The sequence below is a fragment of the Argiope bruennichi genome, chromosome 7 (assembly GCF_947563725.1).
Source record: "Argiope bruennichi chromosome 7, qqArgBrue1.1, whole genome shotgun sequence".
In the NCBI taxonomy this organism is placed as follows: Eukaryota; Metazoa; Arthropoda; class Arachnida; order Araneae; family Araneidae; genus Argiope; species Argiope bruennichi.
This window is the reverse complement of record NC_079157.1, coordinates 29,459,889-29,531,977: the sequence shown is the minus strand read 5'-3', so window position 1 is coordinate 29,531,977 and position 72,089 is coordinate 29,459,889. Positions and strand designations below refer to the sequence as shown.

Below are 72,089 nucleotides of genomic sequence, written 5' to 3'. Positions count from 1 at the left end.
AATATCAAAAAATTAATAACTTTTTTGGTACAAAATCCTGGGAATAAAAACTGTATTATTGTAAAACTGTATTATTAAAAACTGTATTCCACTGTATTATTATGTAATAAAACATTTGAGCATTTGCTCTCTTTTGAATTGAGAATATGCATATTAGCTGTGCTTTGAATAGTTTTCTAATGAATTAAACTTTTACAAAAGGTCTATCTGAATTAAATTTTTGAAAAAAATGCATATTAACCTTAAATTAGTTAATTTACTTATGGAAATATTTAAACATTTTTTATATAATTATAGAGTATATACATAAACAATAGAAATAACAAACTGCTGCAAACTGATTTCGCAAGTGAGGAGTTCATTGAAGTTTCTTCTAAACAATGAATTTAACAAAAATTGTAGTATCCTGTATTTTTAATATAATAAAAGAGGAGGAAATGTAGTGTATAAAATCTTGCTTACAAGTATTATGACTTTCATATTAGTAAATAATTTTCATTTACACAAAATATTTCAATTTCCAAAGGTTATTTAAATTGTAATGAAAAGCAATGATATCTCTGGCAATCCCATATAATTGTTTGCATGAAGTTTATAGCATATATTACAAACTTCTCTTTAAGATTGTTATTAGACTTTCAGCATTTATTTTTAAACAAATAGGTTTTAAACTTCCACAATATATTATATTTTAAAAAAATACTAAGATTGTTTTTGGTGTCAATATTTAAATATGTATTAGCTGTCTACATATTCAGTAGTTTTTGAGATAATTTTTTTCCCTCAAAGCTGAATAAAAGTAAAAAATACTTATTCTGTGGTATGCTTTTATTTCTATCAAAAAGCAAATATGGAAAAATTTTCTTTTATTAACTATCAGAATATTAAATTTTTACATATATTTTGTTAAAAAAGATATAAATTTATAGTTATAAATGTCAGAATATATACATATAAGAAGAATATATACATTCAGAATATATGCTGCAAATCAGAAGATTCAAATTATAAACAAAAGTCAGTGAAAATTGTATATGAATATTGAAGACCAACAGCTATTTCACCAAAATAAATATTCATGCAATAAATTTGTATAGTATATAGTTATTGTGGAAGTGAAGAAGCTCATTTATACCTCATATCTAAAACTTTTTGTAAACAATGAATTTAACAACTCTTTAAATTTGAATGGGCTAATTGTTAGCTTGACAACATGTACTTGACATTACAAATCAGTATAAAAATAATGTAAATATTGATGAAAACCATACTTATTTTAGAATTGATATCCCTGAATGAAATAAATGATTAATTTGCACATCATAAGCATTCACTTTTGTTCAAATAAATTGAGTGGCAAAACATCTAGAATTAACAGTAAATTTTTTTAACACTTTCTGCTTGATGATTCAAATTTAATCAAAAAGCTACACAGTTTATCTTGATTAGCCTGTCAGAAACTAGTAATGATATTTTAATTCTTTCAAGTAAATGTGAAATTCCATTTGTTTCAACAACTTTTTGCCTTTTTCTTTTTTTTTATTCCCAGAATTTTGTACAAAAAAAGTTATTAATTTTTTGATATTTTAACATTTAGTTTCTACTCATACTTGAAGAATATCTGTCACTTTATTATATTAATTTCCAATGATGTTTTTAATTATTCATATCTTCATGACAATCATTACTTCCTGAAATCATAAACCTATGAGCACAACCATCTAACTAAATACTGTTAAGTCAGCATAATTTCCTTTGTTTAATTGTCAAATTTTTCAACTCAGGATCTTGTGTATTTAAACAAGGAATCTCTTTCTATATTTAAATTTGATGAAAGATGATCCAAATTGAAATGTTTCAAAAAAGTAAAAGAATTTTTCACAAAAATTTTTTTTTCTTGAAATCATCTTAAATGTTATTCTAATAGGTTACATTAAACTGTCAGTTAGGTTAATGAATTTTTAAAATAAAAACCTCTTTTTTAAAATTTTATATTTGCATCATAATTTGTAGAAATTTGAATTAACTCGGATAAGTTATTATCTACACTTGTTTTTAAAATTCCAAAATTTTCAAATCCCAATTAATCTATTTTCTTTGTTTTTCATACACTTCTCAGAATGTCTTAAAATATGCAAAATTAAAAAAGGACTTCTGTATACAAAAATCTATTTTATTCAAATTTGACTCGAAAAGTAACATATATGAATTACAAAAGAAAATTCTGACAGAGAAGTTACAGCTTCTACAAGCATTAAAACAAAGTTCCATTAAAGGTACTTTAAAATATAACATTCATGCTGATTATTAATTCAAAATTCTTCTACAAGAATTACAAGAAAGTGTCAATAGAGGTGCAACATTAATGCTGATTCTTAATACAAAATTCTTCTATATGTGTCTTTTTATTTCTCTAATACATATACATATTGTAATAAGATAATGAGCACATAAAACCACTAAAAAATAACTACACTGATATGAGCCATACATGCATGTCATTTTCTATAAATCATAAAAAGAACAACATCAAATTAAAAATAGATTTGATTTTCAAAGATGGGAATGAGGAATTATTAAGTCATTTCTATACAGATAAATTCAAAAAATAATCAGGTAGAGAATACATTAGAAATAATGTTAAAATTTGTTATGTAATGAGAAGAAAAACATAAATAAAAATTGGGAATCATTTTCAGCAGATAACAAAGGTCAAAATTTGATTTCTTTAAAAAATGTTAATTTTATACACATTGTTGAAGATTAAAGCTGAAGTAAACTGATATTGTAAAAGAGATTAGCTATATTGAGTGACTAAGCACATTATTATATCACACAATTTATAAGTAACAAAAGTAATTTCTTTAAATTTCTAATTATTAATCATAATAAAAACTGCAATAATTCTTTTTCTATAAAATAAATAATAACATAAAAAATCAATTTACTAAAAAAAAAAAAAAAAAAAAAACTTATATACCCATGTGAAAACAGTGTACAATCATGGAAATGAGTCATACAGGAAAGTTTCAAAAATACAAAAAGCAATCCTGTATAATCATCACCAGACAGATGAAAAAGATTTTTTTTGTTTGTTGCTTTTCTTTCTTTCTTTTCTTTTCTTTTTTTTTTTTTTTTTCAGGAGGAAAAGGCTGTTCCTTATTTCTTCCATATCTTTGCAAGTCTTTAATCTGAGAAATGTGAAATAAGAATTAATTATAATATTATAAATAACTAATGAAAAAAATTGCTAATTTAACAATAATACTTACATGACATACTTAAAAATTGATAGTATAAACACAAATATTATAATTTATTTGATATAAGTCAAAAATACCATTTTTTGTAACTAAATTTAGAATTCATTTATACAGTACTTTTTAAAACTTTTTTATATATATATATAAAAAAAAAGACATAAGATATTCTATTCTCAATCACTAGAAATGTGCATTCTAAAAAATTTGTAAGTGATTTCAGATAACTTTGGAAAATATTCTACAGAAAGAATATTTTTTTTCCTAATCTTAAAATATTATTTGTTCAACGAAAACATATTTATTATTTAGGTGGTTGTTTCTCAAAAACCCTTCTTGCTTTATTCATACAAAAAATCTGCCATAATTTTTGATATACAGTGGTATAATGGTAGGGGTGGAAGAATAAGATTTTTCAATATGGAATAAAGCATAATTAAAATTTTAAGTTTATATTGCAAATAATCTTTAATACTTGAATTCTTTATTATATTTTTACAGATTTACAAAATTGAAAAATAAAAGGAGCAAGGTTAAAATTGATTAACATGTACACTGTCTATGTAAAGAATGGGAAAATTTTCTTTTAGCATAACAAATGCAAAAACTGTTACAGATGAATTCTAGTTATAAAAGTAATATTAAAAGTTAATTAAAAATGATTTGAAAAAATATTACATACATAATCAATTTTTAATAACTTATATCGCCATAATAACATAATTAAAAAAACTATAAGACTACACAAATGATATGAATATGTATAGATATGAAATAACTTATTTTATTAGCAAGTCATTAGATTAACCAGATAGAAAATATGCAATAAAATGTTTTTAATGGAAGCATTTTAAGGAACAAAAAACTGTAAAACAGTGTTGACAAAAAACAGTATAATCGTACTAAACTTGATGAGTTTTCTAAAAGGTATTAATAAGTTTAGAAAATTCTTTTAATTATAATTCCTTTGCTGCAAAAATTTGAATGTTCACGGAATTATACAAATGACAGATGCTAATTTTAATTCCAGAAAATAATAATCAAAAATCAACTCGGATATAATAACAATAAAAAGGGATTCCCATATGAACGATGTAAAAGGTATAAATGTAAACATACCTCAAGTCGCTCAGATTCATTATTTGGTAGGTAAATGAATCTTGGCCTCATTTCAGCTATACATCTAGATACTTCATTTATAGCCCGGCAACATGATGACTGGCTAGTTTGATTGAAATCACCAATTATTTGTTGATGACTTCCTGAAGCAAAAAAACGTAAGGCAATACACAATTTCTCTTCAGTAGTTACAGCACTGTTTCGTAAGATATTGGTGCTTAATTTCTCCTTCTCAAAGATAAAATGCATTGGAAACAAAATCACATTCATCTAACAAATCCACATCAGAAACTCTGTCAGTGTAAATTATTCACCTCCAATCTCATATCAACTGCAATAATTCCAATGTATCTAAATCCTCCATGTTTGTTTGAAAACTAATGTAACACTTGTCCTTCTTGAGAACTGCGCATGCGGAAAACCGTTGATCAAATTTGATCATCGGAAGTCCGTGAATCAAAAAATGGGGCAAAACAGGGGGAAATCGTCAACCGATTTGGTGTGGTGAATACCGATTTGACTGCTGATCAGCGTTTAATCATCAGCTGATGTTTAACAACGGTTGGTGAATACGGCCGTGATATACTAATTAGGATTAGCTAGGAACCGAAAAAGTTTCTTTGTACTTGTAGTTTATATTATAAACTTTTATATTTAATTTTACTATTTGTTTTTCCTTCGATTAATTAGATCTTATTATTATCTATGATCTGAAAGATTTTAATTTTAATTTCCAGATTAGTGCTAACTTGGGAAATTGTTTGATTGTTTTTTACATTTAATTTGTATATTATTTCAGTTTTCTCATTATTCAGTGGTATATTGAACTTCATAGTTTTAAATTTATTTGTGGTATCTAATAAAAATCTTGGAACATTTTCCGTATATTGAGTCTTGTAATTTTTTTCTGTTTTGCTCTGTGCTTTTTTGGCAGTTTGTATAGAATTTAGTTACTATTTCTAGCTTTTGAAAGAATTCCATTTTATCTCACTGTTTTACAATGAGGGCTCTTTTTACTGGTGATTAAATGATCAAATACTTGCGTAAATATATATCTGTTGAATCACTTGACTTTCATTTGGACATTGTTTCCTATCCTGGTGCAATTATTGAAAGATTAGCTAGTAATATTTCTGTACACAAAAATTATGATTGGGTCTTAGTGCATGTTGGCACAAATAATGCATCTTTGGATACTATTGAAGTAATATTTAAAAAATATAGAGCTTTGGCCACTGAGGTAATACTTCATAACCCAGGTGCAAGAATAATTTTCTCGAGTATTGTTCCAAGAGATTTTTATTTAAATAGAAAGCAGTATAAGGAATCAGAGTATTATTTACAGACACTAAACTATAAACTAAGTTATTTTCAAGCGTTTCTCTTTTGCAGTTCTTACCAGCCAGCTTGGAAAAATTATCTTGCAAGAGATGGCTTGCATTTAAATAAATGGGGTAATAAGCTGCTTGCAGGTTGTTTTCTTGAATCCTTAACAGGATGCTTTTCAGCAGATATAGCATCTAAAAAGGTATGTATGAATACATTGTTTTTTTTTTTTTTTCACAATGAGTTTAAAAATTCATGCAAGCCTAAAGTCGATAATTTATAATTGGTTTTTGTTTCATTTTCACAGATTGTAAAGACTCGGTCTTCCAACTCTGGTTTTATCTATTGATGATTCATTGTTTCCTCTATTGTCATCTTTTCTCACAGCATTTGTTTTTTCTGCTTGGCCAAAGCAAGAGTCTGCCAGGCCAGTTTCTAGGCCCGTGCAACCTATTAGGCCAAAGCAAGAATCTGCCAGGCCAGTTTCTAGGCCCGTGCAACCTGCAAGGCCAAAGCTAGAGTCTGTCAAGCCAGTTTCTAAGCCCGTGCAACCTTCTCGGCCAAAGCAAGAGTCTGCCGAGCCAGTTTCTAGGCCCATGCAACCTGCTAGGCCAAAGCAAGAGTCTGCCAGTCCAGTTTCTAAGCCCGTGCAACCTTCTCGGCCAAAGCAAGAGTCTGCCAGGCCAGTTTCTGGGCCCGTGCAACCTTCTCGGCCAAAGCAAGAGTCTGCCAGGCCAGTTTCTAGGCCCGTGCAACCTTCTCGGCCAAAGCAAGAGTCTGCCAAGCCAGTTTCTAGGCCCGTGCAACCTTCTCGGCCAAATCAAGAGTCTGCCAGGCCAGTTTCTGGGCCCGTGCAACCTTCTCGGCCAAAGCAAGAGTCTGCCAGGCCAGTTTCTAGGCCCGTGCAATCTTCTCAGCCAAAGAAAGAGTCTGCCAAGCCAGTTTCTAGGCCCGTGCAACCTTCTCGGCCAAATCAAGAGTCTGCAGAGCCAGTTTCTAGGCCCGTGCAACTTGCTAGGCCAAAGAATGTGTCTACGAGGCTAATTTCTGCACCCATGCAACAGTCAGCTGCTCTGCTCACGAAAGATATTTCTTCTATGCCATCTTCTAAAGGTAATACTCAATTTGTACTTCCTGTGATCCCATGCATTCCATTCTATCAGTTCAGTGGAAATGTTTTTGGTAGTATTCTCACATCAAATAAATTTGCAGTTTTGGCAACTAATTGTAAAATAGTGCATGGTGGAGGCCCTCAAAATTGTTCCTACTCTAAAAACTGTGTTTATTGTGGGAAAACATATTTTACGCGGTCCTCGTTTTTAAATCACTTGAAGAAATTTAAAAGCCCGCAACCTGTTAAAGACTGTTATCCTAAACTATGTGAAAAATGTTTGAAGTCCTATTCCTCTAAATCTTCTTTTTCAAACCATTTAAATCAATGCAACAAATCAAAAACTCGTGTTTTCTTATCCCCATCTGGAAAAAATTATAGTAGGGTTTTGGAAACTGGTTTGGTTCTGATAGAATCGGTGGCAAAACCTGCAAAGGATCTACAAGCAAGTAGAGATATTAATTTAACATTTTCAGTTTCCGATATTTGTCAAAAATTTAAAAGTCCTTCCAAAGTTAAAAATACGTATCCTAGAATTTGTAAATTATGTTTAAAGTCTTATTCTTCTAAATCCTCTTTTAGCTATCATTTAAAGCGTTGTTGTAAATCTGAGGTTCAAACTGCATCATGTTTACCAGTTAAAAGAAACTGTATTGTATTGGATAACTCTCACAAGGAATCAATAATAAACCCCATTGCAGATGTAGGAATCAATCAAGATGCACATAGTTCTCAATTTATGAGTAATAATTATGAAAATACCTCCAAAAGTTTAAAATGTGATAGGTTTTACAGAAATAAGGCTTTTAAAAGTTATGAAGAAACTTGCAATTTTACCAAGAAAAATGAACTGTTTTTTGTGTACATTCTGATTGCAATCGAGTCTTTTCTAATCTATGGCATTTGAATAAACATCATAGTGCTGTGCATCAAATTCAGAATATCAAAACATTTTCTTTTGATTCTTTTAAGAATTTTAAGATTTGGTTAGAAGCTGAAAGTTCTTCTACTTATACTTTTTTCCGGAAATCAACAGGCAAAAAAGTTTTGGGTGATAAAACATTTCATTATTATGTTTGATTATTTTTTTTATCCTTCGTATCTGTCAAGGATTAAATCAAGAGTACAATGACATACTAGTCGTAAAAATAGAAAAGGAGTAATACCTTTCCATTTAAATTGTCCAGTTAGAATTTGTGTGTGTGAACATAAAAATTTAGTGACAGTAACATATTATCCAGTTCACAATCATCATATTGGGAATGAGAATACAAGATAACACCCACTTAAAGAAAGTACAAGTAATTTAATTAAATCTTATTTATTGCTATCATTTCCTGTTTCGAAAATAGTAAGCTTAATTCGTGGTGATGCAAGCTGTCGGGATAAAAAAAAAAATTCTACCCAACAAAAGAAGTTTTTATTTCTCGGAAGATTATACAATCTTATTCAAGGCACCTATGTAATACAATAAAGCCAATTAATGATGCTATGTCTGTTTTCTGTACTGTCGAGAAATTAAAAAATGAAAAATATAATCCCATTTTAATTTTCAAATTACAAAAGTCGGATACTATCTGTGGACCTTCTTATTTGGATAGTTTACCAAATCGTGAAAATTCTTTTGCATTAGGTTTTCAAACTGAAGCTCAAAAAGACATGCTTATGAAACACTCCCATAAAATCCTTTGCATTGATGCTACCCATGGCACAAACCATTATAATTTTTTTCTCCTTTCATTGCATGTGCAACATGAGTATGGTCAGGAATATCCCATTGCACATTTTGTTACAAATGATTTAGATTTTCGTGCATTGGTGGCTTTATTTTCCACTTTACATTGTCGAATTCCTAATATGAAAGTGAATACATTCATGACTGATGATGATAGTTTTACTTTTAATGCTTTTAATTCTATATTTGGTCTATTGTGTCAGTGGCATGTATACCGTGCTTAGAAAAGGCAGTTGATTGTTAAAGCCCATAATAAAATTCTTCGTATGAATTATTAAATATAATGAATGAAAAGATTCTAGAGGATTTTGAAAATAAAGTCTCAATTTTCATTAGTAAATATTTAAATGAATGCCAAAATTTTGTTGATTATTTTGTAAAAAATTATTCTGCTAGGAAAGCATTATGGGCTACCACACAGATAGTTTCCACATGGTTATACCAATAAAAATAATTATTATGAATCGTTTCATAATTAGTTAAAAACTGTATATTTTGAGCGTAAATTCAATAGGCGCATAGGTGAGCTAATTTCAACTCGTTTAAAGAGAGAAACAGATAGGTTTTTAAAGTATTCTAATGTCGTAAATAATGTTCCATTAAATTCAAATTTCAATAAAAATATTAAAGAAAAACATGAAATGAGAGCAAAAATTTCCATTAATGATATAGTTAAACATAATGATCAATAATTAGTAAATTCAGAGACAAAAAAAAAAGAAAAGAAAAGAAAGAGAATAATATACTCAGTAAAAAAATATATAGATAGGTAGATGTTTGTCTTTTATTAGATCATTGCTGTTTTAAATGTACTGATATTAACTGAGCAGTTCTATGTAGTCATTTGTATGTGTGTTCTTGTAAAGACAATAGTAACCTTTGCAAGCATATTCATAAAATACATTTATTGTATTCTGAAATAAAAACATACATAACAGATGATTTTTATGCTGTTGAAAATGAAAGAAATACACAATTTTGAAATTGAAACATTTGGAATTGAATTTGGAAATTGAAACATGTTTCGTCTAAATTTTTTAACACAAAAGAAACGGAATGCAAAAAACTATGCTCTGAGATTTTAGAATTAATTCTCTATTAATTTCTTCTATTAATTTAGAATTAATTAATAGAAGAAATTCTTCGTATTCAAGAAACTGTAATGTAGTAAATTGTTTAAATACTTTAGTATCTGGTATGCATGGAGTTGTCAGTCATAAAAATGATCCTGCTCCTGTCGTACCTCAGGTGTATGTTGCTCCCAATCAAAAAAATTCTCCCACAGATTAAATTTTTCAAAACTTCTCAAAGACATAACAGGAAACAATCATTTCATGAAAAAAGTGGGAAACGGCAAAGATTAAATGAAAAAAATATTGACGAACCTTACAGTATTATAGAGCATATTGCACTTTTACAATGTTATCCTGCATGAGAAATTTCTAAATGCTTTAGTCGTGATGAAAAAAGTAGTGATGATCCTGATGGTCATAAAAAGGTAATTACTCCTTTGAAAGCTTTTTCTGATAGAGAAAATTCTGTACGTACTAGCCTTAATATATACAATAAATTTAATAAGATGAATGCAGATAATCCTACTGCAACAATACATAACAGATGACATTGTAACAGATTATTAATAGTAACTATTAATAATATCAATCTTTCTTTTTATCTATTAAAATCATTAGATCCTTTTGTTACTCTGGAAGAAGAGAATTATCGAAAGTCTGTGTCACCAAATATTAAAAAGGGTTGACTTTATGATTCTGTTATTGATGCTTTTCTTTTCCTGTTAACTGAGAAATTCAGAAATTGTAAAGCAATAGAGTCCTTGCAATCAGTTTCATTTTTAATCAGAAGGATATTCTTATATTTTCTTGGATTCAAGAGTTGCCAAATCTAGATTTATTAATTATCCCTGTCAATTTAAATTGTCATTGGACTCTGATTATTGTTAGTATAAAACTTAAAACAATTGAATATTTTGATCCACTTGGTGGCAGATCAGATAATAATACTGCAATTTTGATTAGGAAGTGCTCTAGGATTTTAAATAAATTATTTCATTCAGAAAGCTACTGGCAGATAATTTTTCCACTTATAATAAAACAAACTGATGATTTTAATTGTTGAGCCTATATAAATTCTTATGCACATCAAAAACAGCATAAATTTTCTTTAACTCAGGACTTCAACATACTTTCATTTAGAGCCCTAATGTGTGAACAGATTATTAAAAACTTAAATTTTTAAGTCTTTTATTGTGAAAATTTTAATTTTGATATTAATTTAAAAATAATAAATTTGATTAATTATTAATCTTACTTAATGGAAATTATCCCTTATTCCTTCTAAATTTAAACACCATAAACAAGTAATTCCCCAATGGTTAATTTTAAGTGATTGCCTAAAGATTTTTAGCTTTCTCTTAAGCTTAACTTTTAGGAAGTTCTTTTATTATTAGTTTCACAGAAGATTTAATGCAAGTTGTGATTGCTAATCTCAGTGAGAATAGATAATTTTGGAAATGGAGTGCCTTGAAGGTGTCAAGAAAAGGTGAGTGACTAAAGTTAATCAAATATTCAAAATAGAAAGAAACAAGATCATGATGGAAATAATATACTAAAAACGACTTTTAATATAAATATATCATTGTGTTACTTTAAATTGTTCTTGTCTCATTTTAATCGGTTTATTAAATGTTGTTTGACCTTTAGTGAATGTAATTTGGATTAGTATATCAATAAAAACTCATTGTGACCAAATTAGTATGTTCCTTTATGAAAAAAAATTTAGCATCAGGATAAATCCATACCAGAAATCATGCAATCAAGAAATCAAGAAATGAAATTATGAAAAAAAATTTAGCATCAGGATAAATCCATACCAGAAATCATGCAATCAGGAATTCAAGAAATAAAGCAGTAAGAAATGAGACATTTTCCAGGCTGTAGCTGTGTTGTGTTGTGTATAAAAATGAAATTGGTTCATTTGGATAATATGAAAAGAATTGTATTTCATGTGCTTAATGTAAATTCTTATGAGAGGTTGGGGGGGGGCATAGAAATCTATATAAAAATTATTTAGATGCAGATGGTTGAAATATATATAGAAATTTATGTTACGTTATCTATTTATTGTCTGCATATTTCATCACTTTGTCATGCTTGTTAAAAAGCTGCAAGGGTATTGCTGAGCTTGATTTTTTTCTTTCAACTCTTATAAAGATGTGTAGAGTTTTCTCACACTTTGAAGTGAAACAAAAGCATAAGAATATGTTACATTATTACTTTCCACAAAATGCAGATTTTTAATGATTCTCTGTTATTTTATTTTTTCATTTATACTTATTACTTAAAGATTTCTCTTTACATAGTTAATAAATAGTTTAATATTGGGTTATCAATTCTTTTTATAAATGTCTCCCAGAAATAGTTTTCTTTTCTTAATTTTGCAAATGAAACAAAATTATAAGTGTTTGGAGTAGTATATAAAATCAGTAAACTTAATAAAATTCATCTATTTCTTTGGCACATTGGAGTACTGAGAGAATATCATCTACAGTACACTCCCGCTTATCCGCGGAATTGGGTGGGGCGGCCGCCGTGGATAACAAAAATCGCGGATAATCCGAAAAAACCTAAAAACTGGTATAGCAAAAGAGAAAACAGTCATTCCAACTTTGGAAAATCGTTTTATGTACAACAAAATGTAAAATAAACAGCAGGAAATGTTTAACTAACGCTTAATATTTTAGTATATCCCTCAAAACTAACCTAAAATGCTTTTTGTTAATGAAAACAGAAAAGTGCTTTGTACTTACGAGAGGCGTCAAGGATACACAGAAAAATTAATACATACATATGTACTGCTTTAATGCTGTAATGTATTATGTAATTAAAAAAGCATAACTGTAAAACTACACCTTTTTGAAGAAATCAGTCATTTGTGTTTGCTTCTTGCTTTGGAAGCATTTTCTCTTTGCTTGAAAGCAAAAAAAAAAAAAAAAAAACTTAGTGCGGCAAGCGCGGATAATTGGGAGTCTACTGTATTTATAACTTGAAAGAATAAAATAGAAGTATCAAAATGGAAACAAATTTTATATTTAATAAAATTATTCATGATTTTGAAGATTTCTATTTTTTTAAAAAATGAATTATACAGTGGAAGAGAACTATCTAGCAAGGTAAAAAAAAAAATATATATATATCCTGATTTTATGCTTTATATAACTTTACTATGCTGTACTACGCAGCACATTTTTGCAGTGTCTTGCTTGGAGTCTGTTGACTGAATATTTTTTGGAAAATGTGACTAGTTTATTGCCAATATCTAATATAAAAGGTCATATCTATGAAGTTAAGAATCAAATTTTTAAATAAACAGCATTATTTTACAGTATTTTTTTTTTCATAATGTAATGAAGATATTTGTTAAATACTGTAAAATTTTTAATTAGGAGTTAAGATATTTTATAAGCAAAATAAGTATGTGATAAATCCTAATTTTAAAATGTAGTAACAAGTGAATCACTAAAAAATCAGCTCATTCAGTGGTATTACTTTTTCTGCCAAATGCTGATATTGATTATTTATGCACATAGGGTGTGAGTAGGAAATCTCAATGGAAGAAAGAAAGGTAGAATCTGAACACTAGATTTTATTATTATACTTCCTGCTTTTAAACTTTCAACTAGAAAAAATAAGTTCTTGTCTTTTTTTTTTTTTTTTTTTTTCTTTTCCTAGGGAAGAGCTGATTTTTTTTTCCTGTGAAATTCAGAAAGAATGAGTACCATATTTATAGGAAAAAAAAATTAATTAAATTGTGTTAAAATTCTGAAAAAAAGGAAGTCTCTCATAATATATGAACACTATATTTGGACTAGTTTTTCCTTACCAAATTTAATTTGGAGGCTGTATTATTGCATGCAATTTTTTTTGGTGAATTAAACATATTGTATATGAAAAACTGTAAAATTAAGGCAATTTTCACTTTTTATGAAATGAGGTTTCATTATAGTATTTACAAGTTTTTTTAATTACATAATGAGTCTGAAGAATTAAGAATTATATGAATTTTTTATCCAAGAAATTTATATCCTTCTAATATTGAAGACAAACTATTTCTTTTTATCTAAATGATGAATGAAACAGCTTGTCACTGAAATAGTAAGCAATTTTCAAGAAGTCAATCATGTGGTTATTTCTTTTAATAATTTTTCACTTCTGATAATTTAGCGACTTATGTTCCCTGCATTGTTTTTATCGTGTAAAAGAAAATTCATTTTAATGAAAAGTATCTTCAACAGAGTATATGTTGATAGTCTGAATACAATTCTACAGTGCCTGAGTATGATCTTTTTATTAAATAGACAACTGCTTAGGTCCCTCTAGATATTTTTTGTGGTATTTCCAATAGTTTAATTTTGCACTGTTGCTTAGTGTACAAAGGCCGTCCAAACTTAATTATTATAATTAATGATATTAATTTTAGAATATTTTTCTAGCAGTTCGTTATTTATTTTTAGAGCATTGTTCTAGCGAAAGTTTTATATTTTGTTGTTCCATAAATTAAAAAAAAAAACCTGCTTTATAATTTAAAATAAATATATCAAATCTATAATTAAATATTATTTAGATTGTTTTTAAAAAGGTGCACTTTTAAAACTTATTTTGTGTCGAACTCTTTGAAAATTTAATTTGGCATTGCGATGTACTGAACTTTAGAAAGTGATCCGCAATAAAAATTTTTTGCTATTTCAGCTTCATGAAATTTTCTTCTTAAAACTATTTATATAGATATTGTTGAGGAGAGGAGAAACGATCCCTTGAGGGTTTAATTGGCATTCGAAGACTTCGTTTTAATCCGGTTCACTGTCTGACTTAAGATCTTCAACTTTTTGGAAATGTTCTTAATAAGAATTTTTATGCTGATGAATGGGTTTATTTTTCCATATCACTCCTTAAAAGACATTCATTCTAAATTTCAGTAAACGTAATTCTGTCTGAATACTAAAAACACAATTGAAAGCCCCAATGATAGAAAATCGTTTTCAACTAAATTTTTTAGAATTGCAAATAAGTCCTTTAATTCGACTTTAAAAATACATTGTGATCAGACACGTGTTGAAAGGAGAGGGGATTACTGCCCCTAGGTAAAACCGCATTTGCTCCACATTTTGGTACTTTTCATGATAATTCGACAGGAATATTTTATGTTTCATTCCTCTGATATGTTTGACTCTTGAGTATAAACCCAGTTACTGCAGATAAAAAATTATAAAGTATGTTTAAAAATATTTTTTAAATTTTATATAAATTACAGGTAAAAGCACGTACGGCAATAAAATAAATTCATTGAAAAACTCATTTTTGTATTTTTCTTAATCCTTTAAAAGGTCATTTTTTTCAGTCATGATTTGTTAAAATATTTTTAGGATTGAGTTTGGCTTAAGAAAAGTGATTCCTTTAGCTAATTACATTAATTTAACTTGGTTAATTGATAATTAAGTAACAAATCAAGACACACTATTTTATGTGAAATAAGGAACTGAAGCATCTAAGTTCCTGTCTTATAGAAACTATGTCAGAACTTAAGCAAACCTAAATAATCTCACACAAAAATTGAAATATTTGGGAGGAAATATATTTTCCATTTCTGTTGAAAGGGTTAATGAGCATCAGCAACTTAAGAAGTAACTACATTTGGGTTCATTAAATTTTTGTTACATGTTGCATCATTTTTATATTATAAATAATATAAAATAAATATATTATATATATTTATAATAATATTATATATATTTATAATATTATATAAATAAATAAAATAATATATTATAAATAATATTTATATTATATTAAAAAACAGTAAGTGAAGAAAAATTGCATGGATTAGAACCTAATAATTGATAGTAGGTCAGAATTAAAGTCTGTAGAAGCATATAGGCAGGCAATTCAAGTTTTGTTGTTTTTTTGAGAGGGGTGGTGGTCTGAAATGTTTTGAATACAAAATGAATTCTAAATTGTAGTATATGAATAATAGAATATCAATTAGTCATTAAAAAATCAGCAATTTTGCAATTTTATTGGCATAATTCCAATTATTTACTTACATTAAAGTATTTGTTTTTTGAATTTGCGATATCAGAAATATTTCATAAAATCAATTTACGATGAACCAGGATAATACAACATATTTATTTATTAATATTGTTTAAATTAAATATTTCCAGAAAATGAAATAACAAAGCATTTAATTTTTAAGTGAAAGAATTTCGGTATCACATTTGTTAGAAAGCTATTTTAATTTAAAAACAAATTTTAACAAAATAGTAAATTGTTAAAAGGAATGAAAACTAAATATTACTTTTTATTTGCTTCACTATATTATGTGAAGAGATGAAGTTGCAATGTAATGTAAACGTTTAGAAATTGAAGATTAATATAAAACCAAGACAAGGTTTATATAAAATTAGATATTTTAAGAACTGAAATTTTAAAACATTTATTTGACACGGAGATAATCATCAACAAATGTAGTTGTTGAATGATACTGACTTTATTTGTATTTAAAACAAATTATTAGGAACTAACTACTATTTATTATGCTTGCATGAAACTTCTATATAGCTTATTTTAAATATACAAATTTCTCAATCCTTTAAAAAAATGTAACATGTATGCATTTTAATATCATACGATGATCATTCTATTTTCTTTAACGAGTAAAATATTGTATTAAAATTCTAAGTGCATTATATGAGGTCTCATACATTTGTATAAGGCCTTCCATAAAAGGATTTTAAAATGTTCACCTTCACATGAAAAAAGGTATTCAAAAGATTGGCATATTTTACCTTCATGGAAAATTAAAGTTTTCGTATTGGATATATATATTATTGAAAGAACTAATTCAAACCCATTCAGAAAAAAAATATGCTGAAATTTTTTTTGAAGAAATATAACATGGCTATTTAAAATTACATTATATATATGTATTGCAAAATATTGAGTAAAATACAGAAAACATGTTATTAGAAATACGCCTTTTATTGAAATTTGCATATATTTTAAAATTGTTAATATGAAATAAAGTAAAATTAAAATATGAAATAAAGTAAAATTGGTATTGAAATATTTCAGTGTAAATTCAAATACAAACAATTCAAAAATTCACACATGTATGAGTTGCTTGATCTTGATAATTTATAACGAAAGAATTGCAAAAGACATTTGCTTGACTAATTCTGCTGAAATTGCTATATAATAGAAATCAATGTCCGAGTCTATGTAGCTGATTTTAAGAAGTACAAAAAAAAAAAAAAAAAAAAAAAAATCTTTTGATTTTTATATTTTTAAAATCCAAATTTTCCTTTTCACCTTGAATGCGTTCAATATATGAGTATTTTTTCCCTCCATATTCCATTTGAATGCAAATAAATAAATAAATAATTAAAAAAAAAAGGTAATGCTTATTACGACTTGTCATGTAGCAATTAGGTAAAATTAATATTTAATAAGAATGTCAACAATTAGTTGGACTTAAGGGAACTAAGTGTTATTGAAACAAGGGGGGGGGATAAAGAGATGAAAGTAAATTTGAGGAAATATGGTTATCTGCAGCAATAAAGTTCTGATAGTTAAATATGAAGAAGATGGTCATTGTTAAAAATGATGACTCAATACTTTTGAAAACATGATATTGATAGAAAGAATTCTTTGCATGTTCAGCAAAAAAAAAAAAAAAAAAAAAAAAAAAAAAGAATCACTAGAAAATAAAATCTTTGAAATAAATTTTTTTTTTAAAAATCATTTATCTAAATATATTACTTATTTGGTGATACATACAAATGTACTTTAAATCATAATCATCCCACATGTTACTGAAAATTTGCAAGTTAATGTAAATGGAATAACATTATGTACATGATAAAAAATAACTATATTTTTATCTTTACCATCCTACATATATCAACAATTGCTCAGAAATTCTTTCACACTTCTGTGTAAATTCAACCCATTATTTTAGACGAGAGAGAGCAGTAGTTTAAGGATTAATCAGATAGAATCTGACATACGTTTATTGTTTATCTCTGAAATGTAAACATGCACGATCAATCACGTTTGCACGTTAGCCAATCACATGTACGATTGCATTGCTCATATACATGGATATACGTAGCGGGGATTCTCTACTTGGTCTTGGAGAAGACGTGTGAGAAACGAGCTCCGTGTTTGACGGAGCAGGAGCTGCTTTCGCGGGATCCCGCAAGCCAAACTACAAGAAAACGAGAAGCTAAAGCATCCACTGGCCCTTCTCGGGGCCAGAGTGGAACGGGCTCATCCCCAGAAGAGGAAGATCCATGATGTAATAAAAGAAAATGATACTACCCAGCTGCCCCCGGTAGATGATATTCCAACACAACAAGAAAAGTAAGAACGACCCCCGAGGCCAGTTTCACAATCATCTATTCAAACGAGTTCATCTATTCCCATCAAATGGATATCATCCAAGCGATTACTACAAGAAATACCATGGGAAGCTGGACCCAGGCATTAAGATGTCATAAGGAGGAGACAGGGGAGCACCGGCAGATCCGAACGGAGATCGGCAAGGTGACCTCTGTATTATATTCAATCTTACTTAGATTAGTGATCCCCCTTTTTAAATTCCTTGCAAGTATAAATGAAGTAAACAAAATCTGTCAAAAATTTAAGAATAAAAAGGCTAATGCAACCTCTGAAAGTAACGAAAAAATCAAAGCTAAACAGACGCCTAAGCGTAAATTTAATTTCGAAAAAATTAATCAAACTGAAACTAATGTTAAGAAAGCAAATAAAAAGAGAACCGCGGACGAAGATTGGTTTATAGCTACAGCTGCCCATCTCGTCAGAAAAGTTAAAAATGTAACAATAAATGAGGAAGGAAAAAGTATTAAAATTCAAAATCAACCTGAAGGTATTGAAGAGGTTGCATTAGACAACGAGGTCGGTGCCGATCAGGCACCTGCACAACCAAAACGAAGGAGAATACTGCCCTTCTTCGTTACCCCTAGAACTGACTTTAAAGTCATGCTAAGCATTCTCAGATTAGAGGCCGCTTCTTTAAAATCCAGTATGAGCAGCAATTTCTTAAAATTAACTGTTGAAACTGAGGAGGAGCACCGAAGCCTTTCTTGTCCCCTTGAAGCTCAGGGTGCTGAGTTCAAAACCTTTATGCTTACAACTGACAGGCCCATAAAGGTAGCACTTCGAGGACTTTTCTCCTGCACTCTTATTGAGGAAATAAAAGAGGAATTGCAAAAGGAAGGCTTTACAGTTGTCAGTATTACTCAACTGTCAAAATTCCAAACGAAATCTCCAATGACGTTGTTTTATGCGCAAATCGCAAACGGCTCTCTGTCTGAAACGGTCTACACTCCGACTGAAATGTTCGGCACGAAAATTTCAGTAGAGCGATACAGAGGTAGGAAGGGGCCCTCACAATGTTGGCGGTGTCAGGGATTTTTTCACAATTTTCTGAAGCATGTAAGCTTCCTTCGCATGTAAGCGTCAAATGTTCAGGACCTCATAATGAATGCCCTTTAGCCTTTGAGGATAAATTAAAACGTGCAAATTGTGCAGGTGACCATGCCGTGAACTGGCGCTAGTGCCCACGTTTTCCCAAATCCGGTGGACGAAATACCAAATTTCATCAATCTAGCTCAAAGTGTTTTTGTGTTATCCTTGTCACAGAGAAACATTTTCCGAAAATGTATTTTCGAATTCAAAGAGGTATGAAACGTGGAGATTCATTAAAATCTCGAATACGACTCTTTTGACGAGAGCAATTTTTTCTCTAAATTTTGTATAGGAGAAAGTAAAAATGCCAATTGAAGCATTTTTTAAACAAGTCTTTCTTGAAGCCAGCGTGATACAATATATCGCACTGCTTCAAAATTTAACAAAACTTATCACAAAAAAATTTTATTTAATGAACATACTTTAAAATTCTTTAAGTAAAAGTAAAGAATGCATTTTTTTTTCTTCTTTTACAACAATTTTAACAGCTGCACAAGAATATGATTCAACGATTCGAAAAAGCAATATTATTTCGAATTCCCTTATAATAAAAATCTTTGTTATAAACTGTGTCCAAATTTAATTTCTCAGAAATTATTTTTTTAAAAAAAATTACATTCAACCATACAAAATCAATATTTAAAAAGCTATTCTTTTTTAACTTTTAAAACAGTGTTAAAATAATTTTTAGACGATAACTTGCTTTGATGTTATGATGAAAACACATTGAAATTCTATTTTTTTACTAAACTTCGAATTAAAAGTTTGAGAATTCTGTCCTTAGTATGCCTCTAATGCAAAAAAAAAAAAAAAAAAAGAATAACTTTCAGAATTTTATGCCCTTAAATTCAATGGCTTTATGACGGGTGTTGCTCAGAACAAGACTTTATATAGAGAGATTTCATTGAGGAAAAAATTTCTATGAAAGTTATAAAAAGAAAAAAAAAAAATATTATAAAACAATAGAATCTAAATCCTGAAAAAAATTATAAAAAACATTTTTTTTTTAATTCCTTTAAAAATATTTTAGTCAAATCCAGCAGTTTTTTTTTTTTTTTTCCTAATTAGAAAAAATTTGGCAAGATTAGTCCAACAAATACAAATGAATGGGGACATCCAAAAAATAGAGAGAAAGATATCACGATCATTGAAAATTTAAGGCTTCAAGTTAAAATTTCAACATGCTAGATTTTACGCGATTTACTAACAAAATTAATTACAATTCAATATAGTACCTGTAGTAGGTCGCTCAAGTGATTGCTGAAAAACGGCACATTAATGAGAATGATGTTCGTATATGTTAGTATTTTTAAAGCAGCTTTTCCCAAATTCGATATATCGTATCAAATTCATCCTGCTATTTTCATATTTTCCATCTATTGGACAATATTGCATATTCTGCTTTAAAAACACATAAAAGTTTAAATATAAACTTACGATCCATAATTTAAATAAATTCTTCAACATCTAAAACATTAAAAATTGAAATTGGAATGTTTATCGATTCGCATAGTACGCATTTCGTACTGCCCTTTTCAGATAACTATTTTAGTATTTTTATAAATGGCAATGCATATTGCCATTTATAAAAAGGGGAAAAAAGGGGAAAAAAAGGGGAAAAAAATTTAAAAAAAATCATTAAGCGTTATCTTAAAATGCGCTGGAACTCCTGAAATACTTCTTCGAATTCTTCCCTTTTGTTGGTTTTCTTTTTTTGATACATCCGGTAAACAACGATCCTTTACGATCATGATTTCGAATTATCATATTCAATTTATGGGGGAACAAAACAAAACGAAAAGCATTCTTCTAGTTCACGAGAAAAGTAAGCACTTTTTAAGGACCTTTCCGGAAAATTAAGCATTTTGAAGGTGCTTAAATATGGTTTTAAAATTTAAGCACTTTTCATGACACTACGTACCATGAAGAATGTGTTATGTAACCAGTTATGTATGTTAAGATTTTTGTTAAGGAACAAATTTTTCACATCCAAAATTCATCCATAGGCACTCAAAAATAAATATTAATTCTAGAAGTAATTGCTTTGAATATAAAATGTATCTTTCTATTCTAATTTCGTATCTAAATTAATTATTTTTAAGAATTATGAAAAGTAGTCGAAGCTGTTACTCTACATTCAGAATCTAAAAACATTCTAAAGAAAAATTTCATAATCAACAGAAAGCCAGTAAAATTTACAACAGAATTATGTGGACATGATTCGGTGAGATTTAATCAGACATCCATAGTGAAATTTTAATTTTTCTCTTAATGTGACCAAATCTTTAACATTTACCCTATCATTTTTTTTCAAAATTTATTGATTACAATTGACAGTATAAAGAACACTGAAAATAATGCATGTTTTTTTATTATTAAAATACGTCAAAAATAAATCTTTAAAGATAACTAACAAAATAATATATTAATATTATAATAACATTTCAATAAAAGTAATCAAGTAATAAATAGGACGATAAAAGGAGTGTATCAAATTTATTTATAGCATTAAATATTGTCACTATTAGTGACAAATATATAGTGAATAATTCTTTTGTTTGGTGCTGTCCTAAATTTTTTATTTTTATTATTATTACAGTTATAATGTTAAAAATCCAATTTGGCAATTTCCAAGAGAAGTTAAAACTTACTTTTACTGTTACTATTTATATTTTATCAAGATTGTGAATCTAATTTCTATATTAAGAATCTAAATAAAACAATCTAAATATTTGCAGATTTAGTTCTATATTTGAAATATAAGACAGAACTCTATAAAAATGCATCTGATAGCATTAAAAATTGAATGAATGAACTACACATTAATATCCACATTTGCTAATTGTTATAATTATTTACTGTTTAGTGGTCAAATCAATATTCTGACAGCCACAGCAGTAATCAGATTTCCCTTGTTTTGCACCAATTTTTGATCGGTAGAATTTCAGTGATCAAAACTTGATCAACTATTTTGTGGGTATATTTGCTAATTTGTGATGATTTCAAGATGGAGAATTTCAGTTATATTAGCGTTGTTCAGAATGAAAGAGAATCAAACATTACTGGCTTTCTATATTTTAAGTGAAATTCATTATTTTTACACATGACAATATAATTATTAAAATAGTCCTTCGAAAGAAATAAATTAAATTAGCATTATTTCAATTTTATCTAAGGTAATCTATTGAACATTCTTGCTTTCAAGAGAAGAGAACTTCATTTTAATATATCACCAGTTATAATATGAATTTTTCCTTAATTTTCAAAAGTAAATATTGATTCATATATTTGCTAATTATATTGCATAAATCTATAAATATTTGATAGATTTATGCAATTCTACAGAATTTTGCAGTTAGGTTTCATTTCAAATTAATTCAATTATCCATCGCGAAAATAGCAGTTCGACATTTTTGAATCATACATAACTTAATAAATCATACATACATCATACATAATAAATTTAAAATTTTTGCATAGTGTAGTACATCAACTCTCGTGTTATAAAGTTGTTGTATAAAACATCACAAATTGTTATATATATACAGTAAATGTGTAATCATTTTTTTTTTTTACAGAAAATTCTTTAAAAGACGTTAAATTCACAAGAGTCTCCTTTCAATTTGTCACTCAATATTTCTATGAATTTTCTTTCGTGGAAAATAATTGAACATAAAATTCATATTCGTTTAGTTAATATTTATTGCTAGATGTTAAAAGAAACATCAAATGGGTTTCTGTGGTAAAGCTTCACAGAATATGTCCAAGTTGTAGGCAAGCATTAGTAAAAACATCTTTAGATGTATAAAGAAAATACTTTATTACGTAAAACTCAAAACTATTATTTTTCTATTTGATGTATTAGAAAATGTTTCCTAAATCTGCGTACAGAAAAAAAAAATTATACTAGGATATACGTCATAAGGATTTTGTTTTTTGTTTTGTGTGAATTAATAAAAAATCGGTCTAAATCGTCAGGTCATGTTTTGACTGAGTAAGTCAATAAATAACATCTTAAGGCCGGATATACACTAGGCAAGTTATAAGACGATCAGTTGGTAGCGCATGCGTAGAAAGACTTAAAAATGTTCGGTCAATGGCAAATAATTGTCCCAACGTGACAACAACATGCCGCTGTATTATATTGTTTTCTTTCTGTGCATGTGTGTAAAGAATTTGGCATTTTTTTTTTTTGTCTGAAAAACTGATCACTTATCATAGATTAAATCCGAAATTATTTGCTCTTCGTTCTTTCTGAAGCGAGTTTTTTCCTCCCATTTTATTACTTTTTTTTCTATAGTTTTCTGAATTTGACCTTTTCTTTTATTTTACCATGTTTCCTTTGGCAAATATCCCCCAATTTAATACACTGCACAATGGAAAAGAAAAATTGAGGGACGCCAAAACGCCAATTTATAGCCAAGCATGAAATGCCTGAATCTATCTTTTGAAATTATGGCAAACATAAATCAGTCCCTTTCTGTGCATGCGCTGCCTGTTTAACGTCTTATAATTGCCCGAGTGTAAACCCGTCAAAAAAACTGCATCATTGGAAAAAGCTATACAAAACGCTACACAGATGCATAATTCCGGTTTATTTGTATACTTCATTAAATTCCCAATTAATTATGACAAAAGGAAAATTAAAAAAATTGGCATATGCATAATTTTGTTTCAACAAGTGCGACTAAATTTCTTCTTTAATTTTTCTTCGATCCCGAGCAATGTTGCAAATAATCGTGCATATAAAATTTCTCTTTTGTATCAGTAAATGCGCCTGCAGATTCCCTATAGGAAGGAAAAGGGGGGGGGAATTGTTTATTTCACAACTGTAGTCAACAGTATGCGTCAGTAAGTATTTCCGAAATATTTCCGCGAGAAAACGTTATCTTGCATAATCAAAAACATGTTTTTTGTTTTTTTACATCCGTCAATAAATGTGCCTTTAAACTCATTGGTTCAGAAAATGCTTCATTGCTCACATTTCCATTTCATATGAACCCATAAAGGCAATTTCATATTTCTTCGCAAGAAATAAAGTTTTGCTTCACATCTTACAATTACGTGGATTTAATTTTGAATTAATATCTCCTTTCAATATTTCGACCAGAAAATACTTTATTACAAACACCACGAACATGTAGCTACTCTTTAGAATGGATCGGTAAATGGGACTTCAAATTTCCTTTTGCATGAAATGCTTTATTAGACAAAGAGGTTTCTGTTTCGTATGCGTCAGAAAATATTTCCATTAAAAGCATCCAATAGAATATGTTTTATTGCATTCATTTCAAACGTTCGTTTTCTCTTTTGTATGCGTCCCTAAATGTGTCTTTAAAAAGTTTCGTAGAGAAAATGCTTGACTACAAATCTCACATACATATGGTTTCTCTTCCGTATGCGTCCTTAAATGTATATTTAAACTTCTTCTTTGAGAAAACGCTTTATTGCATATCTCACAAATATATGGTTTCTCTTTCGTATGCGTCCTTAAATGTCTGTTTAAACATCCTCCTCGAGAAAACGCTTTACTGCATATCTCACAAATATATGGTTTCTCATTCGTATGCGTTCTTAAATGTCTCTTTAAACTTCCTCCTTGAGAAAACGCTTTATTGCATATCTCACAAATATATGGTTTCTCTTTCTTATGCGCCCGTAAATGGCTCGTTAAATTTCCTTTTTGAGAAAAAGTTTCACTGCAAATCTCACAAACATACGGTTTCTCTTTCGTATGCGTCCATAAATGTGTCACTAAATTTCCTCGTCGAGAAAACGTTTTACTGCATATCTCACAAATGTACGGTTTCTCTTTCGTATGCGTCCGTAAATGGCTCGTTAAATTTCCTTTTCGAGAAAAAGCTTCACTGCAAATCTCACAAACATACGGTTTCTCTTTCGTATGCAACTGTAAATGTGTCTCTAAATTTCCTCGTCGAGTAAACGTTTTACTGCATATCTCACAAACGTACGGTTTCTCTTTCGTATACGTCCGTAAATGGCTGTTTAAACTTCCTAATACAGAATATGTTTTATCGCACGGATCACAAGCATGTGGTTTATTTTTCATATGAAATAATGAATGTGTCTTAAAACTTTCTTGTTGAGAAAATATTTTATCGCAAACATCATTACAAGCATACAGATTATCTTTCGTATGCGTCCTTAAATGCATCTTTAAACTTCCTCGTAGACAGAACCCTTCATTGCACACATCACAAACAAATGGTTTTTCTTTAATATCCGTCAAGATTTGTGGCATCATATATTCCTGCGAAAAAAAGACTTCATTACACATTTTGCAGAATTCTTTCGTAAGCTTGCATATATTCCAAATTGAAGTGCATAGATTAGAAAATATTTTATATTGTATGATCCACAGATTGGCTTTTCTTTCACAGGCGCTAGAAAATGCCTTATTAAAGTGTGCTTCTTAGAAAATCTTTTGCAAAAAAAAAAAAAAAAGATCTGCGTGATTTTTATCTTGTTAAAACATAAAAAAAACTATTATTGGCAAAGGTATCTATTAGATATGCTGCTTGTGCATGATATATATTTTACAAGAATCGACAGAATATTTTAAAAATTTTTTTCAGAGGACTGACTACTTGCTTTTATTGCATTATATAATAGTCTTTTTTCTCAATCATTGAGTTTGATGAGATCTTAAGTTTTGTCGAAAAGTAGAGCGGTAACTGCATATATTTAACCTTAATCGTATTGGCTGACAAACAGGAATTGTTAAACTTCTATTCTTTATATATTTAATCTTGATGATTTATAAGCAATATTTTTGCTGTTTCCGTTTCTTCCATAACCTGAAAAAAGAAAATCTTATTAATCTTTACACCTGAAGTCAAATCTTCAAAAATAACAAAATTACAAGCCTAGAAACATTAAATAAACATATTTTAACAATGTATTACAATTTATTAAATTATGTATTATGTATATAACATACTATGCAATGTACTTTTTAACACGCAACGTATTATGCAAATAATTTTTTATAATGTGTATTATACATCTAACGTACAATGTTAGTTATAAATCTTTGTATAAATAAAAAAAAAAATCAATGGAATCTCACCTCAAGAAGGCAATGTCTCATAGCATAATTCTCTAAAAATTCACTTTAACCCTTTAAAGGGCCATTTTTTTTTCTAGTCAGATATAAAAAAATATTATGTTAAAATATTTTTAGGCTTGAAATTAGAATAAGAAAAGGGTTTCATTTAGCTTATTAGATAAATTTAATTTCATTAATTAATTAATTTGGTTAATTAATAATTAAGTAAAAAATCAAGACACATCATTTTGTGTGAGATAAAAAGCATCTAAATTTTCGTCTTTCTAAAAAAAATGTCAGAACTTATGCCAACCTACATAATTTCATTCAAATATTGATAAATTTGGTGGGAAGCATACTTCCCACGGTCCTAGAAAGGGTTAAATATGTTAAAATTAGATCATGCATTTCATTGAATTAATGTAAATGTTAAACTATTGAATTTTAAGTTAAAGTAAATAAACTTGTTGAAGAATTTTAAATTTTGTTGAGATATTACTGAAAAATAGCTGATTTCAATGTAGTTAAATACACACACACACAAACGCACGCACGCACGCGCGCAGAGAGAGAAAGAGAGAGATATAAATAAATAAAAAAAGAAACACTTGAAAGAAATTTTGTAGCTGTAGAAGAAATAATGCACCCTTTTACTAACATTCAGTTTCATTAGAAATAAATAAACTGCAGTACTTATATCTAATTACAATAAAAGAGAACGTGCATTTGTGTCTGGTGTGCCACAAGATAAATTGTTTGGTCAAGGGAAACAAAATATGGCACAAATATTGTTTGGCAGGTTAGAATGTGCACCAAGTAATGTTTTTTTAAATTTTAATTAATTGAATTTAAAATAAAATTTTAATATTTTTCCTGAAAATTCTCGACAATATTATTTTATTAAATTGATTTCTATAACACTTTAAAATAATAATATAAAAGTTTTCTTTTTTACGATACCAGTTTTTCTACCGTGCAATTCCCCCTCCCCCACTGAATACTGACAATTTTTTTTGGCAGTTTAGTGAAAATATTTTTTTAAGTCTAATTTTTAATAACACATTTTGTTGCAAAAATTTCAAATCTTTTTCATTGTTTCATCAACTATACAATACAGTGTTTTCATACTTGAAATACCAGGAAGAAAAATTTTGCTTTAATACTTGAGTAGCGTGCTTTAGATATAGCTAAGTGAAGTTACGGTTATCACAAATGTTAGAAAACAAATGGAGCCAATTTTAATAGCACTACAATTGCATGGAACTTAATACACAATGCTTCTGAAATACCGCGGCTGTAATGCCTGCAACAATTCGATACTTAAAAGTATTGTGTTAAGAAAATCATAAACATTAAGAAATGCATAAAATATTGAACTGGGACGAAACACAGTCAACATTCGCTACGAGCAAGAAGGTCACCAAAAGCGGCTATTTTGATATAATTTCTGACAGAATTCATTCGGATATTAGTGCAAGTGTCATTATTAAATTATAATTATCAACCAAAAGAAAATACTTGCAATATTCATCAATGATATGCGAAGTATAAAGGCAACCTAAAGTTCCCTCAATACTTTGCATACAATGAAATAAAAGTACATACAAAATCTACCGCTTTCTTATACTGTAATATTAGCCCACTAATTTAATCTCTTTCTTGCATATATGTGCCAGATCATTGCAATAAAAAAGGTAAAAGATTAATTAAATACTTACACCATAGTAAATGACAACTTTTTTTTCATGCTATATATTTAAAAACAATTGTTTCTATCATTTTTTATTCATTTAAAATTAAGCATAAATCTAAAAAAATCTCAGTTTTAAAGAAAATCCAATAGTTTATAATATCGCATTATATAAAATTTATTCATTATCATTTTTTAAGGAAATAAACACTTTTATACATTATTTGAATTTACATAATTATTATATTTTGTTTAATCGTGAAACTGTTTGAGATTTATTTACGATGTTAGTGCATCTCATATTTTTGATTAATAATAAAAATAAGTCTAAAAAAGTAATAAAAATTATTTATAATATGCATATATGTATAATTTAACGTGAATGTAAATACAAATATTGAACAGCATTTTATAAAAACCATTTTATTAAGTTCTAACCGCCTTTGGCAACCAACAAGTCCGACGGGATTAATGGTCACTAAAATCTTTAATTAAATATTTTAGACAACTTGGTCTTAAAAGCCAACATAAATATTTTTGAGCTTCAAATTTTGACAGCCAAATAACCGACTCCATTTTAGAAGGCTTACACCGCTCTGTAAATTGTATTATTCATTTCCCTAATTTTCTATCATCTCCCATCAAATTTGAATTTAAAGATGAAACGGAAATGATTACACTTCAATTAAAAGAAAAAAATGTCCTGAAACCAAACAAGTTATTAAAAATATGAATATAGCAAACAGAATAATTGTTCAGTATTGGTTATGTGTACTACACAATATTTTTTATAATTTATATAATATCTCAGAGGATTATTCAACAAATTTATTCAAGTTCAATATAAAATTTATTTTACTATAATAAGAAAGCTATATGAAGAACGAATTTTTTTCTTTCGAATTTAATTATTTTACAAAAATGAGCAACAAAAATGAACACATTTCATAAACTTTTCACCATTGCTATTTACGGCGATAAAGTTTCGCTGCAAACTGAAATGTTGAATAATAGCTGTTTGAATTTACAGCATATCTGTAAATTCAAGAAGTTTATTAAAAGCAAACTTTAAACAAATAATTACTCGTTAAGGAAAATAAACCATATCTTCATATTTCAATCTTTAAGAATGGAGGAAAAATCCAGGATAAAATATTTGTAGTAACAATAATATATATATATATATATATATATGTGTGTGTGTGTGTGTGTGTGGTAAATTAACTCCACGAGAGGGCGCTCTCCATTCTTCCGGTGATAGCCAGCAGTCGGAGGGCAGAGTTCAGAGTTCACTTGATGGAAGGAAAGAACGGACATTCGCCGAGGGTTCTGCCTTTACTTCTAAAGACTTTGAGGACTACTGCCAGGATGAAGGAATTCAACATATACAAATAACAACACAAGTGCCAAGAGCAAATGGCCAAATAGAAAGGATACATGGAACACTGGAATCCCAGTGCTTGCAAAACTGTCAATAGACGGTCTTGCCAAGTGGTTCAAGTTCGTACCAGACGTTCAGCGAATCATTAACAGCACTATTAGCAGATAAACCAAATTCACTCCCTTTGAGTTGATGACAGGTGTGAAGATGCGAAACAAAACGGACCTAAGAATCAAAGAAAACCTAGATCAAGAATTCTTGCACGCCCTGATTCAAGAAAAAGAAACAATTCGTGAGGAGGTCAAAGTAAATATCTTCAAAGTACAAGAAGAGAACCGACGGCAATATAATAAACGTCGTAGAATTGTCCCACTGTATAAAAGAAACGACTTGGTAGCAATTAAAAGAACCCAGCTAGGAGGAGGTCTGAAGCTAAGACCTAAGTTCCTTGGACTTTACAAAGTGGTCAAGATAAAGCCACATGATCTTTACGACGTAGCAAAAGTAGGACCTCATGAAGGGCCTGAGGCAACTTCCACTTCAGCTGATCACATGAAGCCCTGGACTGATGCAGTTGCAACTTGAGATCAATACATTTCCTTTTTTTCATCATCACCTTTTTTTTTTTTTTTTTAATTTCTATCATTTGTCTCCAATATGCTCTCTCTCTCTTTTCCCTCTTCATTTGTGTGTTTCAGAGTTCGGAGGACCTCACATGTCGATGGCCGAGCGATGTGGTAAATTAACTCCACGAGAGGGCACTCTGCATTCTTCCGGTGATAGCCAGCAGTCGTAGGGCAGAGTTCAGAGTTCACTAGACGGAAGGAGAGCGTCCGCCGAGAAGGGTGCGACCGGAAATCGAGAAGACACACACACACACACACACACACACACACACACACACACACACACACACACACACACACACACACACACACACACACACACACACACACACACACACACACACACACACACACACACACACACACACACACACACACACACACACACACACACACACACTTCTTTACAAGAGTGAACTATATTGAAAAATAAGCTTAAAATATTTTTTCATTCATTAAAAACGTATTAAAAATTTGAACATTGAAACTAATTACAATTATTAAGACAATGTAAAAATCATTTTTGTGCTGTAGTATTTTTTGGAAGTTATAGTGGAAAAATGACAAAATTTTGCTTAATGATGAGAACTGTTAATCCCAAAACTGTAATGCAATTATCTGATCCCGCATTCTCAGGAACGATTCTGATAAAGTCCGACTGTTTGAAGTATTTTTAGACAATGCAATTAAAGAAAAGCTAAGTGAACTATATTAAAATTTGAAATGGTTCTTTTAAAAAAATATCTTTATCTCTACTAATAGTAAAAATTAAGGTGTGTGTATTGGTGCTCTACAGGTTACAACATTTGAACTACAACTATCAAATTTGGCAATGTGTACATAGCAGCATTTTTTAGAAATTTTAATTAATTAAAAATTAAACAGAACTGCTCAAAAATAAATTTTACACTGTTTCAAAATAAAAAAAAGTTTTTAATGATCCATTTTAACAATTTATGTAAAATTTTCCTGAATTTTGGTAATTTTTCAAAAATATCGTTTTGCCTCATTCCCAACAGTAGATTTACATTATTGCACTGAAATTTAAATTGTTTCCATTGTTTCATCAAACCTTTACTCACTTGATTTCCTTCAATTATCAAAAGCTAAATAAGGATTATTTAATAACCTTGTGGTTTACAAGACGAATAAAGTTACACAACCGCAATATTTAGATGATAGACGAATAGCATCATTACGTTTTCAACAGCGCTATGAGATTGCGGGACTGGTCTCCAAAGAAAGGTTCATGTACAAAATGAAGAGAACATAAGTAAGACAATTAAAATAACACGATTTTAATGCCTGCCAATTTGGCGGAAACATGGACAAAATATATCTAAAGATTTAATTGGTATAAAAATACAATCAATATCATCAGTGAACTAGCTAGTCATCGAAAGCGATTAATGTTAAATAAAACGAACAATTTATAAGTAGTTCTTACTGTCCATTTTTTTATGTTTAATTTAACATAAAATTGATTCTTAAAAACACAATTTGAAGCAAAATTTCCGCAAATGAATAAAAAATTACAAGAAACAAAAGGCATAGCTAGAAGCTCACTTGAGCACAACTCCTATTCCTTTCTTATCTAATTTACATATGAAAAATCAAAATAACTTAATAACATCCATCAAATTATTGCTTGAGTTAATTGTAAACCTAACCAGTGGGCGTGATCTTTCCAAAACTTTTTAGTATGCTCTCCAGTCAAGATGGTATACCAGTGAATGTCTTGCATGCACAGGCGTACGATAGTTGCGAAATATTAAACTTTTGGCGTGATTTTAGCATTTTTATTGATTCTATCGTATCATCCTTGGCGATTAATTCCTGGCAAGCCGTTAATAGTATCCGAAAATCGAATCTGTGCTTTAGACACATTTTTCTCAACCGATTGAAACAAAGATTCGACAAAAAAAAAAAAAAAAAAAAAAAAAAAAATCACTTCTAATAAATAATCCCATACCCACGTTCATATATTTAAGTCATTGGGTTTTTGAATTATCGCGTTTACATGTTTCTGAAAGTAAGACCGACAGACAATCAACCCATTGTTGGATTAGGCTCAAATTTTGTCAGGTTTCACAATATAGATATCAATGTGTGTACCGAAGCTTATCTAACTCTTTCGTTTGGTAGCTATCATGATAACTTATATTCGAACAGCCGGACAGACGAACTTTCTCTGACCAAAATTTACTCAAAATTTAATAGAAATCAGAAAATTTGGTGTGAAGTCCGTATACCAAATTTTAACCGCTTAGCTCAAAGTGTTTTTGAATTATCTTTGTCGCAGACTGGCAGACAGACATTTTCCAAAAATGTGTTTTTCTAATTCAGGTAGATTTAAAACGTGGAGATTTGCCAAAATATCGAGCTCGAATTTTTTTTGGCGAATTATTATATTACTTTCTCGTATGAACGTACACGAGAAAGTAGATATGTCTAAAAATATGCGCCTTTAAAATAGCTCTGACTCAAACATAATATGAAACTTATTTTGCATTTCTATGAATTTTAATAGTATCAGGGACGTAGCGAAAGCCGGACAAAAGGGTTATAGATGCCACGAGCGCCATAAAGACAAAATGATTGCCTATTTATGCCTACGATTACTTAAAGTGCGTCTCAAAAATATATGGACATGCGATTTTTTGAAGTAACCGTTGAAAGAATAAAGCAATGATCACGAAAAAAATAATTAGCATATGGAATCATAAAATACGTCTATTACAATACAGAAATATTATACTTGTATCACAGATTGTGTGTAAAAAAATAAAATTCAAAATATGATGTCCCAAAAATATATATGGACAATGAAAAAAAATCGCTTTTATTTCTTCTGTACCAAAAAATTTGCATATTCTGCGGTCTATACATCTGACGTAACAATTTCGGAGTATAAAATCGCAGCTCGTTCTTCAATTCTCGAGTAGTTGAAAAATGCCTCGCAACGTTCCATTCTCTGCTGCTGATATAGCTAAAATTTGGCGTTCAAAAGCTCAAAATGTAAAAGTTTCTGATATTGCTAAACAAATGAAGCGTAGCAGATCAGGAATTTATGAAATTCTGTCGAAAGATGCAAATTCTATTGTAAAAAAGCATTCAGGAAGACTAAGAAAAGCATCCCAGCGACAAGACAGAGAGATTTTGCGCGCAGTTTCAACCCAGAAGATCTATTCGTGAAATTACGAGGACTTTAGCGTTTCCAATTTCAAGATCTACTGTTCATCGTCGCATACAGTCAAGCAAATTTCATAGATATCGCAGAATGCGTCGGACACCTATGCTGAAATTGCACCACAGAAAAGCACGCGTCCTTTGGGCTAAAAAGTACATGCATTGGACGGATGAATGGTTAAATGTTTTCTTCAGTGACGAAAAAAAAATTCAATTTAGATGGCCCTGATGGCTGGACATACTACTGGCATGATTTACGACGAGAACCTCGTGAGTTCTTTAGTCGACAACAAGGAGGGGGTTCTCTCATGGTGTGGGGCGCGTTCTGCTTCAACGGAACAACCGATATTGCTTTTCTTGATGGTCGACAGATCTCTGAAGATTATCAAAATGTCCTCAAAAGCAATCTACCTCCAACTGGAAATATCCTAGGAGCGAAAAACTGGAAATTCCAACAGGATAATGCGTCGATTCACACCGCGCACTCAACAACAGCTTTGTTTACTCAGAATCAAGTGACTGTTATAGACTGACCAGCTATTAGCCCAGACCTGAATCCCATGGAAAACCTTTGGGGAGTACTTGCACGGGATGTGTATGCTCATGGTCGCCAGTTCTCGACTATTCAGGAATTAAAGCAACAAGTAGAGCAGAGTTGGTTCTCTTTAGAGCTGCACTTTTTTTTTCTGCTTTATAATAATGCAGAGTTTTTAGTGAAAAAAAAAATTCTTAACATTTAATTTTAAATGTTTATTTTTTAAATTTTAATATTTATTTATTAATATTATTAATGTCATTATTATTTATTAATATTAAATTTTAATATTTTTCCAGCCTTTCTTAAAATTAAAGTTTCATTTAGATATACACATTTCTGAAATTGTCGATAGTGATATAGAAGCTCAGCATGACCAAATATTTGATTTTATATAAGCAGCAACAAATACGATTCAACATGGCTGGGATGGAAAGAATCAATTTCATCCCGCACTGACTCCTTCTATTCAGCAATTTTAATTGCAATCTAATAAAGCTGAGAACAAAAGCATTCCTATGGCTATTATCATATGACTGGCGAAACTGCCATGATATTAATGATAGGATAACGCCATGTTCTAAATGAGTTTTTAAAATCCTTTTTATAGAAAATAATAGCAGCGTTCACAAATGATAAGACTAAAAAGAAATTGTCTTATCGCCTCTTATTTCTAAAGGGTAGTAAAGGCATATTTTGAATGTTTAACGTTCCTAAAATTTAATGAAAACCTGTTTTTGAATATATAAGCAAAAATTCTTATTTAAAAAAGATTACAGAAGAAACGTCATGTATATTTTACGAAGGAATGAAAATGCTTTAACAAGTCCTAGTTTTTATAAATAACGTAAACAAATTCATTAAGTTAAAAAAAAAAAAAAGTCAGCTCTGTAATTAGAACCTAAACGAAAATAAGCCTAAGGGAGCACTTCTCCCAAAACTTTTTCGCATACTGCCAGAAAATGCCTAGCATGGCATCGCATTGACTAAGAATAATTACAAAATATTAGCCTTAGGAGTGAATAAACATTTTTACTGATTCCATCCTGTGATTGTTGGCAAGTGTTTTGAGATTAATCTCTGGCATACGCTTCAAAGTATCCGAAAAGCAAATTTGGGTTTTAGACACATTCTTCCCAATTGATTAAAACAAAAATCAGACTCAAAACTACACTTATAGTCACCAAATTTCATATATTTTAAGTCATTGCCTTTTTGAATTATCGCGATTGCATGTTTCTGTAAGTACAGACTGATATACGGTGAACCCCTTGTTGGATTTGGCTCAGAATTTGACAGATATTTATATTATAGATATTAAATCTGTGTACCAAATTTTATCTATCTAAGCCTCTTCTTTTTGGTAATTATCTCGCTAACTTATATTCGAACAGTCAGACAGACAAACAGACTTCCTCTAAATAAATATTGCTGAAAATTTGATTGAAATCTACAAATTTGGTGTGAAGATCATACACTAAATTTCATCCGTCTAGCTCGAAGTGGTTTTTTTTTTGTGTTATCTGTGTCACAGATAGACATTTTCCGAAAATGTGTCTTTCGAATTCAAGGAGGCTTCGAACGCGGAAATTCATTAAAATCTCGAATTTGAATTTTTTGTCGATAGCAATGTTTTCTCTAAACTTTGTATGAGACAATAAAAATCAAATTGAAGAGTTAAAAAAAAAAAAAGTCCTTTTTGAAGCCAGCGCGAGACAATATATTCCATTGCTTCAAAATGTAGCAACATTTATCAAATGAAGAATTTTATTCAATGAACTGCTTTAAATTTTTTTTAAACCAAAGAAAACATTTTTTTCTTCTTTTACTCACTTTTACTTACTTATTTTATTCAATGAACTGCTTTAAATTTTTTTTTAAACCAAAGAAAACATTTTTTTCTTCTTTTACTACGATTTTAAATGCTGCAAAATAATTGATTCAACGATTCGAAGAAGCAATCTTGTTTTGAATTTCATTATAATAAAAATCATTGGTATAAACTGTGTCCAAAACTAATTTCTCAAAAATTACTAAGTCTAAAAATAAAAAAAATAAATAAATAAAAAAATGCATTTAACCAAACAAAATTTTTATCATTTAAAAGCTATCCTTTTTTAACCTTTAAAGCGGTGTTTAAATCATTTTTGTGCGATAATATACTTAGATGTTCTGATAAAAAACGTTAAAATTCTATTTTTTAAATTAAACTTTGAATTAAAAGTTTGAGAAATCCGTCCTTTGTGTACTTCTAACGTCGAAAAGTAACTTCCCGAATTTCATGCTCCTAACTTCAATGAGGAGAACTTCGGAAAGAGAGAGGAAAAGGAACCATTAAGCGTTATCTTAATATGTACTGGAACCCTTGGAATACTTCTTCGAATTATTCTCTTTTGTTTGTTTTCTTTTTTTGATACATCCGGTAAGCAAGCCTTTACGACCATGATTTCGAATTATCATATTCAATTTGTGGGTAAACAAAACAAAATGAAAAGCTTTCTTCGTCTTCACGAGAAAATTAAGCACTTTTTAAGGATCTTTTCAAAACATTAAACACTTTTAAGGTACTTAAAAATGGTTTTCAAATTTGAGCAATTTTCATGACGCTAAGCACCCTGTTACATATATTACAGCAACAAATTTTCATGATTTAGATATTGGTAAAGAAAACTTGTTATTTTCAACATTCTCAAAGTATAACATCAAATAGTTCAATATTTCGATTGATCTTTCAGTAGCCACTGCAATCTCCAATCACATGGTCTAAAAAAAATCTTTTGAAAGTTTCTAGCCCAATGAAAATTTTAGATAGCACTCTCTTCTTTCTGGCAGATATTTGAACAAATAATATCAACTAAATAAATAGAAATCTATATTCCATGTGTATATTATTTCGCTAAGTCTAAATGAATTGCTAAAAGCATATAGTTCGTTAAAACTACTCACGTTAATGAAACGTGTTGAATTTTTTTTATTTAATAAAAAAAATTAATTTAAAGTGAGAAGAATATGCCAGTAAAATGATATCAAAGAAGAATCATTTGCAACACTAATATTTTCCAAAGTTATTCTCGAAAATAATACATTTTTGGCTAGACTGGAAACAGAAAAACACGCCAAATTGAATACCCATAAAACACTGACATTTAGCTTCATTGTGGATGTGAGAATTTCATTTGCCATAAATAAATAAATTCTTCAAAAGAATAAGTTGCAAAGAAAGGTTTTCCGCATTACATGGTTATATTTTTAACAGTTTTCACACATCCAGATGTAAGAAACATGTTTTCAACAATGTTAATAAAATTGTGATTTAATTTCGGCAGAACTGTGATACCAGATCATCAACGCTAAAATGACAAGAGAATAAGAAAAAGAATACTAATATAGTCAGCAGAAACTTGAAATTTCAGGACAGCTAAAAAAGATGCAACAAATTGCAGCTGAATTATAAAGAGAGCGACAATAGTTTGTTGGCAATATATACTCTGTTTTTATCATGAAAAATAAAAAGAAAGGCGTTGTTTCTATTTGAAATAACTTTAAATCAAAATTACTTTGACATTATGGCCTAAGTAGAATAAAACTTTCTCCACAAAGTCTGTAAAGTCAACAGGTTCGCTTGTAGTGGATGTACAGTGTAAAACAGTAAGCAGGCCTCAATAGCAAAAAATGACGTTTATTAGAAGACACGAATTTACAGACGACAAAATACAACCGAGACGTACACAAACAATACACAGCAGAATACTTAGAACAAACAGTAGCCCACTGACAGTAATTGGTAGTGAACAATAACTACAGCATACAAAGCGGCCAGACAGAATTCTGCAGAAGGAGGGAATCTACATAGATACACTCTACGGTCTCTCCAAATGCCTGCAATTTTCCACTGTCTCCTCGCTTTGGCTGTATCCAACTGTCGACTCACTACCATATGACTGGTTACTCAGCACACGACTCGACGCTGCTTCTATAATAAACTCCAAAATCAAGGGGGGTAGTTGAATTCACCAACTGCTTGAGCTCTAGCTGACTCGCTATGCGACTCTATACTAGACGACTGTCTTGGATTGCTAGCCTATTTCCGGAGCAGGTCAGAGAAGGTTCTCGAAAAATCAAGCATATCTCAGTTCCTATTGGTTCTATTACCAAAATTCTTGAAGATTCTAATATCCACTTTTGTCGCTAAGCCCGGTGGTCACTGATCCAGCATCCGATTAGCATCCAACAGAACTGATCATAATCCTATGATGGAACTAACCGTGTTGGGAAGCAACATTATAGATTCGTAACAACATACGCTTGAGCAAGCAATTGAAATTATCACTGATTTATTATTGGAAATAAAATATGCTGCAAATTATTCGTATTCTTATAAGATTTAAAAAATGCAAGTTTAACATTTATGAAAAATACGAAAATATATAGAAAAATTAAAATTGTATTTTTCTGACCTGTGTTGATGGCCTCCTTTATCATAGTCAAAACTGTTAACTTACTCAAGAAGAAGAGGCCAACTTCTGATAGTTCTACAATTTGAGTGTTAAAACAGTGAATTTCATTTAACTTTAATTTTAATATCTTTCAAATACAAAAACACAGATCTTCCACCTATTATAATTAGGTTATTTAATTCACTTTCCATTATAATATCTCAATTGACAAAAAAAATCAAATTTTACTGACTTTGCATGGATGGTGTTTTCAAAAATTTAATTATGGCAGCATTTCTGCTTTATTACAGGGTCTAACCCTTAGATTACTCTCCCCAATTTTATCTAGCTGCTCGATATGACTATATATATATATCACATAGCTTTTGAATAATACTTGTATTCTCATTTGTGATTATCAATATAAACTACAAGTTTATGAGTGTTTCCAACCATAATATATGCCACAATTTTGTAATAGATTAATGAAGTTGTCACTCAGTGAAAAATAAAACAAAAAGCAAATGCTATTAAATTCTATTCAATAATTCTTGAAAGGATTAGATAAAATAAATTCATGCTGATTAAACTATTTTAAGATAAGTGTATATCATTATTATTATTAAAGTTATTTTGACAAGAAATTGCAATATCTAATTAATAATCATTTTGAGTATATGAAACAGATTTAATCATTTTTAAACAAGAGGATTAATAGATACATAAGTGATTAAATTCTTAAATCAGAAAACAGATGATTTGAAACATTAATCTTATATAATTAAACTTCTAACATGAAATGAAAAAATAAGGAGAAAGCAAATTAAATATATTCAAATTAGTAGTGCCAAATTGTTTTCATTGCTCCTTATTGAAATAAGCAAATTTAATCCAAATTTGATGACTCGGTTAACACCAGTAAAATCTGCAGAATATCGGACAACTGATGACATCAATTTTTTGTAATATGGACTTACATATCCGGCAGAAATAGGAGAGGGAAGGAGGAGAGGGTATTATAATAAAACTGAATTTTAAGTTTCTTTTATTTTTATATTTTGGAATTCTACTTGAAACTATTTTTGTATTTTATAATTTAATTTTAGAACAGTAAATTTAGATTTCAAACTAAACAATTTCTTCAGTTACTTTTTAATGCAATCAAATTTATGGAAAAAACTTTTTAAAATCATTAGAGAGTTTAAGACTTTCACATGAATCTTTCTCCTATGAATACTTATTCATTTATATTTTAAAAGAACTATAGTTAGTTTAATTTGAGAAATTGAAAAACACAAAAGTTTTAGTTTATTTTATAGGGAAAAAAAATAACTTTATTTTAAAGAGGTATTTATTTATCCTGACAAAAACAACAATACAATAATGAATACTTTGGAGAAAATTTTCATTTCATTTTATTTCAATTCATATAGTGTCAATTTAATTCATTAAATCAGCATAATATATTGTTTAGTAATCAAGTTTAATAATAAATCAAAAAAAATTTTCACCTGTTTTAGCTGTTATTTTATTTTGTCGTAAAATTTAAAAAATAAGGCAGAGATTTGATTTCAATATAAATTTGTGCAATACATTTCATTTGTGATTATGCTATTGAATCTTCATTTTCTGTTATTCTTTGTTTGATTGATCATATACTTTTTCCAACAACACAGTGTTGTTCCAATTAGACAGTTTTCAAGGGCCATTAGATTGAGAGCATATCAATTAAAAAACTTGAAATTTTCTTAGTTGCTAAATACATAAGTTTGGAAAACGTACAACTTCTATGAAATATAAAACAATAGAATAATATTAACTCTTGAAGTATGATTTGTAGGGTCTCTGTATGTCTCATGACTTCCACTTGGTTATTAGAACATTTATAAACACCAAACATCTCTTCAAAAGTACTATTTAAAAATGTAGATGTTTAAGGGTCAGGAGTGATAATAGATTTTTAAAAATGTATTTTCACTAAGATAATGAAGTAAATTTTTAGCTTAAAAATCTCCCACACAATACAAACATTTAATTATTACAAGTATTTATTTAATATAATTAAATTCACTATTTACTTAATATAATTAAACACTTAATTACCTTGACTGACATAAAAATTATTCCTTGTGTACTATTTTGAAAGTAACTGGAGAAAAATTTTGCATGCCTCTCCCTCCTCATTAAATTTCAATCGCCTCCCAAGTAATAAGTGCAGTATTACTTTTTTTATTAGAAACATTCTCAAAGAGAAAAAGAATAATCAATGAATAGAAAACTTACGATTATTTCAATACTGAGAAATGAAGTTGAAAATCGTGGTTTTGCTTGGAATATATCCAGCTTTCTAACAAATCATAGCCAGTGTAAATAAGTATAAAAGATGGCAAGCATTATTGACAGACAATAACTTAGGGAAAAATAATAGTGACGCAATGATCATTCCAGAATGACTCCGAGGGTACGGATCCTCGAATAACAGTGGAGAGCATAGTAGTCTGTAACCAGGATGAAAGCAACTGTAGAAAAGCTTGAAGAAATCGACGAATTTGGCCATAAAACACTTCAAAATATATAAATAACTCTCATCAGTAATTGTTAGCCAAGTAAGAGTATATTTTTGTAGATAATTCGAAAAAAAAAAAAGGGCTAGAAATTACGAATTTCAATAATAATTTTGAATTTCCATTAATATTTTTTTGCTTTTTTTTGTTTCATTTGTGGTAAATTTTGCATTTTGTTTCCGTAAAATACAACATATAAATATACATAGCGCATAGTCTAGTAATATTTTGGTAGAATGATTTTCTTTAATTGCCACGACTGTCATATCTTTGTGAAAGTGTATGACAAATTTGAAGAAAAATCATACCTGATTTTTAGTCATTCTAAGCTTTTAAAACAAGACAAAGTGCAAAATTTTATATTCTTTTCCTATTTTCGAATGGTTAACATGGTGTCAAGACACAAAATAAAATTTTAATCTGAAAAACTGTCTGCTTAACTCAAATTTCCTTTAAAGCGTACTATTTGCTTTGCGGACTCGTTCTGGTATGATTATTGAGACATGACCGATTAATTCCGTCCTTCTGAATGTCTGTCAATAATGCTTACCACAAAGCATGTTTATGTAAGATGGAATTCTGGTTGTAGCCCTTGTACATTTTTTTTATATATTTTTTTATGAAAGAGCTCAAAAAAGCGTTTCTACGCTCTTTTAGAACTTGCACATTTTGTTTCATTATTCCTCAACTGAAGGTATAGCACCTGAAAGCAAGCAAGAAATCTCAAATATCAGAATTTTACCTTCAACTCAGGATATTTAATTGTAAGTTTCATTTGATTAATCACTCATTTTCTCTATAAAAGAGCCTTTCTTTAATCAAAAAGTTGGTTGCGCCTTTAAATACTAGAAATGGTGTATTTAGAGTTCAATGTTTGGTTGTTCAGTAATTAAAAAAAGAAATTTAGTTTGCATTTTGCGGAGTACCAAAATCTTATTGCTGGTTTTCAGCATATAGTGTTATAAATATAGCTATTATAAATGTTTTAATGATGATTTTGTTAATTTAATTTAACCTTGTTCTTTCAAATGGAATACAACTCTCTTATGCAACTCTCTGAATTAGAATATGTGAATGTTCTATGTTTTAGAATAAAGAATATATTGTAGAGTAAAGATGCTTGTCCATTGAAAGTTACCTTTATAAACAAAGTGTGTCAAAGCATTTCACTTCTTTTCCAGATTTTCGTACAGCTTTTTATACTTCTGTGTTAATTGCATATTATTAGCAAACTTTTGGCTTAAATCCAAGCCATTGAAGAACTTTAGACTTAAACCATTTATCTTTGTTGAATTATTTCAACAGATTAATATAACATCTTTGGTGAATAATCATTGGTTACTATATATTTGACATGTTTCATGAATAATCATTGGTTGTAATGCACATGACATATTTGGTGATTAATTGTTGGTTGCAATACACACGACAGGACCTCCTTTCTTATTTTGTATATTTCTATAGAAATTAACTTTTAAGAATGACAATACATTTTTATTTCAAATGTATTTTTTAAAAATTCCTAGCAACCAATTATTTTCCTGATTTAAACTAGGAATAATAATATTAGCCATATACTTCTTTACTGGGAATATGTAGTCAATTTACATCTTATACTAATAATATTTGGCTTAATTTCATGCCATTTGTGATCTTCAGGTTTAACTGCATGTCATTGGTGAAGGCAGTCAATAGACTAACATGATATTTATGGTAATCATTTGTTGGTATGTGGCTAATACACAAGTACATATTATTCAGTTTTGAAATGTTGATACATTTTATTAAAGACAAACTGTTTTCCTTTATTAAAACTATAGTATTATTTGCATTTCATTTTAAAATATTCATTTCAGTGCTTATTATATATTATGATTTTTTTTAAAAAGGTTAAAAGTTCAAAGACAAAGATTTTTGGTTATAAGTGGGTAAAGTGCATATAAAAGAAACTGGCCTTTTTTAAAATATAAAAACAAAGTTACTGTATATAGGTTGAGTATTACTATAATATTGTTAATATCTCACTTTTCTTCAATTGTTATAATTAAAGTTAGGTTTTCAGTTTTTATTCACAGAAATAACTTTAATGGAAGAATAAAAAAGTAGATATATGAAAACACTAATATGTTATCTTGTAAATAAAGTAACATAAAAGTTAAATTTATATTAGAGAGAAATAACTGAAAGAATTCCTAAAATTTTTTCTGGAAAAGATGTGCTTTTAAAAAAAGATGTTGAACTTAGTATAAGTTTTTAATAATAAATAAGTTTTTTCAATGTATTTTTTGATAAAAAGAAAAGGAGTAGCATATTTCAGTTATTTAAGATTTATGAGGAAGTCGTCTATTTAAAAGCTTTTGGCGAAAACCAAACACACCACACACATACAAAAACAAACAAAAAAAATATAAGTAAATTTGGATTTACATGATAAATCATTTTCAAACATAGGGTAAAAAACTTTCTGTTCATAAAAGCTAATTCTTTTTTTTTTTTTTTTTTTTTTGTATTTATTCTCAGAGAGAGTTAAAGCTTTCTCTAACATACATTAAACTATTTTGTGTGAAAAATGTTGTCAGCAATGTCCATAATCCTGTGGAATTATGATAAGCAAAATGTTTAAATAAATGATATTAAATCTAATGAAAATAGAGACAAAAAAATTAAACTGTTTCTTCTGGCATAATGCATTGTCGGAAATGTGGAGTCAAATTGCTAATGTCGAATGTCTTTTATGAAAATTGGAAGTTTATTTGACTCTTAGTGTTTTGAAAATCACTGACTGATCTGGAGACAGTAGATAGTACATGGATGGTATCTGACCTATATAGTACTTTAAGCCAGAGTGGTGTAACTAGAAAACCATCCATTACCATTCACAGGTTAGATTAAGTCATTGTTAATTGATTTAATAAAGCCTAATAGCCATTATTGTTAGTTTTTTTACAACTTATTTTGTTAATAAATTTGATGTAGATTTTTTTTTAAAGCGACTATTCATATTTTCTGTACTGTATTCAAAATTCTCTGCTTTTTTTAATATCATTTACTTGCTGCATTAAAAGTAAACATATTTTAACTATAATTGTACATATCTGGCATTTTAGTAGCATCAAACAAGTGTAATAAAATCAAGTCTTATATATTCAATTGTGGCACTAAAAATGTCAGTCTAATTGGTTTAATTCTGGAAAAGAAGAAGATTTGTTTCTTTGAATTTAGATGCAGTCTAACAATCAAGAGTTCAAATGTTCTCTTATTTAGGAAGCGAATAGCAATGTCAGTTAGATACTGGAGCAAGTTGCTTTGGGTTATTTTGTATATTTCTTTGACTCAATCAACTGAAAGAAATGACACACGTGTACAGTTGTTAAAACTTTGTGTAATGATGATGGAAATCCTCAGCAATTGGTGAATGCAACCATGGTCAATCTAAATTCTTATTGCTCATTTGGAATAATATTGTGCTCGTCACTTTGGTCTTTTAGCCTTGAGAATTTAACTTTTCTATATATTTTTCCGAAATTACTTAAAAGGTTGATGAGTCTATAATTTTTATGGATTTTTGCATTTTGTAAAATATATACTTCTTTCCAACACTCAGGGAAGTGGTGATATTGTAGGCATTTGTTAAAATTTTTGTTATGTGTGTTTTTACATGGCAAATTCTTGAGAACATTATTTGGAATATCATCTGGTTCTTAGTCTTTTATATTTTTATCTTCCTGATAATGAAGTTTTTTAAATGCATTTACCAACATAAGTCTCTGGATGTGTCTGAAATGAGTTTTCGAAATAATATTTAAAAGCATTTACTTTAATAGATAGTGGGAATTTTGACCAATCAGTGTTAAATACTGGAGATCTCGGAGGAACTTCTTTATGATTTTCTTTTCAGCCTCGAACAGTTTAGCATCTTCTAGATTTAGGCTCACCTACTACTCAGTCCACGATTCGTGATGGAAATCTTTCATTTTTCTGCGGATTTTGTGAATCGGGTTTCTTTTATTATATATATATATATATATATATATATATATATATATATATATATATATATATATATATATATATATATATATATATATATAATATTGTAAATGTAGTGCTATTCAAAAAAGAGATGGAGTTATCAGATTTGGAACTAATGCTTTGAGTCTCAGAAAAGAAATACTTTATAACATAGCTGAATTTTTTTTTTTTTTTTTCTAATTTGTAGTAATAAAAGATTTGGTAATAGCAGGAATATTGGTATTTATATCTGTTTCGAATGAAACAGAATTTGCTTTTTAATTTGCTTATTTAAGATTGTGCGTATCCTGACGAGAAAGTTTTCAAAATTCTCAAACCCAGTGTGCTTGGACTTTCTGTGTGATATAGGAAGTGTGTTGGTTCCGTTGAGGCCAGTTGCGTAGGATTATTTATGCAGATAAAATTGTAAATTATTGCATCATTTGCGTTCTATCTGTATTGAAAATGCTATATTTTGCTTTGAAGTTGTTAATAATAACTAATGCATAGTAATAAAAATTCATCATAATGCATAATGTCAATAATAATAATTGGCATTTAATGTAAAATCTTTAAATACGCAATTGGCTCCAGAGCCACCAGTAACCGTCCTTTGTAACAGGACGATGAATATTTCGCTCTTTCTTTTTTATAACTATGCTAATGCTTGCTATTTTTCGGCAATGACTTTAGGGATTATTAGTTGTAAAATATTTTTTATTCCATCTTAAAATTCATGCATAAAATATAATTATATTTTATGCATGTTGTCTCAACGCCATATTCTTCCCATTCCTAATTTTAATCCTTTTTAAAACTAATTACATTTTAATTGACAGTATTTCAGCAGTTCCTTTCATAAAGTGAAATGAATTTGATTTTTTTAAATTTAGTTATTTGCAGACATCACGTTGCTCTATCATTGTTTTAAATTAAGACATAAAAGTATTGTTTAATTTTTTTTGTTTTATTTAAATAACGGGTTACATTGTTATATATATATATATGCTACTTTTGTGTTTCATGAGTTTTTTAATTTCAGGTATGAAGATAAATTGATTTTTTTAAGTTCTTGGAAAAGGCGATTTGAACAAGTATGTCGCTTCTAAAATGGGATGACTAAATATATCAGAAACCGATTTTTGAAAATCGGTTTCTGACGGTGAAAGACTATGAAATCGGTGAAAGACTATGAAACTCAAACTGTGAAAAAAATATATTTGATTTAATGATAACTCCGTAACTCAAGTAATGATAACTCCGACCAAGCCGAAGGAAGAGGATGACGTTGCCACAAAGCAACAATTATTGATGAATATTAAGGAAGAATTGTGTATGTGTGATATATGGAATTATGTGTTTTCACAAAAGAGAAGTTTTATGAAAGATTGGTTTAAAATTATGGAAAAGTAATATTTGGACCACAAATAGTAGTACTACGACTATTTGCGCTAATTATCCAATAAGCGTTTTACTCATCAACAAGGCTTACAGTCTCAATATCTGAATGTTATAAAAGCAAACCTATTTGTTTGATATATACAGTGGGAGTGTGAAATTGCTTTAAGAATTCAAATTAATATAATAGCTTAAAATTTATGCTATACGTTAGTGACATGATATAAGAAACTTATAATTTACATCATAACTTATAAGAAATACAAAGTATAACATATACTTTGCTAGAAAAGGGATTTTTCTAGCAAAACATTTCCATTAAAGATTGGTTTTAAGTGGGTATTTACTAAATGGGAAGTACACTTATCTGTGATATCTGCAGTAGAGCATTTTTTGATCAAACTAATTATAAGCGAAATTAATACATGAATGCAAAAGAGAAATCGTCTGCTGACGAAATGTGTAGTGAGGTGTTTTCTCCGCAGGGATACTTAAAGCCACAATTACTGATGCATACGAAAGAGAAACCGTATACCTGTGATGTATGCAGTTACGCGTTTTCGCAAAAGGGAAGTTTGATAACACATTTACTGACGCATACGAAAGAGAAACCGTATGCTTGTGATGTCTGCAATAAAGCGTTTTCTCACAAGGGAAATTTAAAAACACACATACTGATACATACGAAAGAGAAACCATATATTTGTGATGTATGCAATAAAGCATTTTCTAGACGATCGAATTTAAAGGTACATTTATTGACTCATACTAAAGGGGAACTCTATATTTGTGATGTATGTAATAAAACATTTTCTTTGCGGGGGAATTTAAAAGTACACTTACTTCAGCATTCAAAAGAAAAACCGCATGTTTGTGAACTGTGCAATAAAGCTTTTACTCGGAAGGAAGTTTTGAAAACACATTTACTGACACATACGAAAGAGAAACCGTATTCTTGTGAACTGTGCAGTAAAGCGTTTTCTCAGTTGGGAAGTTTAAATTCTCATTTGCTAACGCATACGAAAGAGAAAATACATGTTTGTGATGTATGCAATAAATCGTTTTCTCTGCGAGGAAATTTAAAGGTACACTTACTGAAGCACACGAAAGAAAAACCGCATGTCTGTGAACTGTGCAATAAAGCGTTTTCTCGACGGGAAAATCTGAAAAGACATTTAGTGACACATACGAAAGAGAAACTATGTGTTTGTGATTTGTAAATACAGTGTTTTCGCAACAAAAGTTTAAAATAACATTTACTGATACATACAAAAGAGAAACTTTATTTTTATGGTCTTTTATTGATCTTTTTTCTCGTGTTTCTAAACACGAAAGTGTGAATACAAATTTACTGATGCATACGAAATAGAAATTGTATATTTGTGAATTGTGCAATAAAGCATTTTATGTATGAAAAGATTTGAAAAGGCAGTTACTGCTATATGTAAAAAAGAAACTGTGTGCATTTGATGTATATAGTAAGACGTTTCTGTGTAATAAAGTTTAATAGAGCAATTACTGATTCACGCAAAAGAGGAACCATACTTATCTGTTGTTGAACATTTTCCGGGGGGGGGGTAGATTTTTTTTTAATGAAATGTGATGGCCGGTATGAAAATGAAACTATGAGTGTATTTTTTTTTCTTAATATTCGTAGATTATTAAAATTAAATAGACATTTACTGAAGCACTTACAGTTTCACTTTTGTGGGGTGCTTAATAGAGCTTTTTTTTATGACGTAGACTCTAGTTTTTATTGATATCTGTAAGCTAATTAAGATTCATTTTTGTTGATTTATACGGAAGACAAAATAATGCCTTGACTTGAGTAGTAAATTATTTTTTAAAAAGAAAAACTTGAGGAAAGTCTACTGTCGTATAAGAAAGAGAAAACATGCTACTTCCGATTTATGTAGTAGAGCATTCTCTTGACAAGAATCACAATTCACAGGTGAACCCGTTCACCTGTGAATTGTGAGGCATTTTCTTAATAGCCATTTTAAAGAAGAATTTATCTATAAATATAAAAGAGAAGCTTTAGTATTAAAACATTATTTAGACAGAGATTTAAAAAGAATTTTTCTGGTACATTTGATAGAGAAATATTAAGTTTTTGATCCAGTAGTAAAGCACTTTCTGTGAAAAAAAAAAAATGTGATGGTATTGATACATAATAAAGAGAAATGAATGTGACTTTTTTTGAAAGAGATTTTTCGTGTGAAGAATGATTTTAAGATTCTCTTGATCTGTAAGTTATATGGGAACAAAATTTGATAACGCGTGAATGCTATGCTGGCCAAAACACACACTTCCATTTATTAAAAGTTGTTAAACCGAATGTATTTCTGAACTGATTATACCTTATACCATTTTTCTTTTTAATTTCTTCATTATTTATATTTTTCTTCCCTAGCTTTTTATCTGAGAGGCTTACATAGGCATTTTATATCTTTTACACGGGACCTCAATCATTCACGCTTAAATGTTGGAGCAGTTTGCATTGCCGCCAGTATTTATTGCTTAGATTCGGCAGCTTTTTGTCTGAGATCTCGCCAACAGAAATGCCTTGTATTTTAAGCATCCTATTGTTAATTAAACTAAGCTTTAAATTTAAAAAAATTATGAGCCGAAGAATATGCGATTTACTTCAAAATATTGTGAAACTGAAATGCTCTTTTTTAACTCCAGTATAAAAAATAAAACACGTGGAACATTTCTTTTTTTCTGGATCTATTTTCTTAATTTGAAAATAATATAACAACTTGTGAAAGAATTTAATTAACATATATATTGACTTATTCAGGAGAATAGTAAATTATTTTTTGAGAAATTCGGAATATTTTATTTACACTGATGTTTTACCATGGAAAGCAGCATTTTAGTTATGGAATTTTCTATTAAGGCTTGTTAATTTTTAAAGTTTCATTTGAAATAAAACGAATTTTAAATCTGATAAATTTTATTGTTTATTCGTAATTGAAATTTGCAAGCCAAAACTATCTTTTATTGTTTAACTACAAAAATCATTTATTAAAAATAGTAATTATGGATAATATAAATTACCGTAAAGACAAAACTTTTGAATAAGATTTTATGAAAATTGCAGAATTTCTTATTTGTGAAAATTAATCTTACTGATTCTAAATATTACATTCTTGTTTACACAAATTGTGTTTTATTCAAGAAAGAAAAATCACTGTCGGTAAATGAATATGATTTTTTATGTGATCTATATGTTTATTTAAAAAGTCTATATATAAAAAAGACATTCATTATTTTTTAAAAAGAGAGAAGAGGGTTCGAAATTTGTTTGGTTAAACAATTAGCAGAAAATATGTTCATTTACTTATTGTATTTTTTAAATGAATAAACTATGATTTGGAACAAGGAATGTTGATTTTATTTTCAATATTTTTATTTTATACATGAAGAAATTTTACACACGCAAATTGGACACTACATTGGATAATTTATTAACACGCATACCTGTGCAGTCACTCCCCCTCTCCCATTCTTCTATATCGTTTTTCATTCAAAACTCCACTGTCCACTTTTCCTCTTCTCACACTCCTTTTCCTTGCTTCGTGGCTAATTTTCTCAGTAAACTTTAATAAGGATCGCCTGAACATGTACCTAAAGTTTCAAAAATTTTCGACAAAAAAAAAAAAACCTCCCCCCCCCCCTCAAATTTTGCGTTTTTTTTTTAATTTACTCCTGATCTAGTGAAACTATCATTGCGTTCTGTAACTTATTTTATACGAATTTTTGATCCGTTCGAGACGTAGAAATGCGGATAGAAATACTAAATGGAATTCCAGAAATTTTCCACAAATGAAAAAAAAAAAAAAAAAAAAAAAAATCCTTCCCTCCCCCAAATTTGCGTTTTTATATTTTTTGTTTTTTCTTAATTTACTCCTGATCTAGTGAAACTATCATTGCGTTCTGTAGCATTTTTATACGAATTTTTGACCTGCTCGAGACGTAGAAATGTGGATAGAAATACTGTCACGGGACATGACATGGCAAGCACCGACTGTTCGTGCAGGCCGGAGCATTTTCCCTGCTAAGTTTAATACGCGTGTTATATTTCGTAAAAATATACATGATAATTCGTTAAAAAAATCATTTTGTATAAAAGTGAAACAATTTTTAAATATGTGGCAATAGATATTGTATTTTCAATCTTGATTAAAAATTAATTAAAATACTTCTATATAATACTAAAAAAATATTGTGTATTTCAATATGATTGATAGTACTTAAATTAATGTCAGATTATTGATGCAGAATATAAAACACAAGAAAAAGAATTTTTTAAAATGCTTCATAAAGATTGAAAAAATTAACGTTTTAAAGCAGTTTGGAAAATCTTAAAATACTGATCAGTGTAGAAACCGACATTACACAACTTACATTCATAGACAATGTCTCATTTTTTATCTGACTTCGAGCAAACTATCCATCTTCGAGGTTTTTAATCATCTATTTTGTCATAAATAATATAATATTTTCTTATTGTTATCCAAAGAAGTACAAAGATTTATAAATCAATATACCGCTTTCCGAAACAATAAGCGGTCTTTCAGCCATGCACAAATGAAACTGAGAAAATAAAACAGTTCCTAGCATATCATCCTATCCAAAATGAGAGTATAAATTATAACGCCCACTTCAAAATAAGTATGTGTTTCTCTTTATATTAACAAATAAGTGATTCTGTTTATATTTACGAAAACAAAGATTCACAGTGGAAATAAGTCTTCCGCGAACATCGGATCGTCAAAATGAAAACTTAACCAAGTTGGCGTTGTAGAAAGTGCCGAACTAATACGGTTCATTCACTGAAATGAATCGTTCTATTCTATCCGATTGTGCGCGAACGACTTTCTTTAGTGGGTAACCGACGTCGGTGACCTATCGCTGGCTTTGTTTACAACTTGGCGATAATCTCCTGGCGACCATCCGTCCTAAGGTAAGAACCCCCGATGTTATTATTCATGTATTTTTTGACTGAGCAAATATTTGGAAATGTTCTTTCAATTCATCAGCAATTTTAATTGTTTCTAATCACACACATTTTTTTTTTGTAGTTTTCTTTTTTGATCAGAGGTTAATTATTTGAGCCTTTAAATTTTAAGTAATCTGGGTGTAGCTTTATCCAATCATCCACTAAATTTTCCTTGCAGTTATTGTATTTCAAGACTTTTTGCCATCTTTCCATAGTTATATTAATGTTGATTTTGGCATAATGTGATAGCAAGCTGTCCACTGCTCTGTTTGGTGGGTTATGTTAGTTACTTATGAATAATAATATAATATCTTATGATTATTATATTATGGTTACTTATGAAATAACCAATATTATATAAATATCAGCATCTGAAAGGATTTTAGACTGAAATATATTTAATAAAGTTTTGAATGTGGCTTCATCGATTTCATTAAACAGCTTGTATAATCGATTTAAAACTTCAGTGATTTTTTTCTTTTATTATTTTAATTGCTTCAGATATCAAACATTTTGTTAGTGCTCTTTTTACCTGCCAGTCACATAAAACATAGAAGTTCAGATTTACTGAAAATAGTACACCAAGCATTAAAGAAGGCAAAAATAGCATACCAAACTTTAAAATCATCAGACATAAAGGCATTAACTTTCATGTCTCCAATCCGAGCTTTTATTTTTTGAAAAAAAAATTATCTGAAAGCTATTTCATGTTGCCTGTTGCTCCACAAAAAAACAACAGTTAAATCTTCCCAATTATCATCTTTAATTAGCAGGCTGGTCAGTTGTATGTTATATTTGTTGGTGACATGTGTCAATACATACCACTTAATTTCCATATTTTTAAAAATTTTCTTCCTGGGCTTCATTTATAAAGCCGGAGATAAAATCATCTTTTTCTGAATCAGGAAATTCAAAGCTGCCTTGTCCTGGTAATTTATTCTTTAATATTTGATTCTGATCCAGTGCCAACACTTTATATATCAATGCTTCCATAGAAGGAATACCATTTTCATTTGTAATGGGGTCTTCATTTATTTGATACTGATACAAAATTTTTTTAATATCCTGAGCTGTTGTTGCAGCTAAACACTTAGCTGAAGAAGATGTGTATGTAATGTTGTTTAAAATATGTGAAACTGAGACACCTGTTATCAAATGACCAGCTATTACTCTTTTTCTTTTTCACTCAGCCTAAGATGTTTTACATCGAAGGTGTATCTTACACATGTGGGAAAATATTTAATATGGAACTGGCCTGACTCTTTACAGCTTTTAACAGATATGAAATCTGGGCAATATGAATTTATTTTGCATGTTCCATCCAACTGGTTTTTATATGGCAAAGACCTTTGTCCTTAGAGCTGAAATATTCACTACGGTGACACATATACATGGTAGTGTAGAAGAATATTGCTTTCAAGTTCTTATATATGATGCTGAAATCTGTAGTTCAATTTCTGTTTTCCAATTTTTGATATCATTCCAACAGTTGAAATTTAAACCTGCATTTCTTTTAATTAAATGTGGATGAATTTTCTTAATATGCATATTCAGTTGACTTTTAATAAAAAATACATATTTACTCTCACCGCACGGAAATTTTTCTTTGGAATTTGCACAAAAAATTTTTTATGCCTTTTGCATTGTTGAATGGAGGAGAAGGATTTTCTACAGGTGGAATAGTGGTTTGGGAATTTTGGATAAGGCATGGACCTTCTTATGCTTTATAAAAAAAAAAAACAAATTCATTAAATGTTGCTTCATGAGGTGGACATGAATATGTTGATGAGGACTGGACCAATATGAGATTAGCTTCTTCAGTATGATTTATTTCAATGTATTCAAGAAGTAAATTTCTCATTGAATATGAAGATTCACAACTTTAACATTTATATGTATGATACAAAAAACTCATGATAGAGAGAGATATATGATGGTTGTTTTATACTTTGCATGTTAACCAAGTGTAGTACAAAAATCTTAATAAAATCAAATGTTTGCAAAAACAAGCCAAGGTATATAAGATGTTGAGAACTCTTTTAACTGAAAAAGATAGTGCAACATTTGAAATACTTCTGCAAAATGTTGTGAATATTTTATCAAATGATGTTGTAACAGCAGATTATGTGAAATATGTTTCTGCTTCTTATTTGAATTGTTGTACATCATGGGCATTTTGCTATATAATTCATGCGGGAATATATATAAATATGCATCTAGGAAGCATGCTATATAATTCATGTTGGAATGCTTGAGCCAATAAAAAACCTTGAGCCGTAAAGATGCTTTTTTAATAGAAGGGGGAAAAAATTCACATAAGAATATTACTGCACCACACTCTAATGAATCTAAAACAATAGCTTTAAATCTTTTAAGTAAGAAAACTGATGCAGTGATCCAGTGAAAAAAAAGTAACATCATAATTATCCAGCATAATTTACTATTTATTTTTATTTTTGTATAAATTCCAATGTCAAAGGCCTTAATGATTTTTCATAATAGCAATTTCAGATATTTGAAGTATATTTTCACTGATTTAATAAATATAATTTTAATGTGTATTTGAAAAATTACAATCTGTTTTCAGTCATTGTCAAATGTAACTGTTGTTTGTATTTGGTAAAAATTATGAATCTGCTTTTAATTATTTATAAATATTAATAAAGTGTGTAATTGAAAAATGTTTTGTATCTCTTTTGATTAATTTTAAATTAGTAGCATGTATTTGGAATATTTTGAATCTATACACAATTATTTCCAAATATGTTAGTATTGTGAATATGTGCAATTAAATAAAACGTTTTTAGTCCGTAATTTTAGTGTTCAAAGTTATATAAATATATATGATTGTTACAATTAATTGCTATATTATCAATAAGCAGAATTTCTGTTACATTATGAATGGATGCAAGAATTGCAATCTGTGCCTCAAATCTGGCTGCTACAATTTTCAAATCTTTTGAACTCTGTACAACTTATCACATATTTCTGTTTGTGAAGTTGTTCATGTCTAGTAAGCAGACATAGAATTAGATATATTTCTAATTATTTTTATTTGCAAAATATCTTCTTTTAATTTCCTCCATATCATTTTTTTTTTCAAATTATTAAACATGTAAGCTACATTGGGAGTTTACTTTATTTACCTGAAATATTTTACCCACATATTTTTTGAAGTTTACATATGTTAGTAATAAATTTAATGTACAACTGTTTCTGTAATATAAAAGTATTTCATTGGCAATTGATGAAATTATGATTTTTTTTTTTTTTTTTTTTTTGTAGTTTTTATGCAGTGTGGTAAACATGACACTAAAGAAGAACAAAAGATTATCCTCAATTGTATGAATAATTCCAACATCATACCATGAATTTAATGCATATCTTGCATTCTGCTAGATAAAAACATTTATTAAAATATTCGATTTTTGTTGCGTCTGATTTCCTTCAGATTTTTAAATCATATTTGCTAATGAAATATTAAAGTTATTCAAATGTTTTTGTTATTGCTGAAGTCTTTTTACTACAGGATTTTTGTATGATAAAATTTAAAGAATATTCTTTTTTTTCCAGTTATATTTAAAAATGTTTATAAAATGTCTTTTATGGGCAGTGGGAATGTATGTTTAAAATTACTTATCTTTTTATTCAGTGTGAGGAATAATTCTATTACATGTTTTAAAAAAAGTACTGCAAATATTGTTTTCATATTAATTATAACACCTGGGTAGAAATCTATATATGAAATACATCTTTAATTGTATACGAAAATACATCTTTAAATTGTATTAAATCTGAGAATTTTTTAAAAATAAGTCTTATTTTTTTAAAACTAAAGATTTATATTTAATGATTCTTAAAAGACTATCATCATATCATGTCATGAAGATTTGTTTATTTGTACATACAATGACATATAAAGAAAACATTTGCAAAATTAAATTTTGACTTTATTTTTTTATATGTGATTGATTTGATTTTTAATTCAAAACCAGCTATTTATGTATAGTGAAATTATTAAAAGGGCCAGTTAAATATCTCTAATGTGGAATATTATTCAAAATCTAAGTGAAATGAACAGTGAGAAATAGTTCATCATTCTTCTTAAGTCTATATTAGAACAGCTTTAAATTGTTCTGTTATACAAGGCTGATTGTATTTTAGATTTTAAAAAATTTTAGAATCTAGAATTTCTTAATGGTTTACTGTCCTGGATTTTGTTTTAGAAAAAAATGTATATAAGTAAGATATTGGGAAAATGTAAAATTATATCAAGCTCAGTGAAATAATCAGACTTCTTGAGTGAATAAAATAGTCAAAAACTAATTTTTTAAAAATAAACATCTTTGTAACTGTATGACTTAAATATTCTGAATTATTCAAAATTTTAGACTTGTAAAGCACATTTAATTTCAGAATCGAGATATGGAGTCACTGTAACCCTTTGTGGCAATTATTTATTTGCTAAATAGATTTGCTTTATATAGTGATTTATAAATTGTTAGTTACAGTAATCTATACTTATAATAAAGCTCAATATGTGTGTGTGTGTGTGTGTGTGTGTGTGTGTTGGCTCTCTACAGGCTAGACCGTTTGACCTACAGCTACCAAATTTGGTACATGTATACCTTGGAGGTTGGGAATGTGCACCTGGGGTTCCTTTTTTCGATTTTTTAATTAGAATTTTAATTATTAATTAAAAACTAACTTTCCCGCCAAAAAAATCTTCCATTTTCCCCACCGCCAAATGAGTAAGGCTTCAGTTTTTTTTCCTCCCAACAGAAATGAGGATAGGGGTAACATTTTTCAGGCGGATTATTTCAAACGATTCTGTTTATTTTCTTAATGTTAGATGCATTTAAAATTAAACATTGTTAATTAATCGATCTTTCAGATTCATTCTGAAGTACTTTTGAATTAAAATAAAACAGAATAAAGGAAATTAAAAATTTCTAATCCGCATAGCGTTACCCCAACTGGCGTAGAAAAAATCACGTATTTGCGTTACGTAACTGGCTAAGAAAATTCACGCATGCGCATTCTGTTCTGATTGTTGCCATGACAACCGTTATCAATGGATGATTTAAATTATTTTTGGGTTAGTTGCATGCTTTTGTAAGTAAATTGTATTTATGTTAGTTATATATTTTTTGTATATGCTTATAGTTTTAAGTACATCGTTTTTTAAGTAGTTTTTTTAAAACCTGTTTTCAACCGTTTATTTTAAACGATTCGTTTTATTTTCTTAGTGTTTGATGCATTTAAATTTAAACATTGTTAATGAATCGATCTGCTCATAATGAATCTAAGAAAATTTTGTTGACAAACTCTTGAGATATTACATAAATTAAAAAAGATATTCTTTAGTGCCTATAAAGTTTAAACGCTGAGTGACTCTATTTTCAGTAATCAGATTATAAAAAAAATGCTTTGTTTCAGTAAAAAATATTATTATATTAATTGAAAATTAATTCTTTCCACTTTAATTTAAAGCATAAATTCTACGGGTGCTAACAGAAAATTAGAGAGATACATATTACGTTATGACTGAAGGCCTATATAATATTATGAATAAATTATATGACAATCAAAATTTGAAGTTTTAAAATATTTTGATGAAAAAGCTATTAAAGTAGGAATTGCATAAAATATTTAATTATTAAAATTTTAACGAACATTAAGATTAGCGAACCGGCTGGTCGCCAAAGGCGGCTAGTATTTCATATGTTTAATCATAATTATTTTTATATGCTTTAATTTATGTTTGTATTACTTTATATTCTCTCTTTTAAAAATGTTAAATCAAAATCGTCATTAAATTAAAATTATTTTTTTAGATTTTTAATCTATTGCAGATTTTATTGAGAAAATTTTACTTTGCACGAAAAAGGGCATACTTTTTTATTTGTGTTTGTGTGTTATTCATATAATCATATTCACGTTAATTATGTGTTTGAATAAAATGACAAATTTTCTATGTCTTTCCATAGGGTGAGCGGAGAGTATGAAATTCCAATTTTGAGTTGTGTAGCAGATTTATTGAAGAACCTTACAGTATTGTTTGTATTTTTGTCAAATTCCAGAAGGTAAGAATAAAAAAAAAAAAAAAATTGAAATCCAGTATTGCAAATTTCATATTATCATGTGAGAACATTATTATTTTTTAAGTCATTATTTGTGTTAATTTAAATTATTAACTAACTTAAGCTGGTCTGAAACAGTCACGTGACGATCAGAGTACGCATGCGTCGATATTTAGAAAACGTTGGATTCCCCCCCCCCAACCCTTTTTTTTCTTTCTTTGTTATTCCAAAAGCGTTCATGCTTCAACACTTTACTTTGAAGCCATAAATTTTTTTTGCTAAAATCTGATTTAAACTGGTTTTGAACAATCATTTGGCTTTTGTATTGTGCAATCGTCAACCTTTAAAAAAAGCAAAGTTTTTTTTCCCCCCTCTCATTTCAAAATTGTTCGCGCTGAAAAACTTTTTTTGCCGGCTAGAAAAATTGAAAATAAAATTATATATATGTACATCCCCACATTTTTCGATACATCTCCACGCAGTTTGGCATTCATTCCCATTTTCTTCTCTGTGCTTCTTCGGTCGATAAATTTTTACGACCCTGCCCTTTATTGGCTAGACAGGAGTTTCGGGGACATGGCAGATATCCGTTCCAAGTTGCAACTTTTTCTTGGCAATAAGTGACCAAATGTGATAACCTTCTTTATCATTTTCTAATAACCCTAAAAGCGGAAAAGTAGCTTCAAAAACCTCAAATCAAAACATTTTATCATACTTTCACATGATAAAAAAGAAGTTTAAATACAATCTTGTAGCTTAACCATCTTGCAATTAACCCTGCCGTAACTATAAGAGTTTTGACTATCTTCAGGAATCAGAGATTTAAATTTATTAAACTACTTACTATATTTAAATTACATACATATAATTTATTTACAGTATACATATAGGAATATAAAGCTTTATATAGGAATTTATAAATTATAAGTTATAGCAGTGTTTGATTTGTAAAATCAAAATTATTTTTATATATTATTATTTATGTTTGTATTACTTTATGTTCTTTGTTTAAAAAAATGTTTATTATTTACAATTTTTTCCCCCTGCTACGTCATTATCATATTTATTGTGGTTCAGACTCTTGTTTTGAAGGGAAAATGTACGGTAGTTAAAAAATAAATGGGTTAATATTTCACATTTTTTCCTTAAATTTCTAAAATCAATCAATGATATTGGCAAATTTGTATGATAACTTGCACGTTTTTGAAAATTCTCATCAAAAATGTTGTCTGTATACGATGCAATTTTAGATTTCCATCATCTCTACTACCACTGCGTTTGCTATATACAAAATTTTTTTTTTTTAATATTTTACATTCGTTAATAGGGTGTGGTGAATAGCATATAAGCCAGTTAACAACTACGCTACATCAGCATATGCTTTAGTAACCTGGTTATGTTACTGGACTGCGAATCACAAGGTCCCAGGTTCTATCTTCGCTTATCACAAACCCCTACATTGGTGACCTCGGACGATGAACCTTCAACCTTCGTACAGCTGTTGTGGCTCCATCTACCCGCAACCAAATTCGTCAGACTCACTTGACGCAGCAACCACTCACACGCTCGCCATAACGCTTGGCGCTACTCAACTGGGTACAGGCCCGTTAGACAACAGCTAAATACATCACCACTCAACAGCCATATCGTTCGTCTCACCTCCGACTCACTGGAGGGAGAGTCTGTGGTGAATAGCATATAAGCCAGTTAATAGCTACGCTACCCGAGCAATTGTTTTCGTATCATGGTCATGTTACTGGACTGCGAATGACAAGGCCCCAGGTTCTATCCTCACTTATCACAAACCCCTACAAGGGTTTCTCATCCTAAGTGTTGAAAAAAATTACAAAGTAAACGAGTATATGTAATTTCTTCAATGTTTTATTAAAATTATACAAACATTTCATACAATTTTCAATATATATGTTTATAAGAATACATTTTCTAAACTTAAACTTCTAATTTCATATCATACCAATTGTATTAGTGCAGCACATACAAAATTTTGTTGCATAACACAGAAATTTGCAAATATTAAAATGGCGCACTTTCTCTTTAATGCAATTGCAAATTATATTTTCAATAATTAATTCGAATGCGAACACATAGTGACTGTTAACTATTGTTTTCATTGAGGTATAGATTCGGCTCTCATTTTAATTTATTAAAAAAAATTGATTTTGAAACTTTAAATTTAAAAGTAAAAGGGACCGTCAAATTAAATTTGAACTAAAATACATTCTTATCACAGGATCAGCTGAGTTATGCAACTGTTTCATAATGAACAATTTGATAATAAACGATTTGACACTATTTTAATAATGTGATTAAATCAAATTAACCATGAAATATTTTAATGATACAGATGATAGATTAAATATGCATGTATTCAAGATTGTTTAATATTATTTTACTAGTTTCTACAAAATAATAATAATATGAATGACTTAAAAAAATTTAAATGTCATTTCAATGGAGTTAAAAAAATTGTAACAATGAATGTTAAGATTTAATTTATGAAGTAAAATATAATTGTATTTTTTAAATTTGTTTTAATTTTGAATCGATGAAATTTTTATAAATATTTAAAAAAATAAAAATAGTGTGCACTCGTTTTTTTTTTTTTTTTTTTTTTAATCATGTGAGAACATGATGTTGTTTTCGTTACGGGGATTTGAATAAATGAAGGTAACGAATAATTGAAGCTCGAAATCGCGTTGGCAATGAATAAAGCATAAATGGCAATATTCATCGTCATTTGCTTCACCTGCTTTTACCAGTATTGCATAATTATTATTATGTCTGCTTCTTTGAAAGCAGATGCGTTTTTAAAAGCTTGACCTGCTGTTAGAGACATAGGATTTTCACCATAGTAATCCTACAGGACTATAGAAGACCTCCCCCCATGGAGTCATCTAATGCGCATGTGCAGATGGTTTTCGTTATATCTCGTAAACTACATATGTTAGAGACAATGGGTTTTCCCCATAGTAATCCTACAGGGCTATAGAAGATCCTCCATGGTGTCATCTACCGCGCATGCGCATATGATTTTCGTTATATCTCGTAAACTACATATGTTAGAGACATGGGGTTTTCACTTAGAAATATCCCCGGAGGTCCTCTAAGCTCCCCAAAATTTTGGATCCATTGCGCATGCGCAGTATGGATTTTGCTTAATATTCGTCAAATCAATGCCGGATCGATACTATAGAGTTACTATGGGTCTCGGGATGTCGATGACGTCAACTTCTGGTCAGACCAAAAGTTGCTATATATCGGCGTCTATGCAACGTAGAGACGAGTGCACCCCGTCTAAACACTCGTCTCGATGAATAGAGTCAAATGACATTTTCCCCGAAACTCTAGTCTGATAGGGTCCGAGATCGGGTCTCGAAATTTACACACTCGAGTTACATCGCATTTGCTCATATCGTTGGATAGTACTCGTCGAAATGCACGTAACGATACGAGTTTAACGTTGCTACTCCGAGTGATTCGCGAATTATGGGCTCTCAAAATTGTAAAAATTTGAATTTTGAGAGAGGTCTGCGACATCGTTTTTGCAGAAACTTTCTTTACGACTGGCATCGATACACTCTACTCGATGTACTCTATCGAGCGATACCACATTTACGTCGCTTACATTATTAGGAGCCGAGCAACGAAACTAGAACAGAAAAAGAACATGATGTTGTTTTGGCTAGAAGAGTTTGAAGCTCGAAATCGTGTAGGTAATGAATAAATTATAAATGGGACGTCCTAAGCTTTCCCAATGAAGCCTTGCAAAGAAAAAAAGGAAGGGAACGAAAGAGCAAACAGAGGCCGGAACAAAACCTTCAATCAAACCTTCAAAGACAAAACTTTCAATCAAACCTTCAAAGACAAAACTTTCAATCAACAAAAACGAATGATGAAAATTTAAAATTAGAAGCTGATCGAATTAAAGATGAAAGTAAAATAGCTGTACAACAGGAACGAAGAAGGCGTAAACGCATGCAGCGCAACACTCAACTTCAAACACAGAACGTGTCCATTTAGATTCAGAATCACAACCGTCAACGTTCAACACAAAACATCTTCATTTCGATTCTGAGTTTCAAGTATCGCTTTCAAACTCTAAGCAATTCATCGAAAAAAATGTTCTCACGTGGTGACTTGAAATTTGCGATAGCAGATTTCAATTTTTTTATGTTGTTATTATTATTATTTTTTAATTATTTGGCCCAGTCTGTTACTTTTGAAATAGATACGAGATTTAAAACTTATTCAGTGAAACTGATATTCTCATTTTAAGCAAATATTGAGGTGCAGACCATAATAGAATCATGTGTATTACAATATTGTAACATTATATTATACGTGTGGCAATAATCGCAGCTCTAACTCTGTTCATTTGTAATATTTGTCTGTAAAAAAAAATCTGTGTAAGTTTTTTCGAATTTTTATACACGACCCTTTAAGACTCTTAACCTTAATAATTAATTATTATTTTAATGTTTCGTCATAAATGTCAAATTCAGTTTTGTCATTTGGCACATAATAATGCGATAACAACTGAGAAAACTTATCAAGAAATATCTTACTTAGTGAATTCAAGCTAAAAAGAATAACAAACCAGAGGGAATGGTTTCCTCAAAACTTTCTCGCATACTCTCTAATAAACTTGTCATACCAGAGAACGCCTTCCATGGCAGTGGCGCACAATAATTACTAAATATTAATTTCGCGTGACTTGAGCATTTTTACTGAATCTTTCGTGTCATCATTAGAGAGATATTTGGCGTTTATTCCTTTGCAAGCGTTAATAGTATCCAAAAATCGAATTTTTGTTTGACACGTTTTTCTCAACCAGTTAAAATAAAAATTTGACTCAAAACTGCACTTGTAGTCACAAAATATCATGCGAAATTTGATATATTTAAGTCATTGCGTTTACTTGTTTCTGGAAGTACAGACCGACAGATAGTCAACCCATAGTTGGATTTGGCTCTGAAGTTTGAGAGGTGTCTACTCTATAGATGTTAAACCTGTTAACCGAATTTTATCTATCTAGCTCTCCATTTTGTAATTATCGTGGTAACTTATATTCAGACGGATTTCCTCTGAACTGATTTTGCTCAAAATTTGATATGAATCTTAAATTTGTGTAAAAACTATATACCAAATTTCAACCGTCTAGCTCAAAGAGTTTTTGAGTTATTTATGTCACAGACAGACGGATATTTTCCAAAAATGTGTTTTTCGAACTCAGGGAGTTCTAAAAAGCGAAGATTCGTCAAAATCTCGAGTTCGATTTTTTTGACGGTTGCTATTTTTTTTATATATATATACTATGTAAACGAGAAAATAAATAAATAGGAGTATGAGGTTATCTGCCAATTGGAAGCATTAAATTTTCAAAATTAAAAGCAACAAAATAGGAGACAAAATAAACCTTTTTTTAAAAATTGCAATAATTTTAAAAGACAGTGTTTAATTAACATGGGCATATTAAATTTTCTTTTAGTTTTTTTCTTAAAAGTAAAAATAAAAATTTCTATTGAAAGCAACTTAATATTAACATTGGCAGAAATGCGCGAATGATATATGCGATTAAAGGGTAAATTAGTTTTAGCATTTCGATAAAAATAATGTAATTAATCCAAATTTTGTTTAAATAAACTTTGGAAACTGATTAAAAACCAATGTACCTACGTTTTTAAACAACTCGTCAGAAATATTTTTGAAATTTTTCATCGGTATTCCATAAATATGTTTCTTTTACTATGGGCATCTTAGGTATTAGTCAGACCCTCCCAAAATGTCTTGGCAGTTTACCAGTCAATCGCGATCGATTTAACGCCCACCTCTGGAATATGTAGTGTCGAGACGGATCTATCGCGCTTATAGCTGTAAAATGTCGTGCTGCTTTAATCATAATGTCAACTCATTGCTCCTTTATGTCCGAATTTTAAAATTTAATGTAGGAAACTTTTTTAAATATCTTCTCTTCTTTGAGATCACTTCTTGATTTTTTTTTTTTTTTTTACCATAAGACTTTTACTAAGAATTAAACAAATCGTCGTCATTGTAATAAAAATTCATATGTATGGCGAAGTTTATCTGCTGAGTTTTGATAAATGGTTAAAGTTGAGTGAATTTTCGCGGAAAAAAGTTCAAGATATAAAAATAAAATGCCTGCCACCGATATTCTAATTCACATATATTTTCCCAATTTTTTTTTATATGAAAACAGGAGCATTTCTCCTTTATTAATAACATGAATGCTTGATATATCTTATTTTTTGTTTAATGTTTCTTTTTAAAGATGTGTTGTAGAAAATGAAGGGGAGGATGTCGGTCTTCGTTGGATTGCCATTCACTTAGATTACCTTACTTTTTCCAAATTTCCCGAATTTCAGTTTCAGTCGGATTCATTTAAAAGCGCCAGTTTCGGCCAATTGATGAAACTTATCCTTAAAATTAATTTTTTCTCTCTTTAGTGTTACCAATTTCCGAGACAAAATGTAAAATAAGTCGACTCAAAAACGCTGTGCAAGTAAAAACATTTTCATAACTCTTTGTAATTTTTAGTTGTTTTAGCGGCCTTTTAATAACTTCACAATGGGATGTAAGCAAAATTATATAAATGTATGTATGTATCAACAGAGTATGTAGATGTATCTACAGGGTGGCCATAAAATAACTTTCCATGTTAGCCGACATCTGTAGCTAAAACGAATGAACGAAATGAAACCACATTTCATATACAAACTGTGAAAGGCATGGAAACATAAATTCCGCAGGCGGAAAAAATTAGTACACAAAGTTGTCGCTAGGAGAAATACTGGCGCTGTGAGAGTACAATTATGAATGAATTCGTGAAATTCACAGAAAAGGATTTTTTATTCGTCAATTTTAGAGTGCCCTTGGAAGCCTTGCAACATTTTCAATATACTGACCTTCCCTGTGTACAACATATTGCTTGATGTTCTCCAATGCTGAGTGTAAACTGTCAATTCCGATGTACATAACATCCCATCTCATGTTCTGTACATAAGACATGCAGATTTGCTTAAGAACAGCCACTCCATTACACTGTTTAGTGTAGAACAGTTTTACCAATAAAAAATGCTGAGGTAACATAGAGCGCTTATTAAGAACATATCAACATTCAATCACTAACAACAGTCAAGAACACATCAATGGTGAAGAACGAACTGTTAAATAAGTCGTTTGCTCTTCCCTTTTTAGAAGGAATGCATGGCATTACTGTCATTTACGCACTAGGAATTTTACATAATCCATCCCGATATGCAAATTGATTCGTTCATACGAGACAGCAACGCCAATATTTCTTCTATCGGCAACTTTTCGTGCTAATTTTTTTTTTTTTTTTTTTTTCCTTCTTCGTCTTCTGCGAATTTATTTTCCCATGTCTTCTACAGTATGTGTAGGAAATGTGGTTTCATTTTCATTCATTTGTTTTAACTGTAGATGCAGCCAAACAGAGAATGTTATTTTATGGTCACCCTGTATATAAAACTAAAGTTTTCTCTGTAATCTAATTCTCAAAGAGTTTATTTATGTTAAATGAAATTCATATATATTTCTAATGAGATTGAATGTAAATGCTTTAAAGAGTGCATCATTTATTCGAGAAGTATCAAATTTGATTGAAGCATATTTCATAGCAGTATGATACATCTAATTAAGATATAACTTCAGAAAAGGTTATTGAACTTCATTTTTATATTTGATTATTTATCTCTTAAATATTATGATTAAATGACATATCCTTCTAAATTTAACAGTTTTTATAAATAAGTTTCAATACATTATGTAATGGTGTATTTCTTTACCGTGTTGATTTCATTTGAAATATTTTGTTCGTTATTTCTTATTAATATCATATTTTTCTAAGATCGCTAAATCTAAAAAAAAATGGGAATGCTGTTTGTTATTCATATAATGAATACATTACGTTGTAAAATATGTTTTTAATGAATTTGTACAAGCTTTTGTTGTTCTTATTATTTACTTCAAGTATAAATACTAATATGTTTTGTTTCCCTAACTAGGTGTATGGAAGTAATGAACAGAACAAATATGTCGATTCTAAAATAGTATGAGTGATTGTTCAAAAAGATTGAAATTTAAAAGTGTTTTCATCATGGCACCATCAAAATTCAGTTATGAATATAGATAGAAAATTTAAGCGCTCTTAGTATTTTTAGAGAACAAGCCAGTCGCCTGAAATAGCTAGTGTTAAATGTATGATCTAAATGCTTTCTTCGTTAACGGGTGCTATCTTATCAAGTTGAATATTTGAGAAGAAAAATTTTTTATGCTATACATGCAATGGAAATATGTTGTCGATTTCAGATTTTAAAGGATAATATACTAACTAGATAAATACAAATAATTCATTTGTGGCATATGAATCAGATCGCTTTGTCAGAAACAATACTTCATTATAAAACAGAAATCTCGCCAATGTCACTTATGGATTTGTGCAAAAAAAGGCGAAACATTTTCTTTGAAAAGATTATTTTAAAGAGTCATTTGCTAACACATGTGAAAGTAAAACCTTATCTTTGTAATACTTACAGTGAGGCATTTTCTAATCAAAGCAATTTAAGGTAAGATTTCTGCTCGCCCACGAAAGAAATGTGCAGTGAATCGTATTCTCAGCAGGCAAGTTTAAAGACGTATTTAATGACGCATATGAAAGAGAAACCGTATGTTTGTGATGTCTGTAATAAAGCGTTTTCTCAACGAATTACCTTAAAGACCCATTTATTGACTCATACGAAAGAATCCTTATACGAAGAAAAACCATATGCTTGTGATGTGTGCAATAAAAGATTTGCTGCACCAAGAAATTTAAAGACACATTTACTGACGCATACGAAAGAGAAACCATATGTTTGTGATGTCTGTAATAAAGCATTTTCTCAACAAGGAAATTTGAAATCACATTATGTGACGCATACACATGAGAAACCATACATTTGTGGTATTTGCAATACGTCGTTTTCTCAGATGAGGTTTTTAAAATCACATTTACGGACGCATACGAAAGACAAATCTTATGCTTGTGACGTGTGTAAAAAAGCGTTTTCTGGTCGAAGCAGTTTAAAAAGACATTTAGTGTCTCATACGGAAGGGAAATCGCACGTCTGTAATATTTGCAATAAGGCATTTTCTCAGATCCACTATTTAAAGATACATTTACGGACGCATACGAATGAGAAATCTTATGTTTGTGATATGTGTAATAAAGGATTTTCTGTAATAGGAAATTTAAAGAGACATTTAAGGAGGCATACAAAAGAGAAACCATATATCTGTGATGTGTGTAATAAAACGTTTTCTGTATTGGTAAATTTGAAAAGACATTTACTGACCCATACAAAAGAGAAAGCGCATGTTTGCAATATGTGTAATAAAGCCTTTTCTCTGAAGGGGAATTTGAAATTACATTTACTGACCCATACAAAAGAAAAGTCGTATGTTTGTGATGTGTGCAACAAAGCTTTTTCTCTCAAAGGAAATTTAAAGAAACATTTACTGACGCATACGAAAGAGAAACCATATATTTGTGATAAGTGTAATAAAGCGTTTTTTCAACAATCAAATTTGAAAACACATTTACTGACGCATACGAAAGAGAAACCGTATAATTGTGATGTGTGTAATGAACCGTTTTCTTATCGAAGCACATTAAGGAAGCATTTATTGACGCATGCGGAAAAATCTGTATGTGTGTAGTATCTTCAGTAAGGCATTTTTCCTGATTATAATTTTAAAAACACATACGTAGAAGAACCCATAGGTTTGTGTATATGCAATAAAGGGTGTTCTCATCAAAGCATTTTAAGCAAACATTTAAAGAAAGACCCAAGTTGTGACGTATGTAATAAAGCGTTTTCTTAACCAGGAAATTTTAAAAGACATTTAATGGCCTATCTTCTTTATGAGCACAACACACAACAGCCCCTTGCAGACCTTGGCTGCCTCAACCACGCGCACTTTCCAGCGCTTTCTATTTCCCGCAACTCCCTTCCAGTTCTTTATCCTCAGAACATTCAGATCTCTTTCCACATCATTCAACCATCTAATTGGAGGTCTCCCTGTCATCCAGGATCCCATAGGATTTTTAAAAGTGGATATTTTGAAGGCGCTGTTTTCTGGGCTTCTCCAGATACGGCCAGGACATCTTAAATTATTGCTCCGAATAACCAGTGTTGCTGTGGTTGCTTATAGAGTTTGTATAATTCAAAATGGAATCTTGTTCGCTTACATCCTCTCTCTAGTACTGGGCCAAAGACAGTTTTAAGCTTCTTTCTCTCGAACATGTTCAGAGAACGCTGAGTGTTTACTGGCCTATGCGAAAGAGAAATTATAATTTAACGGGATGTTCTATATTTTTTATATGCATATATTTTTAAATTTTTTTTAAAAAAGAAACATTTGTTGACCCACTTATATTATAACAAAATGATGAAGGTCCTTTTTTTCCCCCCGTATAGGCTTTTTTCCTTGAAGTTTTATTTAATTATGCCTTTACTGGTGTATACAAATACATCGAATCTTGCATGCTTGTAAATATTTTTCTTTAAAAATAAAGTAACATTTGTAACTTTGTATAAGTATTTTTATTGGATCCATTATCATGTTTTTTTTAAGGACTGATTTGAAAATATACATTATCTTTGCCATTTCTCTAAATTTTTTTTCACGGCGATTCGCACAGCATGTACACATGATGTAGATTTTTTTTTGTCAAAGTTGATTTTTTTTTATTATTATTATTTATGTGGCATCTTTTGCAAAAGAAAAGAAAGTTTCCATTATGATACATTTTATTAATCAGCTTTTAAAAGCAGTAAACAAGCTGTTGTCTGGTAAAAATGTCTCATTTTGAGTTCTTTCATTATGCTTGCAAACTTGTTATATTTCAGCAATTAAACAAATGACAGAAATATTGACTTGTAGTTCCTAATATTAATGGTTAGAAATTACAAACGTGTAAGGAGAAAAGTAGTTCTGATACTATAAACACATTTTTTTTTTCATAAAAAGTTTATTAATACAAACATACTACTTTTAGGCTAAGCTTAAATTCTGTATGGATTTTAACTTTTAAAGCTATGTCTCATTTCTTCCGTATTTAAAAGAAGAGTGGAACTTTTTTTTTCTTTTTTAATATTTTAAATTGTTTATAAATCTAATATCTTAATAATTATCATCAAATTGTCATGTTTCAAGTTGTTATACTGTAACTGTAAATATTGTACAAAGTATTTTGTGAGAAATACTTTTATGGAAAATGAGTCATTCTCCATACTCTTTCTTTTATACAAAGTTTACCGAGTTTACTCTTCAGTAAAAAAAGAAAAGAAAAAAACATCAGGCATGCTATCTTCAATACTCCACTCTCGCTTCAAGCAATCGATTTGTTCTTAATCAATGCAGCAAAAAAACTAAAACAACAGTTGGAAAAAAAGGAAATGATATATGATAATGATAATCTGGGTTCATTAAAATTTTAAAAGGCAATGTTTAGTAAGGAATTGCTGTGCATACATTTATTACTGTACATTTTTGCTTTTGTTTGACATAATAAAAGCAAAGATGAAAAAAGACAGCAACTTAAATTTAGCGTTGGCAAAAAGTTACCGACAGATAAATATGATAGCAAAGTGATAATATGTTTAACATTTCGACAAAAAAAAAAAAAAAAAATTGAATAGTTGCAAATTTTATTCTACTGAACTTTAAAAAATTAAGAATGAAGAAAAAATTACGTGAAAATACATATAATTGATGTCATTGAAAGACTAATTTTTTTTAAAAAAAATTTAAGATGATATAAAGGTATTTTTTTTCTAATGATATTTTTTGAATTTATGGTGGGAAAATGCAAAATAGCTTTTGCATTTTTCACCCCATTTAGAGAGCACAGAAAGCCCCTAATAGCGCCGCTAAGCCTTCCTAACAAATATTTGTTGGAATTCGAGATCCTCATTCGAATTCGTTCAAAGTGTGGAATTGTGTTCATACGGACATTCAGCTTTATATACACAGATTAAGAAAAGATGGCGAATCAATATTTTTATGAAGAAGTAGTGCATTTTTGTATACACATTTAAGATATGCCAGCAATTAGAAAAGCAGCTTATAAATTATTGAAAAAAAATTAAATTTAGAGAAAGAAGCATAATATTTGCACGAAGCAATAATTTTTTCCTGTAGATAAAAAGTTTATTATAAAACATTATTTCAAGACACTTTACTCTTTGTCTGACATAAAGTTCCTCCATTAAAAATATAATAACAAAGTGAGTATTTATATTTTTGCTTTAGAATGCTTGTTAATGCCATATGATTAAATTAGAATAAGTTATTTTCAGTTTTTCTGATGATAATTTAGATTCGAAAAAAAGATTGTGCGTCGGTTTTTATTTATTTAGCTACTTGCCTTTTGTAGTAACCTTGTTCTTTTGCATGGAATGCGGTGGCCTGGTGGTAAGGTCTCGGCTTCGGAATCGGAGGGTTTCCAAGTTCAAGATCTGATTCCACCGAAGAACCGTCGTGTAAGCGGGTCTTGTGCACGTTAAATCCGCCGGGGCCAAACGTCTTTCCGCTGATGTTATGTGGCAGTTTGGAGTAGGGGTGTCAGCTCAGGTGTCGTACTTCGTATCTGACAACGATTCAAAATAATGAGGTCCGTCGCAAAATAGCCTTAGCGTTGCTTTAAAACGGGATTTAATATAACTAAACTAAACTTGTTCTTTTGTACGGGACAGACACGCAGATTGACTTCCTCAAAATAGATTTTGTTAAAAATTTTATAAAAATCTGCAAATAAGGTGTAAAAATCACATACTAAATTTCATCAAAGCAATTTTGTGTTATCCTATTGAAAAACAAACATAATTTCATTCGTATGTTCGTTTTTCAACATAATTCCTCTAGGGAGAGGGATCTGAAACTTGGAAATCAATCAAATTCTTTGAAGATAACAATACTTTCTCTTTGAATGCGAGTAAAAAAGCAGCGAAATTGTCTCCCCAGTTATCTCCCCAAATTGTCTGTCTTTTTCGCATGCTCTCTAATAATCTTGTCATACCAGAGAATGCCTCGCAAGGCACTGGCATAAAATAGTTACAAAATATTAACTTTTGGCGACAATTTAGCATGAATCAGTCGGGTCATCCCAAGTGAATTTTTTGGCGATTAGTCTCTGGCATGCAGTTAACAGTATCCAAAAATGGAATTTGTATTTTAGACACGTTTTACTCAAACTGATTGAATCGAAATCATTGCGCTTTTGAATCACTGTGGTTACATGATTCTGAAAGTCCTGGCCGACCCACAGTCAACCCTTTGTTAGTTTTCGTTCAAAATTCGATAGTTTTCTACACCATAGATGCTTTATCTGCGAACCAAATCTTATCTATCTAGCTCTCTTCATTTTGCAGTTATCATGTTAACTTATATATTTGAACAGTCGTTCTGAGCAGATTTTACACACAGAGGTCTGTAAATTTGATATAAAAATCCTATACCAAATTTCAACCGTTTAACTCAAAACGTTTTTCTGTTTATTTCTTCTATTTGTTTATTAAAAAAAAGCAAAAAAAGAAATTCTGTGTTTAACATTTTTCGAATTCTTATACACTACCCTTTAAGACTTTTAACTCTAGTAATTAATTAATTACTCCTCTAATGTTTCGGAATAAGAGACAATTTTAGATTTGTCATTTTAGTCATAATAATGCTATAAAAATTGACAAACTTATCAATTAAAATGAAAACTTTCTCAAGTAATCTTAGTGAACTCAAGCTCAACAGAATAATAAACCAGCGGGAATGGTCTACCCCAAAGTTTGTTGTCTATTCTGTAATAAACTTGTCATAACTTTTGGCAAGAATTTAGCATTTTTATTAAATATATCGTGTCATCCTTCGCGAGTCACATCCTAACAGTAACGTAATCTAGCCTTTGAATGGTAACGGAGTCATTTTGACACTTTCTCCAAATTAAATCAAGATCTTGCCACTTCAGAAAAAAGGAAAGCCCTTTTATAGCTATGCTGCTCTGGCTTAAGATAATTTCAGGCCAGATACTATGCATGTATTATCTGCGATCTCCAAATCAGTCAGGGGTTTTCAAAATACTAGGAGTCGAACAAAGCCACAGTTTTGAATAAAAGACATTCGACAGAAGCTATTTGACTCCAAGTTTCCGTCCATGCATTATACAAGAGGGAACAATTTAATTTTTTTGTCTCTATTCTCTTTAGATTTTTGATATCATTTCACTTTGGTTTATGGATTTTGATGACAACATTTTTCAAGCAAAATAGTTTAATGTATATTAGAGAAAGTTTTGATTCTCTCTCAAAGTAAATGCAAAAAAGGAAAAAAGAAGAAGAAGAAAAAAAAAAAAGAAAAGAAAAAGAAATATGAGCTTTTATGAACAGAAGGTTTGTTATCCTATGTTTGAATGGGTTGAAAAAAGATTTATCATGTAAATACAAATTTTACTTACATTTTTTTTTTTTTTTGAGTATATACGTGTTTGGTTTTTGTCTAAAAGCTTTTTAATAGATGACTTCCTCATAGATCTTATATAACTTAAATACACTACTTCTGTTTTTTTATCAAGCAATATATAAAAGAAACTTATTTTCAAAATTAAAATTTTAATTCAATAGTTTTTTTTTAAAAGCACATCTTTTCCACAATATATTCTCTCCTTTATTTCTCTCTATTATTAAATTATCTTTTATGTTACTTTATTTACATGATATCATATTAGTATTTTCATGTAATCTACTTTATCATTATGTTTTATTTTTTCATTAAAGTAATTTCTATTAATAAAAATAGAAAACCTCTCTTTAATTATAACAATTGAAGGAGAATGTGATATTTAGCAATAATTATAGCAACCTGAATACAATAACACTTAGCCTACATACAGTAA

General features: G+C 29.4%; 3 protein-coding genes across 5 annotated transcripts; 2 read left to right on the top strand and 1 right to left on the bottom strand.

Moving 5' to 3' along the window:
- Positions 1–4,842: 4,842 nt before the first annotated feature.
- LOC129975329 (uncharacterized) lies at positions 4,843–9,841 on the top strand. The gene is made up of 4 exons (XM_056088392.1): positions 4,843–4,883; positions 5,772–5,833; positions 6,093–6,818; positions 9,741–9,841. Exons 1-4 carry the CDS (start codon positions 4,843–4,845, stop codon positions 9,839–9,841), a joined length of 930 nt encoding a protein of 309 aa, XP_055944367.1.
- Positions 9,842–23,362: 13,521 nt separating this feature from the next.
- LOC129974844 (gastrula zinc finger protein XlCGF7.1-like) lies at positions 23,363–40,632 on the bottom strand. Its single transcript, XM_056087610.1, has 2 exons — positions 40,326–40,632; positions 23,363–25,934 (listed from the first exon to the last, which is right to left on the bottom strand). The coding sequence occupies exon 2, from the start codon at positions 25,412–25,414 to the stop codon at positions 24,407–24,409; it is 1,008 nt and encodes a 335-aa protein (XP_055943585.1). The 5' UTR covers positions 25,415–25,934; positions 40,326–40,632; the 3' UTR covers positions 23,363–24,406.
- A 514-nt stretch (positions 40,633–41,146) lies between these two features.
- LOC129976180 (zinc finger protein 431-like) lies at positions 41,147–67,683 on the top strand. 3 transcript variants are annotated; one of them, XM_056089614.1, is made up of 4 exons: positions 41,147–41,370; positions 45,660–45,950; positions 57,014–57,109; positions 65,170–67,683. In XM_056089614.1, exon 4 carries the CDS (start codon positions 65,759–65,761, stop codon positions 66,860–66,862), a length of 1,104 nt encoding a protein of 367 aa, XP_055945589.1. In that variant the 5' UTR covers positions 41,147–41,370; positions 45,660–45,950; positions 57,014–57,109; positions 65,170–65,758; the 3' UTR covers positions 66,863–67,683. The 3 variants fall into 3 exon arrangements, with proteins under 3 accessions (XP_055945589.1, XP_055945591.1, XP_055945590.1); XM_056089616.1 differs by lacking the exon at positions 45,660–45,950; XM_056089615.1 differs by lacking the exons at positions 41,147–41,370; positions 45,660–45,950 and adding an exon at positions 50,916–50,987.
- Positions 67,684–72,089: the final 4,406 nt, after the last annotated feature.

Excerpts from the sequence above, each read along its gene's own strand:
- LOC129976180 (XM_056089616.1), top strand. The coding sequence starts at position 65,759 with ATGTGCAGTGAATCGTATTCTCAGCAGGCAAGTTTAAAGACGTATTTA.
- LOC129974844 (XM_056087610.1), bottom strand. The coding sequence starts at position 25,414 with ATGTGTAATGAAGTCTTTTTTTCGCAGGAATATATGATGCCACAAATC.
- LOC129975329 (XM_056088392.1), top strand. The coding sequence starts at position 4,843 with ATGGGGCAAAACAGGGGGAAATCGTCAACCGATTTGGTGTG. Across the intron at positions 5,834-6,092 it reads CTTGCATTTAAATAAATGGG|CATTTGTTTTTTCTGCTTGG; the intron begins GTAATAAGCTGC and ends CTTTTCTCACAG. Across the intron at positions 6,819-9,740 it reads TTCTATGCCATCTTCTAAAG|TATCTGGTATGCATGGAGTT; the intron begins GTAATACTCAAT and ends TAAATACTTTAG.